This window comes from Heterodontus francisci, chromosome 9 (assembly GCF_036365525.1).
Source record: "Heterodontus francisci isolate sHetFra1 chromosome 9, sHetFra1.hap1, whole genome shotgun sequence".
Classification (NCBI taxonomy): domain Eukaryota; kingdom Metazoa; phylum Chordata; class Chondrichthyes; order Heterodontiformes; family Heterodontidae; genus Heterodontus; species Heterodontus francisci.
Window position 1 is genome coordinate 62,062,938 of NC_090379.1, and position 72,089 is coordinate 62,135,026.

The window sequence follows — 72,089 nt, forward strand, 5'->3', positions numbered from 1 at the left end:
ACAAACCATCCCTTTCCACTCCAAAGTCTTTGACTTCCCAAATCAGTGTTTATCATTCTCAGAACTCCATGTTTGAATGTCTCCAATCAGGCTTCCACCCCTGCCACAGCATTAAAACGGCACTTATCAAAGTCACAAATGCATCCTCTGTGATTGTGACCATGCTGCCTCATCCTTCTCAACCTGTTTGCAGCCTTTGACACGGTTAACCACACTATCGTCGTGCAATGCCTCTTCTCTGTTGTCCAGCTGAGTTGGCTGCCTTTGCCTGGTTCTAATCTTATCTATCAAGCTGTAGTTTGATAAAAGTTTGTAACAAAATCAAAAATAGCTACAGAAATATAGATATGGAAGTGTTAGCAGGCACATAGATATTTTATCATTAAGATTAATATTAAAAGTACTGTATGGTATCGAGTTCAAACTATTTGCTATCAAGACATAATACATGAAGCAGTTTCTTGGAGAGAATTTTATTTTGTTGCAGGTATAAAATTCGAATTCAAGTATTTTAAAATCTCCTATTCTTCAACATTACATCTTTCATTTTATATGGGGTGGGAAAGGAGGCCTGGTAAAAACACTGCTTTTGAATCAGTAGCCTTTTAAAATCCTGTAATTATGATGGTGCGTGCATATTTACTTCAATTAGTGTCAAACACTTTGAAAATGCTGAGGTAATATGTTTCATTATATATAAGTATTGCTGCAGAGCCTCGAATGGCTATCAGTGCAGTATAAAGCTGTACTGGTGAGAAGGTCCCAGATTTGTCTGTTGTGAGTTAGCTGATCCCATTTCAGACTTCCTCTTTGAAGGTGCTGTATCTTGTTGGAATAGTGGCAGTTGTCCACTTCAATCAAGCGGCCATTCTTCATGAGAGCATAAAGAGGAAGGTATCACAACCAAGTGCAATCCTGTCCTTGCATCATGTTCACACACATGAGTACTTTCCAAAACTGGGTAATAATAAGGAATAGGATCCATGGTTGAATCTTTACCTCCCTTGATGATGGGCATTCAGGCCAATTTTAATGCCCAGACTATTCTTATAGAATCATAGAATCATGGAATGGTTACAGCATTAGAAGGAGGCCATTTGGCCCGTTGTGTACGTGCCAGCTCCCTGCAAAAGCAATTCAGTTAGTCCCACTCCACCGCCTTTTCCCGTAACCCTGCAATTTTTTCTCTTCAGATAATTATCCAATACCATTTTGAAAGCTATGATTGAATCTTTCTCCACCATACCCTCAGGCAGTGCATTCCAGATCTGAACTACTTACTGCATAAAAAAGCTTTTCTTCACATCACCTCTGGTTCTTTTGCCATTCACCTTAAATCAGTGTCCTCTGGTTGTACCAGTTCCACCAATGGGAACAGTCTCTCCCTATCTACTCTATTTAGACCCCTCATGATTTTGAACATCTCAATCAAATCTCTTAACCTTCTCTTCTCTAAGTAGAACAGCCCCAACTTCTCCAACCTATCCACATAACTGAAATCCCTCATCTCTGGAACCATTCTTGTAAATCTTATGTGCACCCTCTCTAATATCATCACATCCTTCCTAAAGTGCCCAGAATTGAACACAATACTCCAGTTGAGGCTGAACCAGTGTTTTATAAAGGTTCACCATAGCCTCCTTGCTTTTGTACTCTATGCCTCTATTTATGACTTATTAACCACTTTTTCAACCTGCCCTGCCACCTTCTACAATCTGCACATATACCCCAGGTCCCTCTGCACCTGCACCCCCTTTAAAAGTGTATTCTTTATTTTATATTGCCTCTCTTTATTCTTTCCCTTTACATTTGTATCACTTCACAATTCTCTGTTTTAAACCTCATCTGCAACATGTCTGCCCATTCCACCAGCCTATCTTTTTTTTAATTCTTTCTTTTTTTGGGATGTGAGCGTCGCTGGCAAGGCCAACACTTGTTGCCCATTCTTAGTTGCCGTTCAGAAGGTGGTGGTGAGCTGCCTTCTTGAACCACTGCAGTCAATGTGGTGTAGGAACACCTACAGTGCTGTTAGGGAGGGAGTACCAGGTTTTTGACCCAGCGACAGTGAAGTCAGGATGGTGTGTGGCTTGGAGGGGAACTTGCCGGTGGTGGTGTTCTCATGTGTCTGCTGCCTTTGTCCTTCTAGATGGCAGATAAAGTGCATTTGAAAGATGTTGTCGAAGGAGGCTTGGCGAGTTGCTGCAATGCATCTTGTATATGGTACACACTGTCACCACTGTGCACCGGTGGTGGGGGCAGCAAATGTTTAAGCTGGTGGATGGGGTGCCAATCAAGCAGGATGCTTTGGCCTGGATGGTATCAAGCTTCCTGAGTTTTGTTGGAGCTGCACTCATCCAGACAAGTGGAGAGTATTTCATCACACTCCTGACTTGTGCCTTGTAGCTGGTGGACCGGCTTGGGGGAGTCAGAAGGTGAGTTTCTTGCCACAGAATTCCCAGCCTTTGACCTGCTCTTGTAGTCACAGTATTTATATGGCTTGTCCAGTTAAGTTTCTTCAGTTCATGATAACTCCCAGGATGTTGATGGTGGGGGATTCAGCAATGGTAATGTCGTTGAATGTCCAGGGGAGATGGTTAGATTCTCTCTTGTTGCAGATGGTCATTGCCTGGCACTTGTGTGGTGCAAATGTTACTTGCCACATATCTGCCCAAGCCTGAATGTTGTCCGGGTCTTGCTGCATGCAGACAGTATCTGAGGAGTCATGAATGGTACGGAACACTATGCAACCATCAAAGAATATCCTTATTTCTGACCTTATGATGGAAGGAAGTTCATTGATGAATCAGCTGCAGATGGTTGGGCCTAGGACACTACCCTGAGGAACTCCTGCAGCAACGTCTTGGGGCTGAGATGTTTGGCCTCCAGTAACTACAAACGTCTTCCTTTGTTCTAGGCATGACTCCAACCAGTGGAATGTTTTCCCCTGATTCCTATTGACTTCAATTTTGCTTGGGCTCCTTGATGTCACACTTGGTCAAATGCTGCCTTGTTGTCAAGGGCAGTCACTCTCACCTCACCTCTTGAATTCAGCTCTTTTGTCCATGTTTGGACCAAGGCTGTAATGAGATCTCGAGCCGGGTGGACTTGGTGGAACTTAAACTGAGCATCAATGAGCAGGTTATTGCTGAGTAAGTGCCCCTTGATAGCCACTGTTAATGATATCTTCGATCACTTTGCTGATGATTGAAAGTTGACTGATGGGGCGGTAGTTGGTCCGATTGGATTTGTCCTGCTTTTTGTGGACAGGACATACCTGGGAAATGTTCCACATTGTTGGATAGATGCCAGTGTTGTAGCTGTACTGGAACAGTTTGGCTAGACGTGTAGCTGATTCTGTAGCACAAATATTCATTACTACAGCTGGGAGGTTGTCAGGGTCCATAGCCTTTGCAGTATCCAGTGCCTTCGCTGAAGACTGACCGCTGTGATGCTGAGGACCTCAGGAGGAGGCTGAGATGGATCATCCACTTGGCACTTCTGGCTGAAGATGGTTGCAAATGCTTCATCCTTGTCTTTTGCACTGATGTGCTGGTCTCCCCCATCATTGAGGATGGGAATGTTTGTGGAGCCTTGTCATTTGGTTTGTTATTTAATTATCCACCACCATTCATGACTGGATATGGTAGGACTGCAGAGCTTTGATCTGATCAGCATATAGGTACAACAGTAATTATGAAGGCAAATGGAATGTTGGCCTTTATAGCAAGGGGGATGGAGTATAAAAGTAGGGAAGTCTTACTACAACTGGACAGGGCATTGGTGAGACAGCACCTAGAGTACTGTGTACAGTCTTGGTCACCTTATTTAAGGAAAGACATACTTGCATTGGAAGCAATTCAGAGAAAGTTTACTAGGCTGATTCCTGGGATGAGGGGTTTGTCTTTTGAGGAAAGGTTCAGCAGGTTGGGCCTATACTCATTGGAGTTTAGAAGATTGAGAGGTGATCTTATAGAAATGTATAAAATTCTGAGGGAGCTTGACAGGGTAGATGCTGAGAGGATAATTCCCCTCATGGGGGAATCTAGAACTAGGGGGCACAGTTTCAAATTAAGGGGTCTCCCATTTAAGATGGAGATGAGGAGGAATTTCTTCTCTCAGAGGGTCGTTAGTGTTTGGAATTCTCTTCGCCAATGAGCAGTGGAGGCTGGGTTATTGAATATATTCAAGGCTGAGTCAGACAGATTTTTGATTGACAAGGGAGTCAAGTGTTATGAGGGGGCAGGCAGGAAAGTGGAGTTAAAGCCACAATCAGACCTTATTGAATGGTGGAGCAGGCTCGAGGGGCCAAAAGTCCCCCTCGCCCAGAGTACATTTTGTGCTCTTGCTACCCTCAGTGCTTCTTCCAAGTGGTATGCAACATGGAGGAATACTGATTCAACAGCTGAGCAGGGCAGTAGGTGGTAATCAGCAGGAGGTTTCCTTGCCCATGTTTGACCTGATGCCAAGAGACTTCATGGGGTCCGGAGTCAATGTTGATGACTCCCAGGGCAACTCCCTCCTGACTGTATACCACTGTGCCAGCACCTCTGGTGGGTCTATCCTGCCGGTGGGATATACCCAGGGATGGTGATGGAGGAGCTTGGGACATTGGCTGTAAACTATGATTCAGTGAATATGACTATATCAGGTTGTTGCTTGACTAGTCTGTGGGACAGCTCTCCCAATTTTGACACAAGTCCTAAGATGTTAGTGAGCAGAACTTTGCAGGGTCGCCTGGACAGGGTGTGCCATTGTTGTTTTCGGTGCCTAGGTCGATACTGGGTGGTCCTTCTGGTATCATTCTTTTTCGACTTTTCTGTAGTGATTTGGTATAACTGAGTGTCTTGCCAGGAAATTTTGGAGGGCAGTTAAGAGTCAACCACATTTCTCTGGGTCTGGAGTCACATGTAGTCCAGACCATGTAAGGACAACAGATTTGCTTCCCTAATGGACATTAGTGAACTAAATGGAATTTTATGACAATCTGGCAGTTTTGTGGTCAGTGTTACTGAGACTAGCCTTTAATTCCAGATTTATTAATTAATTGCATTTAAATCCCACCAGTTATCATGGTGGGATTTGAACTCATGTTACTGACTAGCAATCCAGCGGATTTGATTAATGCTATGAGGACATTACCACAATGCCACCATCCCCCACCGTCCTCTTGAAGTCTATCGTTATCCTCCACACAGTTCACAATACTTCCAATTTTTGTGTCAAATTGTGGCCTGCACACCCAAGTCTAGGTCATTAATATAGATAATGGACTGGTCTATAGTTGCTGGGCTTATCCTTACACCCTTTTTTGAACAAGGGTGTAATATTTGCAATTCTCCAGTTCTCTGGCACCACCCCTGTAACTAAGGAGGATTAGAAGATTATGACCAATGACTTCACAATTTCCACCCTTACTTCCCTCAGTATCCTCGGATGCACCTGATCTGGTCCTAGTGACTTATCAACTTTACGTACAGCCAGTTTTTTTGATACCTCGTCTTCATCAATTTTTAGTTCATCCAGTGTCTCAACTATCTTATCTTTCACTATGACTCGGGCAGCATCTTCTTCCTTGGGTAAAGACAGATGCAAAGTATTCATTTAGTATCTCAGCCATGCCATCTGTCTCAATGCATAAATCTCCCTTTTGGACCCCAATGATCCTACTCATCCTTTTACTACCCTTTTACTATTTAATGTCTATAGAAGACTTTTGGATTCCCTTTTATGTTAACTGCCAGTCTCCTCTCATAGTTTCTCTTTGTTTCTCTTATTAATTTTTCCCTTCCCCTCTGAGCTTTCTATACTTAACCTGGTTGTCACTTGCATTATCAACCTGACATCTGTCATACACACCCTTTTTCTGCTTCAACTTACTCTCTATCTCTTTCATCATCAAGGGAGCTCTGGCTTTGTTTGTCTTACCTTTTCCCCTCGTGGGAAACTGTACCTGAACAGCTCCTCTTTACAGGCAGCCCATTGTTCTGTTACTGTTTTGTCTGCCAATCTTTGATTCCAATTTATCTGGGACAGATGCGTTATCACTCCATTGAAATTGGCCCTCCCCCAATTAATTATTTTTACTCTGGATTGGTCCTGTTCTTTTTCCATAGCTAACCTAAACCTTATGGTACTATGATTGCTGTCTCCTGAATGTTCCCCTACTGAAACTTGATCCACTTGACCCACCTCATTCCTTAGAACCAGATCCATCAATGCCTCCTTCCTCTTTGGACTAGAAACATACTGAACTGGAAAATTCTCCTGAACACACTTAAGAAACTCTTCACCCTCTCTGCCCTTTAGGGCATTACTATCCCAACCTATATTAGAATAATTAAAGTATTCCATTATAACTATTCTATAGCTTTTGCACCTCTCTTATTTCCTTGCAAAATTTATTCCTCCATATCTTTCACACTAGTTGGTGGCCTATGGAGTACACCCAGCAGTGTAATGGCAGCTCTATTGTATCTTAGCTTTAACAAAATAGATTCCTTAACCTCTCTCGGACATCCTCTCTCTCAGCACTGAACTAATATCCTGAATCACTACCGCCATCCCTGCTCCTTTCCTTCCTTTCTTAAACACCTTGTATCCAGGAATATTTAATATAAAAGGAAATCTTGCCCTTTTTTGAGCCAGATCTCTGTTATTGCCACAGCATCATATTTCCACATGACAACTGCGCCTGCAGCTCACCAACTTTATTTACCACACACATTTACATATGTGCACAGTAAACCTAATTTAGACTTTATTGCATTCACTCTTATTCTGTCTCCACTTAATGCTTTACTATTTCTTACTGTAATGCTATCTGTCCCTCCTAATTCTTTGTGCACCTTGTTTCTCCTCTCTAATGTTACCTCCTGGTTCCCACCCACCTGCCAAGTTAGCTTAAACCCTCCCCAACAGCACTAGCAAACCGCCCTGCAAGGACATGGGTCCCGGCTCTGTTCAGGTGCAACCCGTCTGGCCTGAAGAGGTCCCATCTCCCCCAGAACTGGTCCCAATACCCTAGGAATCTAAAACCCTCTCTCCTACACTATCTCTCCAGCCATGCATTAATTTGCTCTATCCTCCTATTTAGATACTCACTAGAGCCCGGCATTGGGAGTAATCCGGAGATTACTACATTTGAGATCCTGCTTTCTAGTTTCTTTCCTAGCTCCCTAAAATCTGTCTGCAGGACCTCATCTTTCTTTCTATATATGTCATTGGTACTAGGTAGGTGAACTCTTGAACCACTTCAACTATCACTAGTAACCTGTCTCTCGATGCAGAAATCAACAAGCGCATGGGAAAGGCTTCCACTGCTATGTCCAGACTGGCCAAGAGAGTGTGGGAAAATGGCACACTGACATGGAACACAAAAGTCCGAGTGTATCAAGCCTGTGTCCTCAGTACCTTGCTCTATGGCAGCGAGGCCTGGACAATGTATGTCAGCCAAGAGCGACGTCTCAATTCATTCCATCTTTGCTGCCTCCGGAGAATCCTTGGCATCAGGTGGCAGGACCGTATCTCCAACACAGAAGTCCTTGAGGCGGCCAACATCCCCAGCTTATACACCCTACTGAGCCAGCGGCGCTTGAGATGGCTTGGCCATGTGAGCCGCATGGAAGATGGCAGGATCCCCAAGGACACATTGTACAGCGAGCTCGCCACTGGTATCAGACCCACCGGCCGTCCATGTCTCCGCTTTAAAGGCGTCTGCAAACGCGACATGAAGTCCTGTGACATTGATCACAAGTCGTGGGAGTCAGTTGCCAGCGATCGCCAGAGCTGGCGGGCAGCCATAAAGGCGGTGCTAAAGTGTGGCGAATCGAAGAGACTTAGTAGTTGGCAGGAAAAAAGACAGAAGCGCAAGGAGAGAGCCAGCTGCGTAACAGCCCTGACAACCAATTTTATCTGCAGCACCTGTGGAAGAGTCTGTCACTCTAGAATTGGCCTTTATAGCCACTCCAGGCGCTGCTTCACAAACCACTGACCACCTCCAGGCGCTTACCCATTGTCTCCCGAGACAAGGAGGCCAAAGAAGAAGAACAATTGGTACTGATATGGACCACGATGGCTGGCTGTTCACCCTCCCCACATTAGAGTGCTGTGCAGCCACTCAGTGACATCGTTGACCCTGGAACTAGAGAGGCGACATACCATCCTGGATTCACGTCTGTGCCTGCAGGACCACCTGTCTGTTACTTCCTCGCTGACTTAGCAGAGACTAAGAATTGTTCCTGGAATTTTCTGGTTTGTATGGCTCAATGCTACACTGGGCCATATTTTTACCTATGGGTCATTTGGGAGCAGGAAAACTTAACAAGGAATTTGTTTTGAGTGTGGTATTAGAATACAGAGTGGACATTCTCTTCCTTCATGTGAACGGTATCACAGTGGGACTGTCATCTAAGGTAATTTTTTTTTCAATGTTTTCTTATTGAGAGAAAATTGGTTGTTTAGTGTCCAGTTGTCTAGCTTAGTTCTTTAATGTCTAATTAACTACTGCAAATCTAGGTTTTCAATTTTTTTAAACTTACCACAGATGTTTGTCAATTATATAATTGCTAGACTAAGCACAGAAGGCAGCCCTCATTACCTTTCACAATAATGGGGAAATGATAGATTGGAGTTAGTTGACTCATCTAAAAGCAGTTCAGCTGTCTTAAGTTTAAGAGAATCTGTGAGTGCATCAGCAGAAGGCTGACCTAAAAGGTCAATGATGTGGTCAGCTCGTGGCCAGGTAGACAAATTTGATACCTGAACAACTGCTCTGGAGCTGCAGTAAGCTGTTTCTTGTTCCCTAAAGGAAGATGATGTCAGGGAATTTGATTAGCAAAGACTTACAGTAAAAACATGGTGCAGATTACTATCAACATGCCTGTGGGACTGGGATTTGAGCTGATTGGTTTACAGGTAAGGAGGGCTGTTCCTGTCAGATGACTGTTAAATTATCAGTTATTGTGAAGCTGTGTGGATCTTGTGAGTCTCTAAAACTGGATTTTTCATCAATATAAAGTATATCTTCAGAACATTCTCTTGTCCATATCCCTATCTGTCCATAAAGTTCAGGGAGGTATTTTGGTGGAATAGCTAGTTTGAATTGACATGTTCTGCCCTGTTGACAATATTTGCCTTTAATACATTTTTGCTGAACTCACTAAATTGTTGTCAAATAAACAAAGTTTTAGAGTTTCATTGTGCATAGGTTTCCCTGATTGTCTTATGCAGTGTCTTTACTCAACAAAATATCTCACAATTACAGGATTGTTATGTTACTGAATTAATAAGTGGAGACATAACTACAAATCTTTCCATGGCGGTTTGTGAACTTGAATTCAGTTAATTAAATCCAATCTGGATTTTTTTTTAAAAAGCTAGTATCAGTAATGCCAACTGGTTGCCCTTTTAAGGAAGGAAATTTACCGTTGTTATCTGGTCTGACCCACATGTGACTCCAGATCCACTAACTATCCTCTGAACTGGACTAGCAAAACCACTTTGTTGTATCAAGCTTCTACAAAAAAAGTACAATAATAAAACCAGATGGACCAAAAGGCATCCAATTCAGACATAACAAGGCACTCCCTGCAAAACCCTCCTCACTAACATCAGGGGACTTGTACCAAAATTGGGAGAGCTGTCCTGCAGATAAGACAAGCAACAACTGGATATATGTATGATTCTGTAAGTATGACTATCAGCCAATGCCCAAGACTCCTCAATCGCTATCCCTGGGTATGTCCTGTTCCATAGGCAGGATCAGAGATGGTGGGACAGTGGTATACAATCTTGACTCTGGGCCCCATGACATTTCATGGTATCATGGACAAGGAAACCTCCTGCTAATTACCATGTTCCACCCTCCCTCAGCTCCTCCATGTTGAAGATCACTCAGAAGTAGCACTGAGGATGGTAGAATGTATTCTGGGAAGTGATTTGGTAGCACCAATACTGGCCAAATCCTTACAGATATAGTGGTGAAAGAACCAATATGAGGGGGAAAACCTACTTGACCTCATCCGTTCATAACGACATTGGGAGTGACCACCTTGTAGAGACAAAGTACAGTCTTCATCGTGTTTTTTTTTAGAGATACAGCACTGAAACACGCCCTTCGGCCCACCGAGTCTGTGCTGACCATCAACCACCCATTTATACTAATCCTACACTAATTCCGTATTCCTATCACATACCCACCTGTCCCTATATTTCCCTACCACCTACCAATACTAGGGGCAATTTTATAATGGCCAATTTACCTATCAACCTGCAAGTCTTTGGCATGTGGGAGGAAACCGGAGCACCTGGAGGAAACCCACGCAGACACAGGGAGAACTTGCAAACTCCACACAGGCAGTATCCAGAATTGAACCCGGGTCGCTGGAGCTGTGAGGCTGCGGTGCTAACCACTGTGCCACCTGTGTTATGCAACATGGTAAAAGGGATAGATTCAGAACAGAACTAGCAGCTCAAAATCAGGTATCCATGAGACACAATTGTATTCCACCACAATCTGGGCCTCATAGCCTGGCAGATTCTAGCATAATCATCAAGCTAGGATGTCAACACCTGATTCAATGAAGAGCATATCAGAAGCAGAAACAGTCATTCTGAAAATGATGTACTAACCTGGTGAAGCTACAACACATTGCTAAAGAGGGGAAGCAGAATCTAAGCTATACCACAACCAATATATCAGATCAAAGCTCTGCAATCATGCCACATCCAGCCATGAATGTCAATTGATAATTAAATAGGCTATTAAACAACTAATGGGAGGAGGAGACTCCATAAACATCCCCATCTTCAATGAGGGTGAAGCCCAGCACATGAAAAAGACAAGGCTGAAACCATCTTTAACCAGAAGTGTTGAATGGGAGATCCATCTCAGCCTCCTCCTGTGGTGTCATTCATCGCTGATTCCAGTCCTCAGCCAATTTGATTCACTTCAAGCAATATTAAGAAATGGCTGAGGGCACTGGATACAACAAAGGGCCCTGATGACATCCTAGCTGTAGTGCTGAAGATTTGTGCTTGAGAACTAGCAGCTTCTCTAGTCAAGCTGTTCCAGTACAGCTACAACACTGGTATCTAACTGGCAATTCTGGGTGCTGCCTGTGTGGAGTTTGCAAGTTCTCCCTGTGTCTGCATGGGTTTCCTCCGGGTGCTCCGGTTTCCTCCCACATGCCAAAGACTTGCAGGTTGATAGGTAAATTGGCCATTATAAATTGCCCCTAGTATAGGTAGGTGGTAGGGAAATATAGGGACAGGTGGGTATGTGGTAGGAATATGGAATTAGTGTAGGATTAGTATAAATGGGTGGTTGATGGTCAGCACAGACTCGGTGGGCCGAAGGGCCTGTTTCAGTACTGTATCTCTAAAAATAAAATTTAAAAAAAATGCTTTGAGAAGGGATGATATGCTAAATGAGTCATCAATTGAGGCCATATGGATGGAGTTCAGAAATAAAAAAGGGGCAGCCACACTACTAGGAGTCTACTGTAGACCCCCAAATAGTGAGAGGGAGATAGAAGAACAAATATGTGGGCACATTTCTGAGTACAAAAACTATAGGGCAATAATAGTTGGGGATTTCAACTACCTCAATATCAATTGGGCTAAAAGCAGTGTGAAGGGCACAGAGAGCACAAAATTCTTCAACTGCATTGAAGAGAACTTTTTTAGTCAGCACATAACAAGCCCAATGAGAGGGGGTGCAATTCAAGATTTAGTCTTTGGTAAGGAAGCTGGGCAAGTAGATGAAATAACATTGAGTGACCATTTTGGAGATAGTGACCATAATACAGTAAGTTTTAGCATAATCATGGGAAAGGACAAAGATAAAACGGGAGTAAAAGTTCTAAATTGGGGGAAGGCAAATTTTACGAAACTGAGAGGTGACCTGGCAAAAGTGGACTGGATACAGCTACTTGAAGGAAAATCAGTGGCAAACCAATGGGAGGCATTCAAGAGTGAGATACTGCAGGCACAGTGTAGGCATGTCCCCACAAAGATAAAGGATGGTACTGCCAAATCTAGAGCCCCCTGATTATCTAGAAACTTGCAGGGTAAGTTAAAGCAGAAAAAGAAAGCTTATGACGATCACAAAAAACAAAATACTTTGGAAAGCCTAGAGCAGTATAGAAAGTGCAGGGGTGAAGTAAAAAAGGAAATTAGAAAAGCCAAGAGTGGACGTGAAAAATTGGCAGTTAGAATCAAGGAAAACCCAAAATGTTTTATCAGTACATTAAGAGCAAGTGGATAACTAAGGAAAGGGTAAGGCCTATCAGAGATGTACAAGGGAACTTATGCGTGGATGCAGAAGATGTGAACAGGGTTCTTAATGGGTTTTTTGTCTCTGTCTTCACAAAGGAGAGGGTTGATGCAGACATTGTAGTTAAAGAGGAGTGTGAAATATTAGATACGATAAGCATTATGAGAGAGGAAGTACTAGAGAGTGTGACATCCTTGAAAGTGGATAAATCACTAGGGCCGGATGGATTGCATCCCAGGTTGTTGAAGTAAGTCAGGGAGGAAATAATGGATGCTCTGAGGATCATCTTCAAATCCTCACTAGATACAGGTGAGGTACCAGACGATTGGAGGTCTGCGAACGTTGTACCATTGTTTAAAAAGGGTGTGAGGGATAGGCCAAATAATTATAGGCTGGTCAGTCTGACCTCTATAGTGAGTAAATTATTAGAATTAATTCTGAGGGACAAGATAAACTACCACTTCGAAAGGCACGGATTAATCAGGGATAGTCAGCATGGATTTGTTAAAGGAAGGTCATGTCTTACTAAGTTAATTGAGTTTTTTGAGGAAGTAACAAGGAGCATTAGTGCAGTGGATGTGGTCTACATGGATTTTAGTAAGGCATTTGACTCGGTCCCACATGGCAGACTGGTCAGTAAAATGAAAGCCCATGGGCTACAGGGGAATGTGGCAAGTTGGATCCAAAATTGGCTCAGTGACAGGAAAGAAAGGATAGTAGTTGGGAGTTTTTGCGAATGGAAAGTAGTTTCTAGTGGCGTTCCACGGGGCTCACTGTGGTATATATTAATGATTTGGACTTAAATATGGGAGGCATGATTGGGAAATTTGCTGATGACACAAAAAATGGCTGTGTAGTTGATAGTGAAGAGGATCGCTGTAGACTCCAGAATGATATCAATGGGTTTGGTTGAGTGGGCGGAGAAGTGGCAAATAGAATTCAATCCAGAAAAGTGAGGTAATGCATTTGGGGAGGGCAAACAAAGTGAGGAAATACACAATAATGGAGTGCATGTCCACAGGTCCCTGAAGGTGGCAGGACAGGTAGGTAGAGTGGTGAAGAAGGCATATGGAATACTTTCCTTTATTGGCTGAGGTGTAGAATACAAAAGCAGGGATGTAATGCTGCAACTGTATAAAATGCTGGAGTATTGCGTACAGTTCTGGTCACCTCATTGCAGGAATGACATAATTGCACTGGAGAGAGTACAGAGGAGATTTACAAGAATGTTGCCAGGGCTTGAAAATTGCAGCTATGAGGAATGATTGGATAGTCTAGGGTTGTTTTCCTTAGAACAGAGGAGACTGAGGGGTGACTTGATTAAGGTATACAAAATTTTATGAGGGGCCTAGATAGTCGACAGGAAGGAACTGTTTCCCCTAGCTGAGAGGTCAATTACCAGGGGGCACAGATTTAAGGTGATCGGTAGAAGGATTAGAGGGGACACGAGGAAAACTTTTTCACCCACAGGGTGTCTGGAATTCAATGCCAGGAATGGTGGTGGAGGTAGAAACCCTCAATTCTTTTAAAAGGTACCTGGATATGCACCTGAAGTGCTGTAACCTGCAAGGCTATGGACCAGGTGCTGGAAGGTGGGATTAAATTGGGCAGCTAGTTTTTTTGGCCAGCCCAGAGACGATGGGCTGAATGACCTCCTAGTGTGTTGTAATTTTTCTTTGGTTCTTTGGTTATCTAGTCCAGTTGCAGTCAATTTGATATCATCCTCACTGTCTGCCACACCTCTAAATTCGGGATCATCAGCAAATTTTGAAATTTTTCTCTGTATTCCAAGATCCAAGTCATTTTTATTTTTGTATAAATCCATACAGACAACATCCATTGCTTTTCCTTCTTCAACATTCTCTGTTAGTTCATTGAAAAATTCAATTAAATTAGTCAAGCACAATTCCATTCTGGCTCTTCTTAATTAACTCAAACCTCTCCAAGTGCCTGTTTCATTTTTCCCCCAATTGTTATTTCTAAAACCTTACCCATCACTGATGTTAAACTGACTGGCCTGTAGTTACTAGTACTGTTCATACACCCTTTCTTGATTAAGGGTGTCACATTTGCCACTCTTCAATCCCCTGTATCTAGGGAAGTTTGGAAGATTATGGCAAGCCCTTCTACTATCCGCACCCTTCCTCTAGCAACCTGGGATGCAGGCCATCTGATACAGGTGACTTATCCGCTCTAAGCACAGTCAGTCTTTCCTGGACATCCTGCCTATCAATTTTCACCCCATCCATTACCTTTACCATCTCCACTTCTACCAATATTTTGTCAGCTTCCTCTTAATAAACACCAGTACAAAGTGCTACATAAGAAATGGAAGCAGGAGTAAACGATACGACCTGTTGAGCCTGCTCCGCCATTCAATAATGATCATGGCTGATCTTGGGCTTCAACTGCACTTTCCCGTTCACTCCCGTATCCCTTGATTCCCTGAGAGACCAAAAATCTGCCTATCCCAGCCTTAAATATATTCAATGATGAAGCATCCATTACCCTCTGGGGTAGAAAAGTCTAAAGATTCACAACCCTTTGAGTGAAGAAATTTCTTCTTATCTTCGTTGTAAATGATTCTTCCCTTATTCTGAGACTGTGCCCTCGTGTTTTAAATTCCCTAGCCAGCGGAAACAACCTCTGCGTTTATCCTGTCAATCTTGTAAGTTTCAATGATATCACCTCATTCTCTGGAGTTTAGAAGAATATATAAGCCCAATTTATTGAGCCTTTCATTGTAGGAAAACCCTCATTCCAGGGATCACTCTTATGAACCTTCACTGTACTACCTCCAAAGCAAGTATTTCCTTCCATAAATATGGAGACCAAAACTGCACACGGTACTCCAGATGTGGTCTCACCAAAGCCCTGTACAATTGTAGCAAGATTTCTTTATTCTTATTTATTTAGAGATACAGCACTGAAACAGGCCCTTCGGCCCACCGAGTCTGTGCCGACCAACAACCACTCATTTATACTAACCCTACAGTAATCCCATATTCACTACCACATCCCCACACTAGGGGCAATTTACAATGGCCAATTTACCTATCACCTGCAAGTCTTTGGATGTGGGAGGAAACCGGAGCACCCGATGAAAACCCACGCAGACACAGGGAGAACTTGCAAACTCCGCACAGGCAGTACCCAGAATCGAACCCGGGTCCCTGGAGCTGTGAGGCTGCGGTGCTAACCACTGCGCCACTGTGCCGCCGTACTCCAGTCCCCTTGCAATAAAGGCCACCATGCCATTTGCCTTCCTAATGGCTTTTTTTCATTCGTTCATGGGTTGTGGGCATCATTGGCTAGGTCAGCATTTATTGTCAATTCCTAATTGCCCTTGAGAAGGTGGTAGTGAGCTGCCTTCTTGAACCATTGCAGTCCTTGAGGTGTAAATACACCCCCAGTGCTGTTAGGAAGGGAGTTCCAGGATCTTGACCCAGTGACTGTGAAGCAACGGTGATATAGTTCCAAGTCAGGATGGTGTGTGGCTTGGAGGGGCACTTGCAGGTGGTGGTCCTCCTCGGTGGAAGAGGTCGCAGGTTTGGAAGGCGCTGTCGAAGGAGCCTTGGTGAGTTGATGCAGTGCATTTTGTAGATGGTACATACTGCTGCCACTGTGTGTCAGTGGTGAAAGGAGTGAATGTTGAAGGTGGTGGATGTGGTGCCAATCAAGCGAGTTGCTTTGTACTGGTCAAGGAGGTTCTTCTGAATGCACTTCATAAATTCCTCCCTCCCCTACCCTTTACTGATCCCAATAGATATTTGGGTAATTAAGGTCTCTCACTCTCTCACTCTCTTTAGAGGCTGATACCCATTTTGCTTCTTAACTCTAACCAAATGGATTCCATCCTTGACCTCTCGGGGCCATCCTCTCTTTCCAACACTATAATGTCTTCCCTAATCAGTACTGCCACAACGCCTCCCTCTTTTCTTTCCCTATCTTTTCTGAACATTTTATATACTTGAATATTAAGTGCCCAGTCCTCACCATTTTTAAACTTTTCTAGTACTGTTCAACACTCTTATTTTATGCATCTTATTCCTCTTTTTCTACTCCTATATGCTGGTGCCCACCCCCCTGTCAATTTAGTTTAAACCCTTCCCAACCACAATAATGAACCTCCCCATTCCTGTTGAGTTGCAACCCGTCTCTTTTGAATAGGTGCCTCCTGCCCCAGAACTGGTCCCAGTGCCCCAAGAATCTGAAGCCCTCCCTCCTGAACCATGCCACAAGTCACGCATTATTGATCTCTATCTTCCTACTTCATCTCTTGCCAGCACATGGCACTGGGAATAATCTAGAGATTGTTACCTTTTGGGGTATTACTCTTTTTAACTTTCTCTCTAGCTTCTGAAAATCTAACCATAGGACCTCAATACATGCCCTCTCTCTATCATTGGTACTGAAGTGTACCACAACTTCTAGCTCGCTCCCTTTACCCCGGAGAATATTCTGCACCATCTCAGTGATGCCCTTTACTCTGGCGCTAGGAGGCAACATACCATGTGGGACTCACGATGATTATTACAGAAATGTCTGGCTGTTCCCCTGACTATGGAATCTCCTATAACGACTGCATTTCTACTCTTTGCTATTCCCTCCTGTGCAGTTCCTTGCCCATTAGTGCCATGGCCTGAACTGCACTCCTTCGAAATGTCGTCACTCCCAGCAGTCTCCAATGCTGAGGAACGAACTAGGGAACAGAGTAGTTTGGATCTAGTATTGTGCAATGAGTTAATTAATAAACTTGTGGTCAAGGGGCTTTATATTGACTTTGAAAGTGATTTATTTAAGTCCGAAACTAAATCTAAACAAAGCAAGCTATATAGGTATGATGGGCAAGTTGGCCAAGGTAGATTGGAAAACTAAATTTAAAAATATGATGGTAGGTAAGCAATAGCAAACATTTGAAGAATTAATACATAAATTGCAACAAAGATACATTTCTTTAGGGCACAAAAACCCCACAGGAAAAAGTGGTCCAACCGTGGCTTACGAGGAATTACGGATAGTATTAAATCAAAAGTAAAGGCTTATACTGTTGTCAAAAAGAGTAGTAAGCCTGAAGATTGAGAGGATTTTAAAATTCAGCAAATGAAGGCCACAAAATTGATAAGGAAAGAGAAAAGAGAATACGATAGTAGAGTATTAAAACATATAGACACATTTACAATCCGTTTTTAAGTATGCAAATTGGAAGAGATTAGTGAAACTAAATATGGACCCATTTGAGGCAGAGACAGTTGAAATTATAATGGAGAATTAGGAATTTTCAATAAGGTGCCATAGAAAAGGTTATTACATAAAATTAGGACTCATGGGATTGGGATAATATAGTAGCATGGATTGAGGATTGGTTACTGGACAGAAAACAGAGTAGGAATAAATGGGAAATTTTCACGTTGGCAGGCTGTAACTAGCGGATATCACAAGGATCAGTACTTGGACCTCTGCTGTCTACAATCTATATTAATGACACATATGAGAGGATAGAGTGTAATGTATCCAAGTTTTCTGACAAATCAAAGTTACATGGGAAAGTAAGCGGTGAGAAGGATGCAAAAACAGCTGTGGAGAGATGAAAGACGGGTTGGATGAATGGGTAAGAACATAGCAGATGGAATTCAAAGTGACAGTGTGAAATTATCCATTTTGGCAGGAAAAATATAAAGCAGAATATTTTTTGAATGGTGACAGACTGGGAAATTTTTGCATACATAAATTACAAGTTAACAAGCTGGTACAGCAAGCAATTAGGAAGGCAAATAGTATGTTTGCTTTGGTTACAAAGTGATTGGATTATGAGTAAAGAAGTCTCACGACGATTATCAAGGGCTTAGGTGAAGGCACACCTGGAGTATTGTCTCCTTACCTAAGGAAGGACATTCTTTCCCCAGAGAGTTGTGGCTGTTCAGTTGTTGAGTACATTCAGGACAGAGATTGATAGATTTTTGGGTATTAAGGGATATGGGGATAGTACAAGTAGGTGGAGTTGAGGTAAAAGATCAGTCGTGATCTTGTTGAATGGTGAAGCAGGCTCAAAGGGCCAAATGGCCTACTCCTGCTCCTATTTTTTATGTTCTTATGGCGATATACAAATTTGAGAGAATCCAAGATAAAATCTATGTTATTTAATATGCTAGTTGGGATTTCATGGCCAAAATGTTTTTTCTCCATCAGTGTCTGGGTGTGGAAATGACAATAATAAATGAGAGGAGACATTTTTGCTGTACACACTGAAAGGAAAGTGATTATGGCAAATCACAATGGGCTGGTTAGTCTCACTGGAAGTTGCTGTCCGAGATGTCCTCCTTCAAAAGCTGTGTAGTAACAATATCTCACCATCTACATTTGAATGATGTGACGTTTCTGTATTTAGCTCATAGATACAAACTAAACTTGTCAGAAAAGGTTAGCTTGTCTGTTCTGTGTCAACTATGGTTCATTGGTAGCACTGTTGCCTCTGAGTCAGAATATTCTGGGTTCAAGTCCTGCTGCAGAGACTTGAGCACAAAAATCTCAGCTGACACTCTCATGCAGTACTGAGAGAGTCTTGTGCTATTGGTAGGTGTCATCTTTCAAATGAGATATTAAACTGAGGCCCCATCTGTCCTCTCAGATGGGTGTAAAAGATCCCATGGCACTATTTGAAGAACAGCAGGGGGGTGTTCTCTTGGTGTCTTGGCCAATATTTATCCCTCAATCAACATCACTAAAGCAGATTATCTGATCATGAACACATTACTGTTTGGGCCAAATTGACTGCTATGTTTCCTATATTACAACAGTGACTACACATCAGAAATTTGTAAAACACTTTGCAATGTGTAGGCCTGAGGCCTGCAGCCACTGCTTATTGTAAGTTTTTTCATTTTACTTCTGCCTTGCTTTTGATGTTTTTTTAAGTGTATTAAACCTGTAGTGAATTTTTAAAGGTTACTTTTGTAGATATTGATTTAAGACTAAACATGGTTGTGCTGAGTCAAATTATTAATCAATGATATAATTAATGGTGCATTATTAATTGTGAACTTGTATTTTTTCCTATCCTGAGTGGCGTGAAACAGGGCTGTGTTCTCGCACCCACACTTTTTGGGATTTTCTTCTCCCTGCTGCTTTCACATGCATTCAAGTCCTCTGAAGAAGGAATTTTCCTCCACACAAGATCAGGGGGCAGGTTGTTCAACCTTGCCCGTCTAAGAGCGAAGTCCAAAGTACGGAAAGTCCTCATCAGGGAACTCCTCTTTGCTGACGATGCTGCTTTAACATCTCACACTGAAGAGTGCCTGCAGAGTCTCATCGACAGGTTTGCGGCTGCCTGCAATGAATTTGGCCTAACCATCAGCCTCAAGAAAACGAACATCATGGGGCAGGACGTCAGAAATGCTCCATCCATCAATATTGGCGACCACGCTCTGGAAGTGGTTCAAGAGTTCACCTACCTAGGCTCAACTATCACCAGTAACCTGTCTCTAGATGCAGAAATCAACAAGTGCATGGGTAAGGCTTCCACTGCTATGTCCAGACTGGCCAAGAGAGTGTGGGAAAATGGCGCACTGACACGGAACACAAAAGTCCGAGTGTATCAGGCCTGTGTCCTCAGTACCTTGCTCTATGGCAGCGAGGCCTGGACAACGTATGCCAGCCAAGAGCGACGTCTCAATTCATTCCATCTTCGCTGCCTCCGGAGAATACTTGGCATCAGGTGGCAGGACCGTATCTCCAACACAGAAGTCCTCGAAGCAGCCAACATCCCCAGCTTGTACACACTACTGAGTCAGCGGCGCTTGAGATGGCTTGGCCATGTGAGCCGCATGGAAGATGGCAGGATCCCCAAAGACACATTGTACAGCGAGCTCGCCACTGGTATCAGACCCACTGGCCGTCCATGTCTCCGCTATAAAGACGTCTGCAAACGCGACATGAAATCCTGTGATATTGATCACAAGTCGTGGGAGTCAGTTGCCAGCGTTCGCCAGAGCTGGCGGGCAGCCATAAAGACAGGGCTAAAATGTGGTGAGTCGAAGAGACTTAGTAGTTGGCAGGAAAAAAGACAGAGGCGCAAGGGGAGAGCCAACTGTGCACCAGCCCCGACAAACAAATTTCTCTGCAGCACCTGTGGAAGAGCCTGTCACTCTAGAATTGGCCTTTATAGCCTCTCCAGGCGCTGCTTCACAAACCACTGACCACCTCCAGGCGCGTATCCATTGTCTCTCGAGATAAGGAGGCCCAAAAGAACATATTTTCTCCAAGAACTACTTCCTTTTGTTTTCATGCTGGTCAGGCCAGGCCATGCACAGCTGTTGTTTTGTCTAAAATACTGTTTTTCTGTTCTTGAAAATAACAGTTGCTTTCCCATTGTTTAAACAGAAGTCAGTTCTTATGGTATTTGATGACCCTTGAACCATAAGCCAGGACAATGGATAACCTTGCATATGGGGTGGTCCACTATGATGTGGTATTAGAAGAGGAGTTTAATTGATGGACAGTATAACCTAATTGATGGCTGGTGAGAGATACCATCAAAGGATGTGTCAACAGCCTGAACAGCCCCATAGTGCCAATGAGAAGAATTTGATAAGGGCTCAGTTGTCGGACCTTTGTTTTGAGAACGTCTGGATGGAAACTTCAAGAAGCTGGAATGCAGCCAAAAATTGGACTTAAAGGGGCACAACGTCCAATGTTCAGGGCTGCAGCCAGAGTGGACCAGTCAACCACTGAAGACTATGGAGGAAGGGACATCGATGGAGTGACTGACCAGAGAGCCCACCCCAGTACAAGGTTCTCTGGAGACTTGGTGTATGTACCAAGGGGAACACGGTTCCATTTTAGGGAGCTATCTTGAACTGACTAATTTGGGGTTATAGCAGTGTGCTATAATTATTTTTGTCTTTCTATAATTTTTTCCTTTTTAATAAAGTTATCTTTCCTTTTTATCATTTAATTAATAATTCAATTACTGTTTTAACACATTTATTTGGTGTTGAGTCACTCATTCCTATTGCATTAAGAGTACGGCTCTGAACCTAAGTGAGACGCAGCAGGCGAGTCTCACGCCCTAAAAGATGTTCTGTGATTATGAAAGGCATGATACAAATGCAAGTCTTTCTTTCTTCAAGTGTAAGTACCCTTTTAATGGCATGGTATGTCTTAATTAGTGGTACCGAAAATTACTTTTTACAAACTTATTCCTTCAAATTTTAATTATTGTTGGAGTTTTTAAAAAAAAATAAACTTTTAACTTTTATTTCTGTCTCTTTCATCATCTACTTAATCCAGTCTTTCTTTCCCTCTCTTTTTATTTGGCTTTCTGTACCTGATTTGACATTGAATTCAATATTCTGACTGACATTTTCTGGTTCAGACTCTGCGTAGCTCAATAACAATCCTTCAATCTGATTGGCTAAGGCAATGCTACAGTTACTAGCCCTGTTCACATAGGTCCCAGATGCCCTGTAGAGGGTGCTGCACTTTTTGGCTCTCTAACTTACATTAAGATCCGGTACAAAAACCCATAGAAAGTCTGTGTAACAAAAATCAGGCCCATTATTACATTTTAATAGTTTTTCCCAATTGCCTTATTATCATGGAGCTGTAAAGATCTCTGGTGGGTAGGAATCTATAGATCACTAATGACAGTTACAAAAGTCACATGTTCGTAAGAAGGGTGCTTTCTGGTTAGATGATAGTGTTGGGACAAATATTGTGTTGCAAAGAAGTGTAATCAGTCACGTGACTGACTGTAAACTGATTAAATGCTTACCAAATTGAGAGGATTTCAAAAAACTTCTCATTTTAGGAAAGAAGATTACTTCAGTCTGGTTTTCCTTGCTCTTTTCGGTTTTGATACTTTTGTAACTTATTCCAATATGATTTCAATGTATTTCCAAAACCTTATTTACAAAGAAATGTACTTTAGAGATATTGTAGCCGTGGAGTTAAAAGCTAATATGCACATGGAGGGTATTTTTGCGCTGAGAACTAATTGTACTGTAATGTTATATTGAGACTCTGGTATGCTCTGGGCCCAGTATTTGAACCTGTGTAGATGGATTGATTCGAGCTGCTGTGATATACTGCTGGCTCTCAGCAGGACAGCTTCACAACCACAACATGCTTTTCTCTTCTTTGTGCCAGTATGCCACACATGTCTACATCAGCGATCAGTTCATGGAGATTTTCTTTCTTGAGAGGGAAATTAATGGGAAATTAATATTAATGTTACACTTTCCTTCATTGAAAACAAATCTTCATGACTGGGGAGGGGGACTGCCACTTTTGTCACAATGACATTGTACACAAGTGAATCAATGAAGCTTTTTGATGTGAGTTAAGTAATCACCCTGTGTGTTTGTCAAATCTGATGTAATTTGCCAGCAAACATTTTTATGGACATTGTGTCCCTTTAAGCAATAAATGCCATGGATACCAGCTGGCATTTTTTTTTTTTGGTGGGGGAAATGGGAGTGGGTGTTGGAGAGAAGTGCATCTGAATTGGTAATAGCATGAAAATGTTCTTTTAATTGAGGTGAGGAGGGGATCAGCTATCAGATGGGAAGCTTTTTCTAGTATCATATCTGGGAGTGTGAGAGTGTTGCTGGTTTAGCCTCCCCAGATATGTGCCTCCGTTTTAGCTAGGACTGATTTGCCAAGCATAATTTAGCCAAGACGAATTGCATTTAGAATGTCAGCTTTTGGACAAACTCTCTAGTTCAATATGATTTGCTAAAATGTAGAATGATAACGGAATAAAGGTAACAAAGAGGCTGGTGGATTTTGTTTTTCTCACCTTTGATTCTTTTCCACCCCACCACCCCCCACCCACTGACCCTTCCTCTATGCTTAGCAGTGGCATTCAGTTACCCTGCCGATGTCATCATTCTTCATGTGTGATGCTGAACAGTGATTGTTGGTGAGTAAAATGACAATGCAGCACACAGTGACCAGCTTTTCTTCACTTGGTGTTCACTTGTGCATTTCAGTGACTTGTGGGGTTGGAGTGTGGGTTGGAATGGGAGGAGGTGGTGATGAGTGTGTTAACGATTTGTAGAATAGTGATCAAGAGCCCTAGCTGCTGATTGTACTTTGTTAGGGGGATACCACTTATAATGCCCTACTACTATTGTGCATGACATTAGTTCATGGCAGACAAAGATACTGAATCTGTTCTTTCCTGGTCTGGATGGCTTGGGGCAAAATACTGCAGCGTGATTCAAGAGTTTTTGACATCTGAGTATGATGCAGATAGAAGTTTGTAAGTTTGTTAACATTTCTCCCTCAACTAGTATAATCAAAAATACAGATAAACTGGTCATTCATTTCCCTCGCTGTTTGTGGCACCTTGCTGTTTGCTAATTTGGCTAAGGAGTATGCTCCATTAAAAAAGACTTGCATTTATAGAGCATCTTTTACAACATCAGGATGTCGCAAAGTGCTTTACAGCCAATGAAATACTTTTGATGTGTAGTCACTGTTGCAATGTAGGGTCCATAACTGCACTTTGGAAGTAATTTGCAGGATGTGAAGCATTTGGATCAACCCAGCGGCTGATAAGGTGCTACAGATGCAAATTCTTTCTGTTCCTTTTTTGCATTTATAGCCACAGTACATTTGTGGAGCTGTTCTGTTAGTAAATACTATAGTGTTAATTGTATATCAATTGTGTTTAATTATATGCAGGTGGAGGGCCTCAATTAGTGTTTACTTGAGCACATATGGAGAGACACTTGCTGTAACTGTGTTATTGAGTTAGGAGGTATATGCTTGTAATGTTTCACTCTGTAAATATAAGACTGAGTAAAGATTGGCTGTCCAGTATAATCCTTCACCAGCTGGCTTTCTGGGCCAGAACACATAGCATGTCGAGAAGTTCAATGATCTTTTTTAAATCAATGAATGATCAGAAAAAAAAACCACATTTGGATTAAAAGTAGGCTATAAATTGGGAATGCCCAAGTGGTTCAGAGTCCAAGTTTAGTAAATGTAGTTCAGAATTGCTCCATGACCTAGTGTGCAAGGGAAGCCCCCAGGGACTACTCATATTTTGACTGGTAGTGCTAAGTGACTCAGACAGCATACAGTGAATGGAAGTTAAAGCATTTCTGATTATGATCAAGTTTGATCTGAACAAAGAACAGTACAGCACAGGAACAGGCCATTCGGCCCTCCAAGCCTGCGCCAATCTTGATGCCTGCCTAAACTAAAACCTTCTGCACTTCTGGGGACTGTATCCCTCTATTCCCATCCTATTCATGTATTTGTCAAGATGCCACTTAAACGTTGCTATTGTACCTGCTTCCACCACCTCCCCCGGCAGCAAGTTCCAGGCACTCATCACCCTCTGTGTAAAGAACTTGCCTCGCACATCCCCTTGAAACTTTGCCCCTCTCACCTTAAACCTATGTCCCCTAGTAACTGACTCTTCCACCCTGGGAAAAAGCTTCTGACTATCCACTCTGTCCATGCCGCTCATAACTTTGTAAACCTCTATCATGTCGCCCCTCCACCTCCGTCATTCCAGTGAAAACAATCCGAGTTTATCCAACCTCTCCTCATAGCTAATGCCCTCCAGACCAGGCAACATCCTGGTAAACCTCTTCTGTACCCTCTCCAAAGCCTCCACGTCCTTCTGGTAGTGTGGCGACCAGAATCGCATGCAATATTCTAAGTGTGGCCTAACTAAGGTTCTGTATAGCTGCAGCATGACTTGCCAATTTTTATACTCTATGCCCGGACCGATGAAGGCAAGCATGCCAAATGCCTTCTTGACTACCTTATCCACCTGCGTTGCCACTTTCAGTGACCTGTGGACCTGTACGCCCAGATCTCTCTGCCTGTCAATACTCCTAAAGGTTCTGCCATTTACTGTATACCTCCCACCTGCATTAGACCTTCCCAAATGCATTACCTCACATTTGTCCGGATTAAACTCCATCTGCCATTTCTCCGCCCAAGTCTCCAACCGATCTATATCCTGCTGTATCCTCTGACAATCCTCATCACTATCCGCAACTCCACCAACCTTTGTGTCGTCCGCAAACTTACTAATCAGACCAGCTACATTTTCCTCCAAATCATTTATATATACTACAAAGAGCAAAGGTTCCAGCACTGATCCCTGCGGAACACCACTAGTCACATCCCTCCATTCAGAAAAGCACCCTTCCACTGCTACCCTCTCTTCTATGACTGAGCCAGTTCAGTATCCATCTTGCCAGCTCACCTCTAGGCTCACAATATCCCGCGTTATCCAAGGTTCCCGAAACTTGCCAAACTTATTCTTCTTCCTCACAGGAACATGCTGGTCCTGGATTCTAATCAACTGACGTTTGAAAGACTCCCACATGTCAGATGTTGGTTTACCCTCAAACAGCCACCCCCAATCTAAATTCTTCAGTTCCTGCCTAATACAGTTATAATTAGCCTTCCCCCAATTTAGCACCTTCACCCGAGGACTACTCTTATCCTTATCCACAAGTACCTTAAAACTTATGGAATTATGGTCACTGTTCCCGAAATGCTCCCCTACTGAAACTTCCACTACCTGGCCGGGCTCATTCCCCAATACCAGGTCCAGTACAGCCCCATCCCTAGTTGGACTATCTACATATTGTTTCAAGAAGCCCTCCTGGATGCTCCTTACAAATTCTGCCCCATCCAAGCCCCTAGCACTAAGTGAGTCCCAGTCTATATAGGGGAAGTTAAAATCACCCACTGCTACAACCCTGTTACCTTTACATCTTTCCAAAATCTGTCTACATATCTGCTCCTCTACCTCCCGCTGGCTGTTGGGAGGCCTGTAGAAAACTCCTAACATCGTGACTGCACCCTTCCTATTCCTGAGCTCTACCCCTCCGAGGTGTCCTCCCGCAGTACAGCTGTGATATTCTCCTTAACAAGTAATGCAACTCCCCCACCCCTTTTACATCCCCCTCTATCCCGCCTGAAGCTTCTGAATTTTGGAACATTTAGCTGCCAATCCTGTCCTTCCCTCAACCAAGTCTCTGTAATAGCAACAACATCATAATTCCAAGTACTAATCCAAGCTCTAAGTTCATCTGCCTTACCTGTTATACTTCTCGCATTGAAACAGTTGCACTTCAGACCATCAGTCCCGCTGTGCTCCGCAACATCTCCCTGCCTGCTCTTCCTCTTAGTCTTACTGGCCTTATTTACTAGTCCCCCCTCATTTATTTCACTTGCTGTCCTACTGCTCTGGTTCCCACCCCCCTGCCACACTAGTTTAAACCCTCCCGAGTGACGCTAGCAAACCTCGCAGCCAGGATATCTGTGCCCCTCCAGTTTAGATGCAACCCGTCCTTCTTGTACAGGTCCCATCTGTCCCTGAAGAGATCCCAATGGTCCAGATATCTGAAACCCTCCCTTCTACACCAGCTGTTCAGCCATGTGTTTAGCTGCACTATCTTCCTATTTCTAGCCTCACTGGCACGTGGCACAGGGAGTAATCCCGAGATTACAACCCTAGAGGTCCTGTCTTTTAACTTTCTACCTAACTCCCTAAACTCCCCCTGCAGGACCTAGTCACTCTTTCTGCCTATGTCGTTGGTACTGATGTGTACCACAACCTCTGACTGTTCACCCTCCCCCTTCAGAATGCCCCCTGACCGTTCAGAGACATCCTTGACTCTGGCACCAGGGAGGCAACATACCTTCCTGGAGTCTTTTTCACGTCCACAGAAGCGCCTGGTCTTATATTCAGCTGTACCGTGGACCAGGTACACGATTCTAACAAGCCAACTTTTAAGAATCTGGGAAGAGTTTGAGCAATTTGACCAGGAGGACAAGTGGTATACTTTTAAAAGGTTTCTTTCTGAGTGTTCTGGTTAAATATATATTAATCCTTATTACTAAGCATAAACTTACAAAAAAACCTAAATGGGTTGAGAAAAACAGCTCAACATGAAATAATGAGGAAAAACAAATGACAGAGCCTTAGGGAAAATGGTGCGAGTGTCCATTGGGAGGAATATATCAACTTTTGGAAATGAGGAGCCAAGAGGAATCTGGAAACGAGCATAGCTGCAGGCGTTAAATTCAGCAGCAAGAAATTCTTCCCGTATTCAGATAGTCTAATTCATAAGCAGCTTTTATAGCCACACAGGCTGGTAATTCTGAGGTGAGTAACGTGCATCCTGGCTCCCCAAAGACTGTCCACCATCTACAAGGCACAAGTCAGGAATGTGATAGAATATTCTCCACTTGCCTGGATGAGCGCGGCTCCAACAACACTCAAGAAGCTCGACCCCATTCAGGACAAAGCAGTCAGCTTGATTGGCACCCCATCGACCACCTTAAGCATTCACTCCCTCCACCACTGCACAGTGGCAGCAGTGTGTACTATATACAAAATGCACTGCAGCAACTCACCAAGTGTCCTTAGACAGTACCTTCCAAACCCACAAACTCTACCACCTAGAAGGACAAGGGCAGCAAATGCATGGGAACACCACCAACTGCAAGTTCCCCTCCAAGTGACACACCATCCTGACTTGGAACTATATTGCCATTCCTTCATTGTCACAGGATCAAAATCCTCAAACTCCCTTCCTAACAGCTCTGTGGGTGTAACTACACCACATGGACTGCAGCGGTTCAAGAAGATGGCTCACCACCACCTTCTCGAGGGCAATTAGAGATGGGCAATAAATGTTGGCCTTGCCAGCGACACCCACATCCCATGAAAGATTAAAAGAAAGTACCTTTTGGATGGTATTTAGTAAGTCAAGGAGTTCAATTATCTTTTTTTAAAACAAATGAATGATCAGATAATTTAAATTCAACAGATTTAAATGAAAAGTTTACTGTATAAATTGGGAATGCTCAAGTGGTTCACTGTCTATTAGAGAAGAACTGTGAAATTAAAGGATACTATTGAGATTGAAACTGAGACCAGGTATGAGATTTTTCATAGATTCTGTGAGACAACAATAGCAGTAGAAGAAATGTCTCGCGACAAGAGATGTGAGGGATTAACTTCGTGCTCAGCAATTCTGGTGACCTGCCCAGCCAAATCTTCTAAGTAACTAAAGTGTCAAAATTAATAGAAGTGACCAATTTAAAACCAAATCTAGTAAATGCCTTGAATTTATCTTGCATGTAAGTGCTCAATTCCCCATGCTTTTCCAAAAATAAAAGTTTCCAGAGTGCCACTCCTACAGGGTACAACTCCCCGGTGGTCTTAGCAGAGTTGGTGGAAGGGCGTGTGCGTGTGTAAACTACGATGAAATTAAATAAACATAGCAAAAAAAATGTAAATAGGAAAAATAACTAAAAATTAAAGTAACATGGGGGGCCGGTCATGCTCTGGAATTATTGAACTCGATGTTCAGTCCGGCAGGCTGTAGTGTGCCTAATCGGTAAATGAGATGCTGTTCCTTGAGCTTGCGTTGATGTTCACTGGAATGCTGCAGCAAGCCCAGGATAGAGATGTGAGCATGAGAGCAGGGGGGAGTGTTGAAATGGCAAGCAACCGGAAGCTCGGGGTCCTGTTTGCTGACTGAGCGGAGGTGTTCCGCAAAGCGGTCACCCAGTCTGCGTTTGGTCTCCCCACTGTAGAGGAGACCACATTGTGAGCAGCGAATACAGTATACTACATTGAAAGAAGTACAAGTGAATCGCTGCTTCACCTGAAAGGAGGGCCTGGGATAATGTGGAGAGAGGAGGTAAATGGGCAGGTATTACACCTCCTGCGATTGCAGGGGAAGGTGCCATGGGAAGGGGACGAGGTGGTGGGGGTAATGGAGGAGTGGACTAGGGTGTTGCGGAGGGAATGATCCCTTCGGAATGCTGACGGGGAAGGGAGGGGAAGATGCGTTTGGTAGTGGCATCACGCTGGAGGTGGCAGAAATGGCGGAGGATGATCCTTTGGATATGGAGGCTGATGTGGTGGAAAGTGAGGACAAGGGAAACCCTGTCACGGTTCTGGGAGGGAGGGGAAGGGGTGAGGGTAGAGGTGTGGGAAATGGGCCGGACACGGTCAACAACAGTGGCGGGGACTCCTCGGTTGAGGAAAAAGGAAGACATATCAGAAGCGCTGTCATGGAAGGTAGCATCATCAGAGCAGATGCGTCGGAGACGGAGAAACTGGGAGAATGGAATGGAGTCCTTACAGGAGGCAGGGTGTGAAGAAGTGTAGTCGAGGTATCTGTGGGAGTCGGTGGGCTTATAATGGATATTGGTAGACAGCCTATCCCCAGAGATGGAGGCAGAGAAGTCGAGGAAGGGAAGGGAAGTGTCAGAGATGGACCATGTAAAGGTGAGAGAAGGGTGGAAATTGGAAGCAAAGTTGATGAAGTTTTCCAGTCGGGGCGGGAGCAGGAAACGGCACCGATACAGTCATCAATGTACCGGAAAAAGAGTTGGGGGAGGGGGCCTGAGTAGGACTGGAACAAAGAATGCTCGACATATCCCACAAAAAGACAGGCATAACTAGGACCCATGCGGGTACCCATAGCAACACCTTTTACTTGAAGGAAGTGAGTGGAGTTGAAGGAGAAGTTGTTCAATGTGAGAACAAGTTCAGGAGGGTGGAGGTGGATGGGGACTGGTTGGGCCTCTGTTCAAGGAAGAAGCGGAGAGCCCTCAAACCGTCCTGGTGGGGGATGGAGGTGTAGAGAGATTGGACGTCCATAGTGAAGAGTTGCCTCACAACCCTTCCATTTCATTTTTTATGTCATGTACATTTTACAGCAAACAAATATTTTTCAGATACAGTTCGAGGGGTTTTCCATGGATCCAGCCCCTCAGTTCACCTTGGTGGGGGACCTTACACACTGGTCTTTCCCCATTGAGCCTTTGCTGCGGCTGCCCCAAGCTTTAGTGCATCCCTGAGCACGTAGTCCTGGACCTTGGAATGTGCCAGTCTGCAACATTCGGTGGTGGACAACTCTTTGCGCTGGAAGACCAGCATGTTTTCGGGCAGACCAAAGGGCGTCTTTCACCGAATTGATAGTCCTCCAGCAGCAGTTAATGTTTATCTCTGTGTGCGTCCCTGGGAACAGCCCGTAGAGCACAGACTCCTGTGTTACAGAGCTGCTTGGGATGAACCTCGACAAAAACCACTGCATCTCTTTCCACACCTGTTTTGCAAAGACACATTCCAGAAGGAGGTGGGCAACCGTCTCTTCCCCACCACAGCCACCTCGAGGGCATTGTGCGGAGGAGATGAGACTTCGGGTGTGCAGGAAGGATTTGACAGGGAGGGCTCTTCTCTCCACCAGCCAAGCTACATCTTGGTGCTTGTTTGAAAGTTCTGGTGATGAGGCATTCCGCCAAATGACTTTGACAGTCTGCTCGGGGAACCATCCGACAGGATCCACCATCTCCTTTTCCCGTAGGGCCTTGAGGACATTCCATGCAGACCACTGCCTGATGGATTGGTGGTCAAAGGTGTTTTTCCGCAGAAACTTTTCCACGAAGGATAAGTGGTACGGCATGGTCCAACTGCATGGAGCGTTCCGCAGCAATGTGACCAGGCCCATCCTTCGCAACACCGGGGACAGATAGAACCTCAGCACGTAGTGACACTTCGAGTTTGCGTACTGGAGGCCTACACGCAGCTTGATGCAGCCGCACACAAAAGTAGTCATCAGGATGAGGGCAATGTTGGGTACATTTTCTTCTGCCCTTATCCAGAGGTTTGAACATTGTGTCCCTCCGGACCCAGTCCATTTTGGATCCCCAGATGAAGCGGAAAATGGCTCGGGTGACTGCCACAGTGCAGGAGTGGGGTATGGGCCTGACCTGCGCCACGTACAGCAACAACATGAGCGCCTCGCACCTGATGACCAGGTTCTTACCCACAATGGAGAGAGATCGCTGCTCCCACATGCTCAGCTTTTGTTGTACCTTGGCTACTCGCTCCTCCCAGGTTTTGGTGCACACCCCGGCTCTTCCGAACCATATCCCCAGCACCTTCTGGTAGTCTGACCGAACGGTGAAGGGGACAAAGGATCGATCAGCCCAGTTCCCAAAGAACATGGCCTCGCTCTTGCTGTGGTTAACTTTGGCTCCTGAGGCCAGTTCGAACTGGTCGCAGATGCTCATCAGTCTGCGCACGGACAGCGGATCAGAGCAGAAGACGGCGACGTCATCCACGTACAGGGTTTTAACCTGAGTGCCTCCACTGCCTGGGATTGTCACCCCTCTTGTGCTCGCATCCTTCCTAATAGATTCAGCAAAGGGTTCAATACAGCAAACAAACAAGACAGGAGAGAGGACAGCCCTGTCTGACTCCAGATTGGATCGGGAAACTTTCTGATTCCCACCCGTTGATTGAGACTGCGCTACTGATTGTGTAGAGCAGTTGGATCCAATTGCAGATTCCCGCCCCAAACCCCATTTTGGGAAGCACGTCCATCATGTAGGTGTGATAGATATCCCGTCAAAGGTCTTCTCTTGGTCTAGGCTGATGAGGCAGTTGTTCACCCTTCTGTCCCATATATAGTCTCGCGCTACTCAGGAATACGATCGCCTATCCGAGATCTTCCTGCCGGGTACAGTACAGGTCAGGATGAATCGCCAACTCCAGAGCAGACTTGACTCGACTGGCTATGACTTTTGACCGAATCTTGTCGTCAACATTAAGCAGTGAGATGGGCCGCCACTTTCTGATTTCATCCCTCTCCCCCTTCCGATTGTAGATGAGGGTGATGCCTTTCCTCATGGATTCTGACGTGCTGCCGGCAAGGAGCATCCTCTCGTGTACTTTCAGCAGGTCCGGGCTGACCCAGTACCACAGGGCTGGATACAACTCAACAGGTAAGCCATCGCTTCCGGGAGTTATCCTTGTCTCGAAGGACTTGACGGCCTTTGTCAGCTCGTCCAGAGTTAGCGACTTGTCCAGGCTCTCCCTCATGCTGTCATCTAAGACCTCTGTGATAGATGACAGGAAGGACTGGGAGGCTCTGCTGTCTGTGGGCTTCGCGTCATACAGTCCAGCATAAAAGGATTTGCTGATCCTTAGTATGTTGGACTGCGAAGACGTTATCGAGCCATCCTCTTCCTTCAGGCTTCTGATCACAGAGCTCTCTGTGTGTACCTTTTGGAAGAATTAGGGCACAAAATGTACTCTGGGTGGGGGATTTCAATGTCCATCACCAAGAGTGGCTCGGCAGCACCACTACTGACCGAGCTGGCCGAGTCCTAAAGGACATATCTGCTAGACTGGGTATGCGGCAGGTGGTGTGGGAACCAACATGAGGGGAAAACATACTTGACCTCGTCCTCACCAATCTGCCTGCCGCAGATGCTTCTGTCCATGACTGTATTGGTAGGAGTGACCACCGCACAATCCTTGTGGAGACGAAGTCCTACCTTCACATTGAGGATACTGTCCATCGTGTTGTGTGGCACTATCACCGTGCTAAATGGTATAGATTTCGAACAGATCTGGCAATGCAAAACTGGGCATCCATGAGGCGCTGTGGGCCATCAGCAGCAGCAGAATTGTACTCAACCACAATTTGTAACCTCTTGGCCCGGCATATCCCCCACTTTACCATTACCATCAAGCCAGGAGACCAACCCTGGTTCAATGAAGAGTGCAGGAGGGCATGCCAGGAGCAGCACCAGGCATACCTCAAAATGAGGTGTCAGCCCGGTGAAGCTGCAACATCGGATTACTTGCATGCCAAGCTGTGTAAGCAGCATGCAATAGACAGAGCTAAGCGATCCCATAACTAACGGATCATATCTAAGCTCGGCAGTCCTGCCACATCCAGCCGTGAATGGTGGTGGACAATTAAACAACTAACTGGAGGAGGTGGCTCCACAAATAGCTCCATCCTCAATGATGGGGGAGCCCAGCACATCAGTGCAAAAGATAAGGCTGAAGCATTTGCAACAATCTTCAGCCAGAAGTGCCAAGTTGATGATCCATCTCGGCCTCCTCCTCGATCCCCATCGACTGCAGCCAGAGCAGATTTTGCATACTTTTCTGGAGTCGGGACATTTCTCTCTGTCTCTCTCTCTCGCCCTCTGAACACCTTTTTGAAGATAAAGAACCTCTTGATCGTCTCCCACCAGTGAACTGGAGACTTAAAGAGGGGTTACACGGTCCTCCAACCTTTGTAATCCCTTTTGAGTTCCTCAACGTTCTCTGGGGTTAGCTGTGTAGTATTGAGCTTCCATGTCCCCCTGCCAACCCTTTGGTCATCCTGTAAGTGACAGTCGGCCAGTAAGAGGCAGTGGTCGGAGAAGAACACAGGCTTGATGTCGGTGGATCTGACCGTGACAGCAGGGGACACAAATAGGAAGTCAATCCTGGAATGGGCAGACCTGTCCGATCTTGACCATGTGTATCTATGCTGCGCTCCGTCTGCTGGTTTGCTGAAGATGTTGTGCAGTTTGGCATCTTGAACTGTTTCTATTAGGAGTCTGGATGTAGCGTCCAGTTTGCTGTCGTCTCTGCCGGATCGCCCAGCTGCATTGATGACGCAGTTGAAGTCACCACCTAGCAGCAGTGGGAGCTGCTGGAAGACGGTCAGCCGCTCGCTGCATTGAACCGGGGCATACACGTTGATCAACTGGAGTGGAGCGTTGTTGTACATTACATTACATCTGCTACGAGTACACAGTGTACACAAGCTGTTTCACAATCGTTGGGTTCAGAAACCCCTCCTGGTTTTTCATGCAGGGTTTGTTCCGCAGGGGTGACATCGGGGGGGTCTTGTCGGCAGCAAGGATTGGGCTGTCCTCTGCTGTTCCCCTCTGTTCCTCCTCGAAAACATCACTGCTCCCGACTTCCCAGAGCTGGACTGCGCCAGACGTGTCGTTGCTCTCGGTGACCCGGAGCTGGGATGCGCTGGCCATGTTGCTAGATTTGCCGCTTTGGGTTTGGGGCGCGCTGGGCCCATCACAGCTTCCAGTGCCCAGGGGCTGGGGGGGCTTTATCTTCCAGCTCCTTTGAGTTCTGCTGCCTCTTTTGAAGGTGCCGTCATTCCTCATCCAGTGACGAGGAGCTGCTGTAGTCTGTCTCAGAAGGTAGCCTCCTCTTGCCACTGGTTTGGGTGGTGGCCTGTTCCGCTTTTGGAGGCTTTTTCTTTGTGGTTTTCCTTTTGTACCACTTGCCACTGACCTGTTTGTCCATCTGCCTCCTCCTCCATTAATTCTGTCTGTGGAGGAGGGGTTTCCGGGCGCAGGGTAGGCGCTGGGTTGCTGGTTTCAGCTGCCTCCTCTCTCTTCTTCTTGGGTAGACTTTCCTCGCTGTGGAGAAGGTTGCGTGTCTCCTTTCCAGCACCAGATGCCTTCGTCATTCATTCTCCCTGCCTTTTCTTGGACCTTGCCGCCTGAGTATAACTGGGGCAGGTTTTATAGAGGTGGCCTGCCGCACCGCACAAGTTGCAATGCTTACTCTGCTTACAGTCCTTGGTCTGATGGCCTTCCTTCTTGCAGTTCTTGCAGACAACCGTGCTGCAGTTAGCTGCCACGTGACCAGACTTGCCACAGGTGCGACAAACTCTGAGCTGCCCAGCGTAGAAGGCTCGACTTCCCCCGATAGCAAAGCTGGAGGGAGGGTGGATGATGGTTCTATTGGCATCGACCTTCAAGGTCACCTTGACCTGCCGCTTGTTGGTCCAAATCCCAAAGGGGTCCTTGACATCAGTACTGCTGCCGGCCACCTCGACATACCTGGCGAGAAAGGTGAGTACATCCACTACAGGAACATGGGGGTTGTAGAGGTGAATTGTCACCACCCGGTCACGTTGTGACGGAGGCATGAAGAGTGGCTCCGCTTTGAGGATGGACAGCGGCTCTAGGTTCCCTTTTTCCTTGAACACCTTCAGGAACTTGATGCATCCTGCCACATTCTTAAACGTCACGTCGAAATATCCACTGCTGGGGAAGTCCTGCAGGCGGAAGATGTCCGTAGCTTGGAATCCACAGCAATCAATGAGGATTTTCTTGATGAAGAAGGTGTGATCAACCTGTGCATCTCCTTCCTTGTCCTTCACCATCACCCGAACGGTGTTACGCACTCCCTGACCTGAAGCTCGAAGATTGGTTACAGCCATTTTACTCAAAGCATACCCAGGATCAAAAACCACTGATCATGGTTTCTCCGCTGCCAGGTAAGTATCTTGATGTATTTAGCACATGTCTCCAAATGGCAGTGTCATGGTGTGATGTTATAGTTCCCCTGTTGTCTTTGTTTGCATGGCTAGATTTTGGAGACACATTGTGGTAAGGGTTCCTTATTTTTTGCGCATGGGAAATCTTCTCTGGAAACAATAAAGGATCAGCACCAAATCTAATGAATTTAATTCTGTTCAATCTTTGAATCAAAAATGATTGCCAGCGCTTCTGGCAATTAGTAGGATTGTGAATACACATAAAATAAAAAATAAAATCTCCACAGATGCTGCCAGACCTGCTAAGTATTTTCAGCACTTTGTTTTTATTTGTGAATAAATATATTTGGTTTATCCTAATTACAGAGTCGATATGCAGTCGATGAGCTTCAGATATAACCTTAGAGCTCTTTAAATCACATCATAGCTCTTTTCTGCTCATGTGATGGACACTATTGTTTCTATGAAAGGTCACAGACCTGAAACATTAACTCTGCTTCTCTCTCCACAGATGCTGCCGGACCTGCTAAGTATTTCCAGCACTTTTTGTTTTTATTTCAGATTTCCAGAATCTGCAGTATTTTATTTTTACTATTGTTTCTATTTCTGATTGGTTGGCATGCTAGAAGAAGGTTGCTCCTACTATTGGGCGTCTCCCTTTGCTAGATATTCTACCCAGTGAAAGGCTATCCTATCCACAAAGAGCCCCCGGTACAATCTGCTCAGTGTACAAGCTATCATTTATTGGGAATGGTAGCAGAGTGGTTATGTTACTGGGTTAATCATTCAGACCCATGAATTCAAATCCCACCATGGTAGCTGGGGAGTTTGGATTCAGTTAATTAAATAAAAATCTGGATCCTTACCTAGTCTGGCTTGAATGTGACTCCAAACCCACAACAATGTGGTTGGTTATTAACTGCCCTCTGAAACAGCTTAGCAAGTCACTCAGTTGTAGTAAACTTCTAGTGGTTCCAGAACGTGACTCTCCACTACCTTCTAAAGGGTAATTAGGAATGTGCAATACATACTGACCTTGCCAGCGATGTCCATATCCTGTGAATGAATTTTTAAAAATTCAGTGTTTTAAGTAAACTTGTTCGAGACCTTTTAAATATCCAAAATCTGCTGTGAAGCAAATACAGAAACTTTGGAAATGATTCTTATCAACTAGTCGCAGCTTGTTAGCTTCTGGGTGCGCTGCTTCAAAAAAAAAAATGGAAGTGGACCACTCCATCTCCATCCATTAATTCAATCTCTGCTTTTCTGATGCTTCCTTTTGTGATCTGCAACAATTCCTGTCTGAACACACTAACTAGCTTCTCTCCTATTCTTTAAAAAGTTTTATGAGTTAATTCCTCTGAGTTGGTTATAAGTCAAATAGTTTTTGGTCAGCAAAAAGTTAGTTCAGGTGATCCTTCTGCACCAGTGATGAGTAGCTTTCCACAAATACATTCCCACAGTTGTACAACAGACCATAACAATTAAAAAGTACCTAAACGCTGTTGCTTCACCAGCACGAAAACATCACCAGTAAGTTTAAAAGCTGTGCAACAATCTTTTGATCAAAAGCACAGAGTTCCTGATGTCACTGAGAGAAACTGCATTGAAGACACCTGGTATTAGTATAATTATGCTGTTGAATCCTGGCATTCATTGTTGCTCATTGCCCACATTTTCATATCAAAATCATGTTTTACATCACAAAATTTTAAGTTGCATTGTGAAATACTGCATTTAAAATGCGATTGCGATGGGAGAGAACCTGAACCTTGATGTATATTTTTAATAGTACAACTATGCTGTCATCGTACTCCAAAGGTAATCCCAAATTTGGCTTCTGAAAAAAAGAGTAAATAATGAGACCTTACAGCACTGTACCATATGGTAGCACTGGCAGGCACATCATGAATCAGAAACTTGATATTACTATTGTTCATGGCCGATCATAAATCACAAGATACAGAACTTCAACAACAAAGAGTTGGACATTGACAGCTGGGAATCCTAACTAATGTTTGTTCCTGAATAGAGTGAATCTGTAGACTGCGGATGTAGGATCTCTGAGATGCTGAGCCCCTGGATAAAATGGGGAAAAATGCAACTCCTTTGCATTTTCCTTTTGATCAATGTTTGCTGCACAGCAGGATTTGGCTCTTAACCCAATTAAGGATGTCTTGGCACCAGCAATCCAAGATTTCTCTGTGTGCGTGCAATGTTTTATTTTCGTTAAACGCGCAGTATCTCTCATTTTTGTTAAACCTGCAAATTACCATTTTGCTCTTCAATAAAATGCTGATCAATCTCTCTCTTTTTGTGGTTCATGTATAGTACAGTCTTAGTTATCTTTGCAACACCAGCTGCAGTATGTAAAATGTTCATCAATAAAATTAGCAGTTTCACAATAAATTTGCGAACTCTCAAGCAATTAACTATTTCTTGTAAATCAATGTTGGAAATTTAACTTAAACAAGGAGCATAATTGTTTTGGTTCCCATTTAATACTTAAGAAACTAACCTACTTGTTTCCTTCTATTTCACTTGCTTATTGTGCTATTTTTTGAAAGCTTTCCCCCCCCCCACTTTTCTCCCCTCTCCCAAAGGTGCAAATTCCTGTTGAAGTCAGGACCTTCAGGAGAGGAGGAGCAGGAAAAAGAAGCTACACTTTCTGTAAGAGTCTATATAATCAATGTTGGCAGGCTGCTTCCGGTACTACAGAAGACCTGAAGGCCAAAAATGGTTTTGCCACTCTTCTGGCATTGACTGCGCAGTGCCCCATACAGGGAAGGGCACTAGAGAGGCCATGCCATGCATGCGCCTGATGCGTCTGGAGAGGTTCTATCATGACCTCATCAGCTGTTCTTGCTGATTTGATGCACATTTCACATACTTGTTCTGCACTTGTGCACTGAATGTCTGTGCTAATTACTTTCAACGGAACAGGTGTTCAGCACAAAGGGCCACCCCCGCTGCCCCCCCACAAGCTTTATTTAAAGGGCCAGGCAAGCAACTTACAGAAGGGGTGCTTTTGACTTACTTCTGCTATTACAAAGTTAATGGAGGTCCCGGGACTTTTGTTTTTGGAGGTTTTGTGATGAACTGCTGCACACATTCAGGGAGACCAGACAATCTGGTGACCTAACTCTGAACGAGGGATGGAGGCTGTTGTTGCAGTGCCTCTGGGTCTGCAACATGGCTGAGAAATGGAGCAGGGTCATTACAGGGCGGAAACTCTGAAGAGGGAGGAGGAGGAGGGTTCTGCACAGATGGCCCTACCTGTTCTTTGGATATTACTTGTAATCCCATGAGTCTTACAGTAGTTCACATCAAAGGAACAAGCCATATTACATGGTGGCAATGTTTGGGATATTTTTTCTGAAGACCACCAAATATTACATCATGGCAGCGTTTAATTTTTTTTCTGAAGGACACACTGAGAGAACAAACAACAGCATGCTGCCTGACTGGAGTGGCTGAAGATCCGGCAGGAGACCCCACAACATTGCAGTGCGCTGAGACCACAGACAGGACCCCAGCAGGCATTGAAATTCTGAGTACAGTAGGCAATTTGCCAGGAGATTGGAGCTTTCACCTAATCTGGCAGTGGGTCAAAAAAATTGAATCTGTAGCTGAAGCCATTACTGTTTTTAGTTTTCCCAGTTTTTTGCAGGAACTAAGCCAAAAAGAGTGGCAAGAACTCTGCCACTGGAGGTCCACAGCACAGCACAGTGAGAAAGCCTGGTTGGGGCAACTGCTGGTACTGCAAGGTGCAACTGAATGCAGAAAAAACTCCAGTTTAAAAAGAAAAGCTCACGGGGGGTGGGGGGGAGGTGGCGGGGAGAGAGAACTGTGCAAACAAAAAGCAGCTGTCTCACTCTTAAAGGGGCAGACCTACAGAAAATGAATCTGTCTAAACAAGAAACAAAATGTGCCTGTGAAAAAGAAAACAGCCCTATATTTATTTATTTATATATTAAGCAGGATCATTGAGACAATGGCTTTCAGACACCGACTTATACATTGGAAGACACCAGATATACATCTGAATTTAAACTGTTTTGACAGTGAATGAAGTTGTTTTCTTAATCAAGAAGTAAGCATACCAGAGAGAAACAAGGTACCAAGATTAAGATCGCACTGGGCTATGAAGGTCTGCAATGGATCAATACATCAGCATTGTCAGCTGAGGATCAGAAGGGCCCTAGCAAGCTATGGGCATTCCTGGAGGAGCAACTGAAGGTGAAGGAAAATTTCCGAGTACATAAGCTTGAGCTTATGACCTACCAGCAAAGGTAAGATGAGTCCATTGGCCAGTTTGTTGCAAGGTGCCAAGACAAAGCTCAAGAATGTGACTTTGCAGGTATCAAATTGTCAGAATGAATTATAAAGCTAGTAATTGCATCTAACCCAAAAGAGGCCTTTCAAAAAGACCTGCTAGAAATGAAGAAAGGGCATAATAGATGCGCTACTTAATGATGGAAGGAAATTTGAAGCCATCATGGCTGAGCACCAACAGTTACAAACATTGGAGGTGGCTATGACAATTGGTATGGTAACCAAGGCTCAGAAGTCTGCTAAGCCTTGTGGCAAATGTGGCCTGACTCACCCAATTCGCAGTTGTCTGGCGTACCACGGCCAGTGCAAAGTTTGTGGCATGCAAGGACATTGGGCAAGGCAGTTCAGAAGGCCGAGCTCACATACTGCACACAGGAATGGTGGCAGATCACATGCAGAGAGAATGTCTGCAAGACAGGCTGGCAAATGCAACAAAAGGCATTCCAACACACAACATATGTCCAAGCAGGTACATCAGATCGCCACAGAGATAGATTGTCAGAAGGACATGGATGAAGAATGCACTCGTGCAAACAATGAGCAAGCATTTCACATAGTTAATTTGGATCAACATGTCAATACTATTACGCAATCTGAGGCATTCACCATGAGTGGGATTATATGTCTGCAGAAGAGTGGTAGGTATAAACTCAGAGTAAACATTCTGTCCATCCATATATTGAAGGACATGTACTTAAAGAAAAGGTAATCTATGGTGCAACCGACCACAGCCAGGCTGACTGTCTACAATAGTTCTCCAATCAAGTGCATTGGAACGATAACCTTACAGTGCAGCTATGGGAGCATCGAATGGCTACCACAAACATTTTATATTGTGGACACAACTGGACCAGATGTTGTAGAACTTCCAGTATGCCAAGGTCGACAAATTGTCACAATACATGAAGTCAGTAACACTTTGAAGAGGGTAGAAAATACCCAGGTTGAGTGTATCCGGTTAGTCCAAGTAAAAGATGACACAAAGGCTGGGAGTCTTGACACGAATAGGTGATATGACTGGGAGTCTCTCCTCCGACTTCATTGCAGAAAATATCCGGAGGCCAGAGGGATTGCCGGTGATTGTTGATGTTACCAACGTCATTTCTCTGAGCTTTCTAAACAAGGGAAGAAGTTCACGATTAGAAGATTGGGATGACTAAGCAAGCCTCCTACATTTTCAAGAGTGTTAAATTTGCTTACCTGTAAATAATGGTTTTGTTTTAATTATGTATAGTTAGTCTGAACCACAACATCATTATATATTGCATGTATGTTTTTTTTGGAAAAATGGATATTGTGGGATGACCTTGAGAGGACCACCTTAACAGCTGTAAGTAAAGATCACCAGAGGAAGTGATGTTGTGTAACACATGACCAGGGAGTTTTGGATATTATTTGTAGTCCTGTGAGTCGTACAATAGTCCACATATCAAAGGAACAAATAATATTACACTACCCACCATAGATTTTCTAACAGCACTTCTCTTACCTCCACCTAACCCAACAGTCGTACCTGCGGTGACTTGGGTTCAATAAGGAGATGGTCACTGAACTGTGTCACCTCCTTCAACATGACCTGGATCCTCGTTCTAGGGCAAGGACGATGCTGCCAGTGGTCGTAAACTTCACTGTGAGATTGAACTGCTATGTGCCAAATTTTTCCAGGTGGGAGCAGGTGATATGTTAAACATTTCCCAGTACACTGACAATTGATGTATTTGGGAGATAAAGGAGGCCGTCTATCCTAGGAGAGGCAATTCCATGTGTCCTCAGCCGGGAGAAGCAGGATGAGAGAGCAGGTGGCTTTGCCAGGATACCGGGATTCCTGATGGTGCAGGCTGCCTTTGACTGTACACACGTGGCTCTGCCAATGGGGAAAACTACAGGAACTGCAAGGGTTACCATTCCATTAATGTGCAGTTGTGTGCGACCTTGCACAGTACATCATGTCTGTGAATGCCCGTTATCCTGGCAGTAGTCACAATTCCTTCATTCTGAGGCTGTCTGCTGTCCCCACCACCTTTGTGTTTCCACAGAGAACTGGGGGTGGCTGCTCGAGGACAAATGCAACCCCTTATATATTCCCCTCCCCTCTGCTATCCAGCCATGTGAGGACAGCTTGCGTATAATGAGCCTGGAGGCACCAGGCATCGGTGAGCTGAAGCAATGTTTCTGAACCGTGCAGGGGGTTACCTCCAGTATATGCTGTGTCTCCAAGATTGTAACGTTCTTCTGCATCCTCCATAGCATGGTCATCATGAGGGTGCAGCCATTGCCACCAGGAATCAAGCTACCTCTGGAGGAGGAGAAGGAAGAGGAGGACAAGGAGGGGGCAGGGAGGATGCATCCCGGACCCCTTCATTCTGGACGGGCTGTCTGAGAGTCCCTGCTCAGACTCCACTTCCAAAGGACAATTTCCCATCACCACCATGGATCCACTATTCCCCATTGTTACATCCATCTGAGATGCCCCATCATAGTGTCCTACAACAAAAACTACCAACAAAAACGTTTCCATTCTGTTTTGACCAATGTGGGAGGAGTGCACTGTTAATTCAGTCCCACATTTCTACAGGTCACAACATATTCTTTGACTGTTTCAACAAGTGGAAAACTTTAATCAGCTACACTATTTTTCCCAGAATAAAACACACTAACCAGGTTTTTTTACTGAACAGCAAAATTAACAGTTTATTATAGAACAAGTCTTACTAGTGATAAGAGAAAAACAATAGAACATAGATCAAATTTTTAAATGTCCAACATTAAATTTTAGCTGCAAGTCCCCTTTACCTTAATCCCTTCACACACACACACACACACACACACACACATATATAATATATTCCTCTACCTAAATTGGTTAACCGAAAAAAGTAAAAAATGATTTTACATCAGAGCTTTGTGACAGAGTAGAAAAAAACACAAATAGATCACTTGCTCATTTCTGAAAGTAAACAGCAGATGAGATATGTTGTTCCAAATTGGCATTCAATCCAACCTTCTGAGCACATAGACAGGTCTTTAAAAAACAGTTATTTTACAGGTGGTGTTGAAAAGCAATTTAGCAGGCCTTGAAATGCAGGAACAAAACGAAATGACACACTGAAATTCACCAAAGTTTTTTAGGCAATTGCGAGAAAACGAGATGGGTTGTAATCTTCTGTTCTTCCTTGGAATTTTTTCCTTTTTCTGTCCTCCTTTGGCACTTTAGCAGCACTTGACTTTTATCTCCTTCCAGACTCCTTCCACGCACACTCTGACTAACAGCCATTCTGGTTGGTAGTTTTCCACCCAAATGTTCTGTGCCTGCTTCCTGGCTTGTCCAATCAAAGGACCGTTGTCAGTTTTCTGCTCCTGTTGCCATGGTTTCTGTCTTAAGATTAGCTTGAACTAGATGACAAACCGTTATACCATTGCAAATCAGCCCTCACTGTCCCCATGATTAAAAAGCATTTATTTAGCTTACTAAAAATCCCTTACATTTTTTTTTAACAGGAGTCACTTTTATAACAATTCACATCATTATCCAACAACACATCCAATTATACAAACAAAACTGGAATATTCACCCTTGTGCATCCCCTTTAGTGCCTCCCTTGTGGGTGCCTTTGCCTGTCCTAGTGATCCTATGCAGCATGGCCGGTGGAAAGCTTCTGACTTTCAGTGGAGGAGACTGCAGATAGTTTTACAGGATGACCTCAAGCAGCTCTGGGTCTTGAAGGCCCATCTTTGGATTGCACCATCTTGGCATGGATGGCAGTAGTCTGCCCTGGCTGGCTGACGGGCAATAGCAAAGGCATTGGTGGAGTGGCAGTGATGGGAGCACGAATGCTGTCATGCGAAGTGAGGGTGGCAGGTTTATGCTCCATGGAGTCACTGGCACTCCTAGGGGGCAGAATCTCAGCAATCTGCTAGAGCACAGGTTGCCGGAATACTGTGAGAGCCCTTTGAATACTGAACTCCATAGTCATAATGCCAGCAGTCTGGGCCTGCAGGGGAGCAAGCATGGATCTCGTGACCTCTCATGTCTGAGATACCACTGCAGCACGGAGATGTTGGGTAGCTTCTGCCTGTGCTGCAGTGGAAGTTGAGACAGTGACTAGAAGATGCTGCATCACTGTTGGGACTACTAGTGTTGTCATAGAGTTGGGCACTACTTCCAAGCTTTGCATGATGCCCTGTGCTACTTAGAAACTTGACTACGCCATGCTACTTTACAGTGACAGGAGGCTTTCTGGCAGACCTGCCAATGCATTAAGCATCTTGGTGTGCATTGTCATCAGTGTTCTCCTATATGCCACCCCACCAAAGTCCTCATCTGCATTCCCTGTAGCAGAGCTCATCTGCGACTTCGCCCTCTAATAAGCTGGCACACAAGCTATACTTTCCCCTCTGGCCTGGCTGCAGCCCACATGCTGTTGGCTCCCCATGTGCAGATCCAAACTCTATATTTGCCTCTAGGCTATGTCCAGTGCCAGTACCTGAGCTAATGGCTGTGATTGTCAAGTGACGGTACTTCTTCATCAAAGGTCTGGTGCAGCTCTCGCTCCCTCCCTCCCTCCCTCCTTCCTGGGGCTGCTGTGACTGGGCAGGTGGCAGTTCTTGAGTATCTGAAGAGAAGGGTTGGTGGTGTGGTGGGACAGAAAGCAAGAGGTCTATGGTCACGCAATCTGCATCTTGCACTTCATGCTATATATGCCTTATAGGATGAGGATGAAGTGGGAGTTGAGAAAGGGCATAAGGCAGTAACATGCTGTCATCCTGAATACTCTTAGTGACGCTGGATGCTACTGTCTCTGTTACAGCCGACCCCATGATGCTCAGCACCATGTCCTCAGTCTGGCTCGGGATGAATGTGTCTGTCCGCCAGCGGTTTGACTTTACTCCCTTCTATTGCGAGCCACCATGTCCTGCAAGTAAGAGGGCAGAATGCCAGAAATTGTGTTGCACTGTATTTGGCTGGTGTGCTTGCCACAGTTGAATAGCTGGAGGTATGTGGAGGCAGCAAGAGGTGGGTGAGAGTTGGGCATTATTGGAAGGTGTGTGAGGGTGAGGTAGAATATCTGAATATTGGGCTTGAGCCCTGAATGCCAGGGACTGCTGCTGGGTGAGTGATGGTGGTGAGCAACATGAAAGATTTGTGGAACATTGGGTACTGAGTGTATTTACTGACCTTGACCACCCCATGTGAGCTCATTGAACTTCTTCCAGACCTGCTGTCAGGCCCTCGAACCAGACTCCAGGTGCTGATCTCCCTCGCCACTTGCTGTCATTCCTTCCTTGAGGGCCTCCTAGGCCCCACGGTAAAGCATAGCTCCTGAGCCGAACCCAACCCGACGACGTGTCGGGGTTGGGTCTCTCTTCCGGGTTCAGCATTCGGGCTCGGGTCAGGCTGGACGCGGACACAGTGCTGCCTTGCTCGCTGTGGGGAGCTTCTGCATGACTCTGCAGGAATAGCCTGCTGCTGGAACGGAGGATCACAACATTTGGACAAGGGATGTTTGATATAATTAACTTTGTTACGGTAGTCTGGTGGGGTCGAATTTGGGCGCGGGGAAAAAAATCGGGCCTGGGTCGGGTTCGGGTTGGATGTGGTCGGGTCGGGCCCGGGTCGGGTTTCAATTTCATACCTGAGAGGGCCTTTACCCCACGGGAACATGACCACTCTCCTTCTGTCAACCTCCACCACAAGGCCTCCAGCATGGTATCCGTGAACCTAGGAACACTAACTCTTCCTTGGTGCTCCATTTGTGAAGCTCTAACTTGCAGCCAGCAGCAGTTTCCCCTTTAAGAGGAGCAGTGCAGGCTGCTGGGTCTCTGCTGAGCGCTCAGCCAGCCAGCAGCTTGGGCCCTGCTTGGCCCAAAGTTACAATCGCTTACATGAGGAGACTGTGCGAAGATTGTGTGCTGCCTGCCTCAATGGGAATGGGTGTGACCAGATCATGAATCGTGAACCCGCACCCCCCCCACCCCACCCTGCACCTGAGAATGAACTTAACAAATTTTGAACCCTTCACTGTAGAATGCGCCACCCTTGAGCCTAATGTTGTTTTTACTCATTGTCCGTGTGCACGCAATTCTCAGCAAGCATTACTTGATAACAGTAGGGAGTGAGAACACTGAGAGTTTTTCTTCCTCTTTTCTAATCTAGGGGTATTAAGGCTATTTGGAGTGCTCCTACTGCTATCTCATCACATGCTGGAATTGGGGGCTTGTGGGTCTGTTTGATGAGGCAACAGGTTGGTTATTTAAGGAAATTAGGTAGACTCCTTAAAATGAATTCAAAACTGAGAAATTGGAATGAATACACAGTAGTATTGCACAGTGGCACAATATCGATACTGAAACAAAAAAAAAACTGTTGTGATATGTACTCTTAAACTGTGCTTCAGGGTACGACAATGTGAATCGTCAAAACTGGCTTTTGAAAATTCTCCACTCCACTGTAGAAATGCTAAGCGCATTTATATTGAATGTTATTTATAAAACAAGGCGTGAGGTGGAGAGGAAAGCACTTATTTTTTTTGAAGATTAAATCTCAAATTTTTCCATGAGACAAAAAGCAACAGATTTTAGTGCCTAACAATTCAGTCTTTCATTTTATATTGCACACATTTTATTTTTACGTACGTATATATGTGTGTGTGTGTGTGCATGCATGAGTGTAATACTAAAAGAATTGAGCAGTACTTTACTCAGAAGCCAAAAGTGTTTGTACAAGCAGATCTTTCATTTTTCTGAGCTTCTTCAGTTGTGTGCTGCACATACCAATAATACAAATCTGCAGTGTCCTGTTTTTCATGTCTTTAAATGATTGAAGAATTGGAATTATGTTGCTTACACAGGCGCATAACTATAGCTTCAGATCTGAGATTATGGCAAAGTTCAGAGATGTATTACAATTTGCAATCCACTGTGGAGCCTTTTTTGACTTCAGAAAAATACAAAATTTACCATAAAACTGCAGAAAAGTTTAGACTTTTGTAAATAAAGCCATTACATACAACTTTTAATTTAACAGTCATTTCAGATAAGATAATCAAGTAAATCACTAGTATAATTACTTTACACACTGCAATATGTTTTTAAAAGAGTAACATTAGTCCGATTTAGCTTTGACAACCATTCACAATTATACATGTGTTGTATTTCCTTTTTGTGATAGATGAGCAGTGTTCATGACAAAAAGTATAACATTCTGATCCCTTAAGACAGATTATAAATGGACTGTACTCTGCAATCTTATTATTAAAGACTTTGTATAGATGGGTGTGAATTTTTAATTGGTTACTCAAACTTTGTATCATCACTGCTGCAAAGAACAGCTATCTGAATGCTGGTGAGTGAAGACACTTATCATTTGGCAGGAGAGCCTTTGACATTCAGTTTTCATAGTCTCTGGCTATCCATGCAAAGAAACATTGGTGCCATTTTTTGTATTGGTTGTCAATTCTTAAATGGTTTGTGCCATATATAGCTCTTGAATGGGTTTCTCCACTAACCTAATGCATAAGGGAGGGCACTGCTTGGTGCAATAATAAGTGTTTGTCAACAAAACAAAAAATTTCTTCAAAAAGTTGTAAAGTGCTTTGGAGCATCTTGACTTTCTCTTCCTCTTTGCCCCTTCCCCCTTGGAAGGTTCCAGATTTTATTCATTGCTGTATGCTGGGCCAGGTAACCTCAGCCAGGCAACCGTTACTTGGCCTTAGTATACCTGGACTAGGGAGGGAGAAAATCAGTTTGGGTTCCCTCTCTGTGAAATTGTACTCTAGCGACAGTCAATGCCTTTACGAAAAGAAAGAGGATAAAAATGTTCAGTGGTTAAAATGGGTGCTTTGTTATTTTCAAGAAAAGATGATGGCTTGATACCTGACCTCAAATAAGTGCCTTTCCTGTTTCTTGCATGTGTGAAGTGGCGGCGTCAGGGGCTCATGACCCCTCCTGCCTCACCGCTCCCCCACCCCCCGACCCCTCATCCCCATCACTCTGAGGTTGGCTAATTTTGTATGCCAGGACTTGGCCAAAACTGAAAATAATTTACTCACCTAACTTCTACGTTCCTGATCATGTTATCAATGTCATTTTTGATTTTGATGCAAATAACAATGTGTCATTGGAAGAAATCATCGTGGCTGTGCTGTGTCAAATCTGGACTTTGCCTCCATCCTCCATTTCCTTGAGTCGTTTGATAAAGCTCTGACCCTAAATGTGTGTTATACATATTTTCTTCCTACAGTGCAAAATGTATTCAATTTTTCTTCTTATTTTCACCTCCATAACATCTACTGTCTCAGTTCATCATCTACTGAAACCCACATCCATGCCATTACCTCAAGACTTGACTATACCAATGCACTCCTGGCTTCTCTTCCACATTCTACCCTTCATAAATTTGAGGTCATCCAAAGCTCTGCTGACCATATCCTAACCTGCACCAAGTCCTGTTCACCCATCACCCCTGTGCTCGCTGACCTACATTAGCTCCCAGTTAAGCAACGCCTTGATTTTAAAATTCTCATACTTGTTTTCAAATGCCTCCACGGCCTCGCTCTTCCCTATCTCTGTAATCTCCTCCAGCCCTAAAACCCTCTGAGAAATTTGCTCTCCTCCAATTCTGGCCTCTTGAGCCTCACTGATTTTAATTGATCCACTACTGGCAACTATGCCTTCAACTGCCAAGACCTTTAACTCTCTTCCTGAACTCCTCTGCCTCTCTTCCTCTCTTCCCTCCTTTAAGACTTTCCTTAAAACCTACCACTTGGACCAACTTTTTTGTCACCTACCCTAATATGTCCTCATCTGGCTAGCTGTCAAATTTTGTTAATGCACTATTGAAGCGCTGTGGGACTTTTTACTACATTAAATGTGCTATATCAATACAAGTTATTATTTTTGTTAATTAACGAGCCATTGAGCAACAGGAAACAACATTGGATGAACTCATTGTTCACTGGCCCTGACATTCCTAGTCCAGCATGGACTCTCTGGGCCGAATGGCCTCCTTCTGTGCCATTATGATGCCATGACTCTAAGAAGGGAAGTGAATATTTTAGCTTTTTCAGTTTTAAGCTGTTTAAAATGAGTGGTGTTTGAAGGTTTTGGATAATTCTTTGAATATGATATTGACTGAATTCTGCCATTGGATATGTGTTTTTTGGTTTTAAAATTCCATCCTTGATGTTTTTCTGTTGTTCTTGGCAGGTGGGGATGGCAGCAACAAGAGGAAGAAGGCACAGGACTCCACAGTTTAAGGCAAGCACAGAATGTTGCAGAGGGTGGAGATAGTACAGTATCCCAAATCTCACAAATATTTCTCAAAAACAACGAATGCAAAATGTTGCAGCAGATAACAGAGGAAGTGAACTCTGGCTGCATTGTCCAACACACAGGGATGAACATTTTAGTCTCTTACCAGTCCCCCTTTGACATGGGCTTCTTCAATGCCATTTCTCAGCATGTTATCACCCTAATAGCTGAGTTCTGATGAAAGGGTATTCATCTGAAACATTAACTCTGTTTCTCTCTCTACAGCTGCTTCCTGACCTGCTGAGAATTTCCACTATTTTCTGTTTTTATTTCAGATTTCCAGCATCCACAGTATTTAGCTTTTGAGACAAGGTATATCTGAGAAATACCTGACCATTTTATTATCTTATTTGAGAACACACTGGAAGTGGAATTGTTCTTCAATTTTCTACCTTTCTTATCTTCAGGAGATTTCACTGGGCAAAGATTTGCATGAGGTACCACCTGATTGATTGTCCAGATAATATTGCATTTGTTATTGGTATCTGACTTGTCTTCATTCTCATGGTTAAAGGTTCAATGTGGTGGGATCAAAATTTAGGGGTTCTCTTACTTGCCAATCCCCATTGCTCACCAGCTCCTTGTTGAAAGCACGGCTGCTCAGTTTTCTTTAATGTAAAATGTTGGTGTCATGCAGACCCCTCACCTGCCAAGAATGAGGCATATTAATTTTGTCATATGAGCATTGATTTGAAAACTGTTGCTGAAGTGAAGAAAGGACTTGCTTTAAAAAAGATCACCAGGCACTTGGCTGGAAAGACGTTTGCATATTAACAGAACGTGCTTGTGGAGATAAAAAGGGGTTACTTCCCTTATCTAATTTAACCCACAATGGACTTTGATCACCAGATAATGAAGTTGAGGGAGCTCAAATTTCAGGATGACTGCTGGGATAGCTGAATCCACAAACAGATGTGGTCAGACCAGCTGGTCATGTGACTACACTGCTCGGCAACCTGGTTTTTCTGAATTGTACAAACAGTTTGAACTGAGTGTCTGTTGGATCCTGGAGTGCGAAGACCTCTCCTGTCTGCTCCCATCTCTTTCTCTCAAACCTCTGAACCCACTGAGGACACATGAACCCCAAGAGGGAAAAGTGTCCTACAGCGAACAAGGTTTAAGAAGAAAACTGGGCCCCAACGAAAAGCAAGACCTACCTACAATCAAGGACTTTACAGCGAGCTCGAAGAACAGTAACTAAAACCATCTTCAGATATTGCCTCAAACCTTTCCACTTTATTTCTTCTCCTTTCTGTCTCTATCTGCATGTGTGCATCGCGTATGCATGCTAGCGTGGGCGCGTCGTGTATCCGTAGGCGTCAATCGAATTAAAGTTTAAGTTCAAGTTTAATAAATTTCAACTTCTTTAAACCTAAGAAAGCCTGTTGGTGCTGGTTTCTTTGCCTTATAATTGGAAAGCAGTGAACAAGGATTCACCAAGGGGGAGCTAAAAAAGTGGTGTGTTTAAAACAAAACCCTGTTATGGTAAGACCAGGTGAAGGCTGAGAGGGAACCCTAGACCCCTTTCTCACCTGACCGGAACAGTTGGGTTGAATTTAACGCAGCCGTCAAGGGCGGGTACGTTGGCATGGGGGGACGGAGAATCGCAACGCAACTGTTTGCCTGGAAGTCCGGCACGTGATGTTGGTTCTGGATTTTCTGTGGTGGGAAAGCACAATAGCAGCATTGCCACTGCAACATGACAGGAACCTATTTTAACTTGCTGAAATGCCGATTTATATGTATTGAAATATAATTACAAGTGATTTAATGATTGGTGAGCAATTCTGTGAATGTCAGGCTGCACTCTACTGCCTCTGGATTCATGACTGGTAAAACCTGATGACACCGAGGTGAGAGGCCACATTGCTGCGATGGTAAGACAACCTACAGCATTGCTGCATCGGAGTAGAGGGGGGTTCGGAGGCCACAATGGGACAGCGATGCTGGGGACTCTGCAAGAGGGTCCTGGGGGCTCTGCTAGGGGGTTAAGTATGGGTTTGGGGGAGTGGGGGTGGTCAGTATTGGGATGGTAAGTTGCTGTGTGATGGGTCTGATTGCTGGAACAGAGGGTGGGCCATCATCAAGGTTGGGCTCTGAGGTCTATCAGCGATTTTGTGGACAAACTTCTAACAGCCTCAGGTGTCAAGGCTAGACGGGATAAGCAATGCGCAAAGGAAGCAACATGCAACCTCACAACGACTCGTTTGCAGCCATCCTGGTGTCCATTCACAGAGAGTGAGATAAAGGCTCACCTTAATGCCTGAACTCTGTCTCCTCCATCCCATTTGTGCTCTGTCTTGTGAGCAGCTGCAATGCGCTCTAGTGAATATGGGAGACCATATGTTAACAAGGGCTCTCATCAGATTGGCATGATAATGAGGGCTGTGGTCACATTGGCATATCCCTAGGGGGAAGGGGGAGGTTAACATCTCACAATTAAGGCATAATGGCACATGGCTTTCAGGCAATGATGCTGAATGATGTGAACAAAGGATATTTTAATTAATTACCACAAAACATATATGCTACACCTGTGAGACCCAAAGTGTGGCTAGGTGGTCTTAATATGTGTGTTGGTGCTCCCATGCAGTGTGATCCCTGCGCTAGTAGCTGGGTTGGAGGCAGGCTGCTGATCAGGCTTCCCCTTGGCCTGTGATGACTTTGGCGAGTGTCCTTTGGCTGCCTGAGGCCTGGAAGGCATTGACTGCTTGGGGGTGTTCTGGACTGGTGCAGGACTCTCCTCAGGCGTCGCAGCTGCTGAAGCTGGGCTCACTGGGGGAGGGACTGAGGAGCTGGTGTGCCCATTTGGAGCACCCTGGAGGGAGCTCCCAGATGCAGATGGCAGCCTCTGCTCTTCCCTTTTGAAGGTTCTCTTGAGCGTCCCTGCTCACTAGAGATGAACTAGAAGCTGGAGAAGCCTCTGGGATCCTGTTCCTTCTCTAACCTTGATATTGCTGCATTGAGTTCATGGCCAAGGTGATGGTGTGCAGGTCTGTACACATCTGTGGGATCTGGCTATTCATGAGGGTCACCAACCTTTTGATGGAGGAAGCTATGCGCTCATACGCCTGAGACATGGCAGCAGTCACGGCAAGGATGGACTCCTCCATCATCCGCTCATGGCTGCGCATGGCCTCTGGCATGTCCACCAGATGTTGCCTTACACCTCTCGGCAACTACTGCTTGCCCTGTACTGTCAACACCAGAGGTTCATCATCATCGGGGGGCTCAGCATGGGCCCTGGCCACCACTGTCCTCCGGCTATTGGAGTCTTGGCTGTCTCAGCTTTAGCCAACTGCATGAGCAAGTATGTGGTGTTGTCCCCAGCTTGTGACTTTGATTCTAATGCTGAGCGGGTATCTACTGAGGTGAAAGTATATGCGCTGGTAGAAGGTCCCAAGAGAGTCATGGGATTGTGCATCCTCTGAGTGGTCCTCCTCCTCAGAGGTGGATAACTGTCCCCCTGTGGTTACAGAACCCTGTGAATGGCTACCTGCATGAGAGAACATAAACGTGTGGGTTAGGTTGTGCAGATCTCCTGATGCCAACCATGTGTGATGTGAGTCTCCAACATTAATGCACATGCTGATGGAAGTTAATCCTTACTCTATTGCACAGGGACTCCAATCTCCCTGTCCAAGATAGCATAGCCGCCCCGGGTGCCTGCCAGCTCCAATGCCTTTCCTTGGCGAAGGTGAGTGGATCAGTGTGGGGCATCTCCCACCTATTATGGGCCTCATTGTTCTGCACGAGGAAGGATGGAGATAGTAGAGAATGGCAGACAGATCAACATGACAGTTCTGCTCATGTCAGGCCCTTGTTCCCTACTGGGAGATCTGATGTATCTAATGCTGACACTCACTGGGCTAGATTTTACTAACCCCCTGACGTCAGATTTCGTGGTGGGGTGGCTGGAAAATGCCTCCGGGAGAGGGCCACCACCGCACAGTGCGACACTGGGAGTGCCTGGCCTGATATTACCAGTGCAGTGAGGCCACGTGGCAGCCCCCCACCCCCCGCACCCCACCCCCCACCCCGACACCCCACCAACATGCCTCCCACCGCAGCCGGCGTTTGGTGACGGGACCTCAATTTGAATATTTAAACAAATTAAAATGATTGATTTAGTTAAGCTCATGTTGCCGCCTGATGTCCCACTGCGATCTTCAGCCTGGCGGGCGGCACTCCCATGCCTTTGATCCCCATCTGGGGAAACAAAGTGCAACACTGGTGGGCCGGTGGGGGGGGGGGAGAGGAGGTAAGTTTATTAATGTGGGGGCGATACGGTCAAATTAATGTCATGGGTGTAGGGGATGGTGGGAAGGGTTGTAGTTGAAATTTTATGCAGCTTGTGGGGGGGGAGGTCAGACGTTAAAGATGTTTTTGGGGGGATAGGGCAAATTAATTTAATTGTTATTGGGGGGTGGGAGAGCGGCAAGAGAGATGTATTTATTGATTTTAATTCAATTTACCGTTAAATATTTAAATTAGCCCGGTAAGGCTGATAGCCCTTTAAAAATGGCGTTAGCGCCTGTGCACAGACAGCTGATGCTATTGCTGGCAATAGACAGGCCGCCCCCTCCACGTGATCATGTGGTGCGGCCTGCCCCGGAAATGCAAATAAGCCACTGCACGGAAGATTGTGGCAGCTCTATGGCATGCGGCCCGCATCTCGGCGGCGAGATTATAAAATCCAGCCCACTGTCAGGGGAGTTAAGTAGGGTGAGCTATGAAGGAAGGTGGCCTGTGGGGTGCATCGGTCAGGATGAGATGAAACCCTAGCCCCTCAGCCAATGCTGCAGGAGGGCTACCCTCCCATGTTGCACACCCTCCTGTGTAGTCACGTGCAATCCTCAAAAAGGTGATTGGTATGGAGCACTCACCTTGACAGAACTCAGGAGGTCATTAACCCTCTTCCTGTACCGGACCCTGTTGCGTTGGGTGACCCCACAGCTGCTGACCTCCTCAGCGATCTCCACCCAGGCATGCTTGGTCAGGTGGGGGGAACTTTTCTTGCCATCGCAGGGGAAGAGAGCCTCCTGCCTTTCCCTTGCAGCCTGGAAGAGAATCTGCAGGGATGCATCAGTGAACCATGGGGCCACGCTGTGTCTTGCCTTGGCCATCCTGTGCTGCTTTCCTTAGGGGATGGGGGGTGGGTACATGAACCAGTCAGGCAGAGTTTTAAGCTGCAAAAAGATGCAAATGACTGCAAGGCAGGAATGAATGCAGGGCTGGCAGGCCTTTAAATATGGTACCAGCAGCTGCTCTGGAGTCATCTGAGGCCATAATCACCGACTCACCTCCCACCCTGACACATGATTGGGGGGGAGCTGCGCCTTCCCTATGTTAAATGGTCACTCGCTGCTTAATCGTGTTGGGTTGGCCGCCCATGTGATGAATGGGAATGGTACCCTTTTCTGGTACCAGTGGCGGGCTCATTAAATTCAGCCCGTTGTGTGCAAGATGAAAAAAGTGCTAAAGATGAACCTGGCCGCAACTTTGCAACGTGGCGGGAAGCTGCTATGAATAGATTCTATGGGGAGTGGAGCAGTCTGTTAATGAATAGAATAATAAAGGATTAATGTTTCTGCACCTTACATTGAAAAGGTTTCCACAGGGAATGACATTTTGAAGAAAATGATGGCACCAATGACAAGCTATGAGCGGGATATGAAGGATGAAGTGCATGGCTATGATGTACTGGATGATAGTCCTGGGGGGGGTTTTCGCTTCTGGGCTATCTTGTGAGAATTCATAAACTGCTCACAAAGATTTTAGGAAAAATTTGATGTTGCTGACTGGGTATCTTGCTAAAACAAAGAGAGTAATTAGTGTAAGCAGTCTTGGCCTAATCTGATACCATATTATTAACTGGTCATATTTGGCTCACTGAGAAGACCTTGAACTGGAGAGGATAATAATGAAGAACATGTACTAGCATCAGGCTTTATGAGGAATAGTTAATAGTAAACTTCTGTCACTGGTCAGTGAAACTTTTTGGTTGGACTTGTGCATATTTCATGCTATAAGATGTTCAGGTTTGTATAACAGTAATAATTTGCTGTTGGAGGAGAAATGGTAATACATTAATAGCTTATATCTGTGAACTGTATGCATTGTCAGGCAATGCTTTTGCTACAAATCCACACTTTTTTTTCAGCAAACGCCTTTGACAATTTTCAGCAATGTAGCTGTTGTTCCCAATTTACACACAATTAATTTTAGCAGAATAAAAGTGTTGACCAAGGGTTCTGACATCCTCACAAAATGGGTGTGTAGTTGGTGGAGCAGCTTATTTATTTATTTGTTTGTTTGTTTAATTAATGAATTAATTTGTTCACAGGATGTGGGCATGGCTGGCTAGACCAGCATTTATTGCCCATCCCTAATTGCCCTTGAGAAGGTGGTGAAGCTGTCTTCTTGAAACGCGACAGACCTTGGGGTATAGGTGCAGCAACAGTGCTGTTAGGAAGGGAGTTCCAGGATTTTGACCCAGCGACAGTGAAGGAACGGCGTTATAATTCCAAGTCAGGATGGTGTGTGGCTTGGAGGGGGAACCTGCAGGTGGTGGTGTTCCCATGCATCTTCTGCTCTTGTCCTTCGAGATGGTGGAGGTCATGGATTTGGAAGGTGCTGCCTAAGGAGCCTTGGTGAGTTACTGCAGTGCATCTTGTGGATGGTAAACACTGCTGCCACTGTGTGTCTGTGGAGGAGGGAGAGAATGTTGAAAGCGGGCTGCTTTGTCTTAGATGGTGTTGAGCTTCTTGACTGTTGATGGAGCTGCACCCATCCAGGCAAGTGGAGAATATTCCATCACACTTCTGACTTGTACCTTGTAGATGGTGGACAGGCTTTGGGGAGTCAGGAGTGTGAGTTACTCGCTGCAGAATTCCCGGCCTCTGACCTGCTTTTGTAGCCACAGTATTTATGTGGCTGGTCCAGTTCAGTTTCTGGTCAGTGGTAACCCTCCCCAGGATGTTGATAGTGAGGGATTCATTGAACATCAAGGAGAGGTGGGTAGGCTCTCTCTTGTTTGAAATGGTCATTGTCTGACACTTGTGTGGCGTGAATGTTACTTGCCACTTACCAGCCTAAGCCTGGATATTGTCCAGGTCTTGTTGCATCTGGACTCAGGCTACTTCAGTATCGGAGAAGTCGCCGACTGGTTTGTTCTGGTATGAGGCTAAAATCAAATTCCGGTTTGGACCTTCTTTAAATGCCAAAGGTGAGCTATAGATGTCAAATGGGTGACCCATTGCAGTTTCAGTCCTGGAAGGACAGGAAATTGGCTGGCTCTTATGTGGAGCCAGATAGCAGGATAAGACTCTGGAGGTGAGCCAGGAGAGGAAGGCTGTAGATTGTTTCTGGGCCCAGAAGGTGCACTCCTGTTTCTCCTGGGCCCACAGATGATCAAAAGCTTGGTCAAAGAGGTAGGTTTTAAGGAGCATCTTAATGGAGGAAAGAGAGGTAGAGTGATGGAAACAAAACTGGAGGAGCACAGGTATCTTGGAGGCAAAGTTCACTCTAATTTTCTGTTGTACATGGCCTATTCATTTATGTGTGCAGGCCCTTTAAAATTATTTGCATAGCTGTGAATGCGCAGTAATTTAAAGGCGCCAACTTGTGCTTGGACTGAGTGGGAACTTTTGGGTTGCTGCGCTGCTGTGCGACTTCAAGGGAACATTGTTCAGAGGTTTGTGGGCTGGAAGAGATTACAGAGATAGGGAGGGGCGGGGCCATGGAGGGATTGAAAATGGAATGAGCATTTTAAAATTGAGATGTTGCTTAATCGGGAGCCAACCTTGGTCAGTGAGCCCAGGGGTGAAGGATGAATGGGACTTGGTGCAAGTTAGGACACAGGCAGCAGCATTTTAAATGACGTCAAGTTTACAGAGGGTCAAATGTGGGAGGCCGGCCAGGAATATATTGGAATAGTCAAAATCCAGAGGTAACAAAGGATCAGAGTTTTAGCAGCAGATGAGCTGAGGCAGGAGCGGAGTCAGGTGATATTATGGAAGTTGAATTGGCGGTTTTAGTGATGGCATGGATATGTGGTTGGAAGGTCATCTCTGGTTCAACCACGACACCAAGTTTGTGAACAGTCTGGTTCAGCCTCAGACAGTTTCCAGGGAGAGAGATGGAGTCGATGGCCAGGCAATAGAGTTTGCAATGAGGGCAGAAGACAATGGCTTCAGTCTTCCCCATATTTAGTCGGAGAAAATTTCTGCTCAACCAGTACTGGATGTTGGACAAGCAGTCTGACAATTTAGCGACACTGGACGGGTTGAGAGAGGTGGTGGTGAGCTAAAGCTGGGTGTCGTCAGCGTCCGTGTGGAAACTGACATTATGTTTTTGGAGGATGTCGCTGAGGGGAAGCAAGTTGATAAGAAATACAAGGGGGCCAAGGATAGATCCTTCAATTGTTTATGGATAAATGACAATTCCGGTAATTCTAAACCAGCATAGACTTGAAGTAGCAGTACAACTGCAGTTTTATTGTAAGCATTTCAACAGATTTTCATTAGTTTTCTATTATATTAAATGTATTCAATATATTGTGCACCTATTCAACCTCTAATAGTTTTTTGGATTCTGAGTCACTGCTGGCTCGCTTTGCTAACTTGATGATGACACTATTGTGTGGGCTGTAGCCAGTCTCAACAATGAGCTATGGTACTGTGTATATGAATTTTTAAAAAAAGAAAACAAAAGACTTAAATCTATTAGATGATCTGGTTTCACTTAGCATTTCCTTGGAGGCAGGGATGGATAAAATTTATAAGACAATTAGTTGTCAGTGCTGTCACAGAGAGCTCGTTACAAGCAATGAGGCCACATCTTTGGAGTCATTCAGTAAGTGCAGAGTAGACAGAGCTGTATACAGTCGGCCCATGCTGAGCTTGTCAAAAGTCCTGAACAGATGGCAGCATAAATGAGGATTGTATATTGTGACAAGAAGCCCTTATTCTCATTACTCTTGGACTATCGCTCCATTTGGAGCTGCCTTCTTTCATATCTAGGCCAGATATTTTTAAATGCAGGCTTTTCAGCCTGACGTGCACAATTTTTAAACAAGATATATTTTCTGACAAGATACAGTTTCTGGCAAAATGAATATGCATACTTTCAAAATAACCATCAACTCAGCAGTTCGAGTGATCATGTGCTTAACAGAACACTTGACTCTCAATCAGAAGACAGATGTATTAGACTGAGCAATTCTGGAGTTCTGGACAAAGTTCTCAGGAGGATAACATGGGAAACTAGAACTCAGAAACTAAATAGAATAAAAAGTGGAGTATTTGAAAGATTACTTTTGAAGGATGTGGTAAGGAAGTGCCTCTATGAGAAGGAGAAGCACAACAAGACCCAGTATAATTAACAGAAGGATCAATGTAGAGGACAGGCAGAAACATTAAAAGAAAAGAAATCAAATACTGTACAAATCCCAGCCCTCTCAAACATTAAGTGAAGGTAATTAAACTGATATTAGAAGAAGTAACAGCAATAAAGATGCTGGCCTCAAAATTCTACGCACATTTTGGGCTGAATTTTGTTGAGCTCCCGACGTCGGGCTCCGTGGCGGGGGTGGGGGGGGGGGGGGGGGGTGGGGGCGGTGGGGGTGGGGTGTGTGGATCAGAAGAACCTTAAATTTTGAAATAAAGGACATGAGTAAGTTAACATACCATTCGCCACGATCTTACCAGCTGTCCATGATCCTCCGTGTGACGGCCGGTACTCGTGCACCTTCACTTTCCCGTCCAGGAAAAGCTGGTGCCACCGAGGTGGGGAAGGGGGAACTTAATATTTTTCGTGTAGTGGGGAGAAATGGGATCAACTCTTTATTTCTAGTGTGGGCGGGGGAAGGGGTGACCTCTGTACTTGGTGCAGTGTTGTGGGGGGATGGTGAGGGGAGAGGTCAACTATTCAATTTGTGTTTTTTTGGGGGTGGGGGAAACAGGGCTACCATTTATTTTCTGTGTATTGGGGGGGGCAGGTCACACACTTATGTACAGTGTAGTGGGGGTGGGGATGTTCTGGGGTTGAACTTTGCACTCTCGGTGCAGGTCTGGCAGCCCTTTAAAAATGGCACCACGCCTGTGCAGAGGCAGCTGACGCCATTCCTGACGTCGCAGAGCCCATCCGCCATGTGATTGGGGAGAGGGGGTGTGTCACCACCCTATGTATTGAAATGAGCCGCTGCGTGCTGGATAGTGGTGGCATGGCGGCGTGCGGCTCGCACGTGCGGGCCACCATTTGATTTGCCCACCGCCACTCCCAGCAGCAGGAGAATAAAATTCAACTCTTTTTGGGTAGATCTGGGATTGGGTGGATCTTTTGTCTGTGGATGCATCACTGACCTCGTTTCAAATATTGGGTCAGCAGCATTTACGTATTGTTGGCAGGCACTCATCTTTTTCAGAGCAAAGGTCAGGTTCCTGCCTCAGTTGGGGAGAGGGGAAGGAAACTCACAGCAGCACAGTGTAGGTTGGCCAGCCACTTTTTAAAAAAAGGTCAAGTTTGGAATTGATGGTTTCCCTACTGTAATCAATAATTCTGTCATCAATTGGTGTGGGGAAACCAGCTATTTAAAATGTAAGCCGACCAAGACCCCAAACCAACAAAGCATAGGAGTTCCCTATGGCCAGAAACCTGGGCAATATGGAATATACTTCAGAATCCTCAAGGGAAAGAGAAAAAAAAAACAGGCCAAGCTGTACTTGATATTTTCAGGGCTCCTTAGATACCAGAATAGGAGCTGAAGACTGAAGGAGTGAGACATGAAAATGGAAACTATTCACTGGTTAGCCTAACTTCTGTAGTCAAGAAAAATGCTCCAACATTACATGGAATGCTAAGTATGTTCAGTCAAACCATGAAGAGGGTGTCTGTTGTAGCAACAAATAGAATGAAGTGGAATTTTTATATTTCTGATACAATATGATTTGGTATTAACTGTTTATTACTTAACTAATGCTATTGCAAAATATTGAAATTTGTATGGAAATACACAGATGAAGCAGTTTTTTTTCAATTAAAGAATTAAAGACTACGGGCTTGATTTTAACTCCTGGGCAGGAATGTGATAAGGTGAGGTGTGTGTCTGTCTGGAGCGACGGCGGCAGGCTCGCCCAATATTAATTGTCGGGGTTCATTAATATGCCACTTGCTGACTTCCCAACCCAAGGATGTTGTCAGGAGGAGGCTGCCTAGCTTGTAAAATTGGGCAGCAGTAGGTCACTATCAGAGACCCAGGGGCATGGACCCGGCTCATTGTTAAATGGTCCAGAAGGGAATCCCTGTCAAAGAATGGGGGGAGAAACCTGGGGAAGGGGAAGCCCGAAGTGTCCGTATTGGGTCCTGCTGTGCCTCACCATATCTCTCTCAACCTTTCAACCGCCTCTGCTATCAGACTGCTTGTCTGACATCCAGCCCTGGATGAGTCAAAATTTCCTTCAATTAAATATTGAGCAAAGACCAAAACCATTGCCTATTTGACCCTGAGCTGAGCTTCCAACCCCATATCCTGTCCATTTTGAAGACCATTTATTTCCTCCTCTGTCACATCGTCCATCTCTGCCCCACATCACCTCATCTACTACTAAAACCCTCATCCAAGCTTTCCATATCTCCAGACTCGACTATTTGAATACTGTCCTGGATGGACTCCAATCTTTCACCTTCCATAAACTTGAGCTCAACCAAAACACTATTACCTGTATCCTAACCTGCACTGAGTCTCACTCACCTATAACCCTTTTCACTGATTTATATTTGCCTCCCCGTCTACCAACACATCAATTTTAGAATTGTCATCCTCTTATTCAAATGCTCCCTATCTCTGTCACTACCTCCAGCACAACTCTTTAAGAACTCTGTACTCTTATGCATCCCCCATTCCCTTCGCCACACATTAGTGACTGGGTCCTTCTGCTGTCTAGGCCTTAAGCTCTGGAATTGCCTCCCTAAACTTTTCTGCCTCTCCACTACTCTCTCCTTTTAAGATGTTCCTCTTTGATCAAACACACATGTCCTTCCTTCTTTGATTCAGGTGTCAAATATTATCTGATTAACCTCCTGAAAAGCACCTTGGGACATTTTATCATGTTAAAGGTGCTGTCATGCAAGCCCCCACCTGCCAAGAATGAGGCACATTGGTTTTGTCATATAAGCATTGATTTTGAACTGTTACTGGAGCAAGGAAACGACTTGTTGAACAGATCAGCTTTGGCTGGAAAAAACATTTACAAACTAACAGACAGTGCTTGTGTAGACAAAGGACCATTACCTGACACATTCAACCCACAATGGATGTTGTTCACCGGACAGTGAGGGGGTGGGGAAGAGCATTTCAGGGCCTGCTGGGGTGATGCGATCCATAGGAACCAGGACTGGTTGGACTGGCTGGTCACATGACTAACTGGCTGTTCTAGGGTTCTTTGAATTAGCCACATAGAGTTTGAACTGGGAAAGACTATTTGCTCCTGGACTGAGAAGATCTCTCCTGTCTGCTCCCATCTCTTTCTCTCAAGCCTCTGAATCCACTGAAGACACATGAACTCCAAAAGAGAAAAGTCTGCTACAGCGAGCAAAGTTTAACAAGCATACTGGGCCCCAACAAAAAGCAAGATCTACCTACAATCAAGGACTCTACAGTGATTTTGAAGAACCGTAACAAAAGCTCTTCAGATATTGCCTCAAAATTTTCCACTTTATTTTTCTTCTGCTCTTTTCTGTCTCTATTTGCATGTGTGTATCGTGTATGCTAGCGTGGGCACGTCATGTATCCGTAGGTGTCAACCGAATTTAAGTTCAAGTTTAATAAATTTCAACTTTTCTTCTTTAAAACTAAGAAAGCCTGTTTGTGCTGGTTTCTTTGCCTTATAATTGAAAAGTGGTGAAGAAGGATTCACCAAAGGGAAGCTAAAAAAAACGGTGTGTTTAAAATTAAACCCTGTTACGGTAAGACCAGGTGAAGGCTAAGAGGGACCCCTAGACACCTTTCTCACCTGGTCGTAACAGTGCAATATGAAGGCACGTTTTACTGTTGCCAAGGAATCTGACCATGGAAGACCTGATAAAAATGCCCAATCCTGTTCACAGATTTGTACTATCCAGCCGTAGTCATTGGATCATGATGAGCATGAAGCTCTACTGACTTCTCTCCTGTTAGGCCAGAGGGGCTGAGACAAATTTTAATGCTGTAATTGTCACCCCAGTTGAGATCAGTTAACCCAACGTCAACTGCATGAAACCTGGGACCTTTTTGTCTGTATAGCTGTTGCAAGCTGCCTTTACCTACTCAGTCGTTGGTGTGATGGGTTATATTCAAACTATTTTCTGTAAACTGGCATACAGGACAGTTTGCAGCATTTTCCCCATGCTATTTTATATGATGATGTCACCATTACACCATAGGTTATCAGGAATATATGTTCAAAATGAACAAAGTGTCACTATAAAAGCCATTGGTGGAAAGTAAATTTCCAAATTTCCATAATCATCAACAATTTGAACCAATTCTTGCAATTTTGTAAACCTGTCATTCCAATCCATTGTGAAAAATATTTAGAAGCCCTTGAGAAATACATTTTGAAATGATAAAGCAGTATATAAATGGAAGTAATTTATTCATTCTGTGCTGTGTTAGGTACTTCATCATCTAACTGGAGAAGTCAATCAATGGTGTGCTGGTAAATAAACACTGGAGATACTTAAGGGACAGGAAGAATCAACTTCTTAAATAAATCATGCATTTCCCCTTTCTATCCCTTTTTCATTGTAAATTACAACTTTCTTTTGCCTTTCCTCTTAGTTGCTTCTCGATGACCTGTTGACTTGATAATAGAATCACCACTGAAATTGAGACCAATTTCCAACTTTTCATGTTTTTGTTTGACTTACATTTCCTACTGGCACTTTTACTTTGAAAATTCCAGTAGAATATGTTGAATATTCTTATATCACAAAATACACCCAAACCAAACAATGGCATTTCAATCATTTCTACATTGATCAACAAAGATAGGACTTGCAGCTCTAATGTCTGAACTGGTCCGTCTTCTAGTAGAAAATTTATTTTCACTGCACATTCGTACATCAGATACAGAAAGTCTATTATTACAGTATGTTGTAGTTCTCCATGGGGAATGAAAATGGAGCAGCTTATACTCTGGCAAGAATCTTTGGTAACGATTCAATTCTATTTATTATAGTCTGTCCCTCGACTACAGATTAAACAATATTTGAAAGAAGTAACTAACTTTGCAGAGATAATTCAAGTTTTACATTAGGGGTTTGTAGTGTACAAATAAAGGTGTTCTGTTTAATGTAATACTTCATTAGGGATGAAATTCTTTGGGGAATATTTATGCAAAGCTTTCCCTCAGGGGATTAAATAGATGGGGTAGAATCTATGATAGGTAGATTGTGCAAGGTCCATGAAAGGACTGGTCTTAATGACCAAATGTCATTTTAAGTTCCCTGACTTCTGTTCTTTCAGAGAATTACAGTGTACATATGGATGAGTTAATAATTTGTGTAATTTTTAAAGGTCAGTACTGTTTTCAGTGACTATCAGAAGCTGTTTCTATTTCGATCAATTCCTTTTTCTTTCTCCACTATGTCTCTCTTGCCACTGAATACAAAAATCAGATCTACCTGCCTCTAACTGCCTCTTGATTTTAAAAAAAGTAAAACTAATTGTGGATACACATGGAATTGAATCGCTGACCTTCTGGCTCTTATTGGGGTCAATAACACATCTACCCATATTCATTGACCAAGTGGAGACATTGATGTTTAGGAAATTCCTGTTTTCCTCTGATAGTCACTGGGTAGCGATCAGGAGTGAGAACTCGATGATTTCCTCCCTCCCCCAAACCCAGGAGTGCTGAGGCTAATTATAGCAACATTTCAAGCAGCACCTCACAAACCGGGGATCAAATCTGAGATCTTCCTGATCTTTATGCCTCAGCCTCTTCACCTGAGAGCCTTTCAGCAGCCAAGGAAAAATATTTCAAATAAATGGAAAAACATAAAGGAAAAAATTATTCACAATGTACAGTTGATTGCATCTGAAAAGATTTGAACATTAACAGACAAGTATCTTGCTATTCACAGTTTGTTTCTCCTGTTTTTTTAAAAAAAATGATCTTGAAGCAATTCCAAACTAGGACATTTTTAATTCAAGGTTTCATAATTTTGTACATTTGTAGTTAAATGACTTGCTTGCCTGTTAAAGTCACTACTTTCTTGATATGTGATGGTGGTGGTCGTGTGGAAACTAGTTTGTTTGCATAAAGATCACCTGACAAAACAAAAGCCCTTCATGCAAACTCCCGGTGTCTGGCTGAGAATGGTTCAGAGGCCCAGTTGGTCTGATCGGCAGCCTTCCAGTTAGCAGAGGATGTCCCTCACTGTGTCTGGGGGGTGGGGATTGTTTGCTCTGGCCATATGACAGGGAAGAAAATAAGAGGTAACAGATGTCTCTTTCAAGAATGAAAGCCTAGAAAGTGTGAAAATACTTTGAACTGACGGCACCCACCATGTTGCTTAGTCAAAACAATTAGTTTTCTAAATATTTCAAAATTTGTAGCTTCTATAATGAGGTTATTCTAAACCTGGCCTATTATTTACTGTATTGGCTTTCATTTTTTGCAATGCTAACTATAAACTGATCTGAAATGATTAATATTTTAAAAGATGCATTTAAAGCAGTATCAGTCATCTTGTTTGCTTTTTAATAGACTGCACTTCAGTGGGATAGCAGGTGTATGAGCAATTGAGGCTGCTTTTCCTCGGGGACAGTGGTACAAGAGAGCAAACTGGCCTGTCCCCTCAGATGCCTTCACAGGTCAAAATTAATTTGTAGAACCAGGCTGTCAGGATACCACAATTATGCAGATACAGTCTATCGTGGGTCCAAGTCAGGACTTAGGTAACCCTCCTCTCAGGGCTGCTCTGTCCCAAGAGGTTCATTATAAAGGTCAGGAACTGTCCACATCTGACCCCAGGCCCTCAGGTGGTACTTAGAAGTTTCAGAATAGGCTAGGGAAAAATCAGACAGGCACCACCAGGGTATGATTGAATCCTTCCATAGTCTTACTCCTCCCCATCTCTGTAACCTTTATCCTGCTCAAGCCTATAACCTCCCCACATCCACCTCCTGAACTTTGACTCTAACCGCTTGTGCATTCATCCCAACTTTATCACCCAATGAGTGGCAGCTATTCCTTCAACGACCTCGGCCAATGTTGTGGCATACCCTACAGCACCCTCTCTTCTTTAAAACTCACTCCCCTGACCAAACTTTTGGATACCCTTCAAAATATATCCATTTTTGACTTGGTATCCATTTATCTTTGTGCCTCTGAAGCTCCTTGGGATGTTTTTCCTATGTTAAAAGTGCTATATAAATGCAAGTTTCTGCAAGAACTAGTAAAGAGTATTCTGTGTATCAGAGACATAGCATGTGATTGAGATTTAGAAATGACATCTTGGGTCTATGCACACTGCTGTCTGAGTACCACCAGGAGGTTCTGGCTTTTAGGTGCTGTCTTTAAAAGGTTGGCTTCCTGAAAAACACTCTGCTGCTGCTCTTCCTCAGCTATTCTTCCACTAACATATACGATGGGATTCCCATCGGCAACTTAACTTTGCAACTTCCAGTAGACCAAGCACTGACATTCAATGAGCAAATCAAAAAGCTGAAAATGAAAGTGAGCTCCAGAAGCTGGCCAACACTAAATGGAGAGCTGTCCACAAATACTTTGGAAAACAATCAACCTTGCTCTCTGTTACTCAACATCAGAGTACCACGCACTGATACTGAGCTCAATCAATCCTGCAGGATCATCACAGGGAATTTTAAATTGTCTCCCACATAACCGCTATACTTGCTGAGGTGGCTTCGTCACCATCAGTCAGGTAGGTACCCTTCAGTAAAAAGGATAGACCAAAGCAGGTACATGTTCTTAAAACACTAACTGAATGGACACATTGCACCACCCAAGAGGTTGAAGTCCAGAAAGAGCTATGCCGCTGAAAGTCCCATATCTCAAAATGTCACTGTGGAAGAGTAACAAAATGGCAATGACCTTGGAGAACCTGGTTTGTTGAGAGCAATTCCTTCCAGGCATTGACCTTAAACAAATACATTGGTGTACCCTAAGTTGGTCAAAAAATGAAGTGGCAAAGACAGGTGACAATATGACCCAAGTAGTAGCTAAGAAACCACCCCATATGTGAATATGGAGAGCCTGAGCAAACACTTGAATGCTGCCTGTTGCAATGCCTATGTCAACATCCTGTACTGCCAAGGAATTATTAAAGATAAATGATAACATTAGGTTCTCACTGTGACATTTGAGTGACAAGCTAAGTATCTCTCTGGAACATCAGGGCTCACTCATATATAATGAGCTAAAAGGGAGTGGAAAACATTCAAATGTACAAAATCTGGACTACATTAGAAACTCTCCTGGGTTTTAAAAAATGTATTTTATTTCCAAGAAATTCCTTAATTCCCAGCAGCTGTACATGCTTATAATCCCTGCAACAGGGCTCTTAGAACCTTTGTTTAAAAAATTCAGTTTTTTAAAGTTGTCCTTTCCAAATGTTTGATTTTCCAAAAGATCCATGAGCTAGCTGAGCTATATCACCAAGTACAATAGACTATACTTTGCTGTCAAAATAATGGTGAGGCTAAAGGTTAAAGGGAGTTTTATGTTGTCTGTGTGCAAACGATACAGCAACTTCAGACGAGGGAAGATTTGCAGGGAATCTGAAAGTTGCTGTCTTGAGTTGTGCTGTTCTGCCTTTAGCTTTGTGAAAATGGCATTTTGCTGTCTGGCTCACCATTGAAATGCATTGAGTGGTGTGAAATTGCTGTATTTGCATGATAGATATGAACTAAACTCGTTGCAGAAAGTTAAGTCTTGCCTTTTCAAGCGCAAGTACCTATTTAACAACATGCTAAGCATTAATTACTGCCAGTTAATCTCTGCACTGAAAAGAAACTGTTATAAGTATAGAGCCACATTCTTTCAGGTTTTAATTTTTGGAGGTGTTTAAAATGTAAAGTTTAATAGATTATTTTTTTCTTTCTGTCGCTTTTCTCTCTCTTAATCCAACCTTTCTTTCTCTCTCTTCATTTCTCTGTCTGTACCGGATTTGACATTGAATTCACCCACTCTAATTCACACTTCATGTTCAGTCCTTGCATTGTCAACTACACAATCCTTCAATTTGATTGGTTAAGGTGATGCACAGTTGGTGGCCCTGTTCACTCAGGTCCCAGATACCCTGTTTCCCTCACTGCACCGTTATCAGCTCACACTTTCAACAACTTGTCACACAAAAATATGTAAAAACTTAAACCTGCAAGGGCAAGTCTAATTAGCGGCAGATGTGATTAGATGCCCTGCGACAACAAATGATAGCCCGTCATACATACACAAATAGTAGGGTAGATTGTTAAGGGATCATTTCCATCGGGCGGGAGCAGGTGGTCTGAGGTCTGAAGCATTTTCATGGTTGGGCCTCATTAGCATTCTGTCGGTGAGCTGCTCACACTTTTGGAGCAACTGACTGATTGAAAGGGTAGGATATCTATGTCCTGTAGAGCTCATCAGATGCAGGCAAGTTGGGAGTGTAGGGTGAGTGGTGGTGGCGGCAATCCTGAGGAAGATCTGCAAAGGTTTGTGTATTGTGAGTGGGCTATATTTTTGTCAGACCAGGAGAAGATTTAATGCTCCTCCTGACTCCACATAGCGTACTTTAATAATCCTAAAAAAAATTTTTTTGAGCATATTGGAAAGATTTCGTTTAAAGACTGCTGGTTAGGCTGCTCAACATCATGGGCTGTATTTTCACTCCGGGAACAGGAAACAGAAGTCAGGACTATGTCCACATGCTGTACTGACCCCCAGGGGGAAACAGTCTCTTATTGTGATTTTCATAGGGGCGCCCCCTTAATTTGCCAGGAGACAGGTTCGCCGTCCTTCGGCGAGCTCTCGAAGCTGAAGAGCCAATCGGAGGCCTCCCAGCTTGAAATAAGTAGCAGACTGTAATGGAAGGTAAATAAGAGAAAGGGCACATCAAAATGGAGGTGCCCTCCAACTTTTTCAAATTTAAATTAAAAATTTCTTTTGCAGCCATGCCACCATTGTGGAGGTGGTGGGGGAGGGAGCCTGGCTCCTGCACCCAGGCAGGCAGGGAGGGTCTTTAGGCCTGCTTGGAGAACTGGCGCCCCAGCCTGCCACCAGGAGGCCACTTCCAAGCACCTATGTTGGACCCTGCTGCCTGTGGGAACCTGGGGGATGACTGGAAAATCCCAATCGGCTTTCTTTAATTGGCTCTTCAAGTGGCTCTTAATGAGCTTTATCAGCTACCAACCAGATGTGGTCAGGTAACCCTGCTGCCCCAATCCTGCCTCCACAAAAATGGCCCAAGGCGAGATAGAGCAGGGTAATTAGCAGCAGGATTGCGGGACTAGTTTTGGCTCCCGTCCGCCTCCGATCCTGGCCCCTAGTGGGGGCCGAAAATTCAGCCCATTATGAACCAATAGGGAGAGCATTTGCAACACTGGGTCGCCCATTTTGAGGCGTCCATCAAAATGGTGGAGATGCAGATGTTGGCTGAAATGTGGTGGTAAATGCTGTAGTGCCATTTTGATTGCACTATCAATTCATTCCTGCCCAGTAGCGGGTTGAAAATTGTCTCCAATATTTTTGCTTGTTTGAAATCAACCTCACATGGCTACCTAATGACTTTGTTGTAAATGAAGTACATGGTGTGGTGCTGAGCCATACAGAAATGATCTAAATTTGATCCCTGGTCTGTGAGTTGGCAGATCTCAGCCTGGGCAATTTGATTAAGTATGAGGGGGGCAATGCAGTGTGCCCTGAAATTGGCCTTATTGTCCTCCTGGGACTGCCTAGTGTTCTAATCCTGTTTACTCTTCAGTGACCTTAACTTGAAAATGCATTTGTGGGGCTTTGAGTGAGAATATGGTTGGGCTGAACTGTGACATGCCTCTTGTTGTCAAATATTCGTTGAACACTGTTGGGATTCAGTCATGAAGACTGGAAACTTGCTGAAATATTTAGCTGCCTTTGCACATTATTCATTTTTTGTCTCCGCCAGTTTCTGCATCTAGAATGTTTTTCATCTTGTATTAGGTACAGCCATTAGAAACATTTGCATTTTGCATGTGATAATTTTGTGGCTATTCATGCTGTATGTTGGTTAATTTGACCTTTTTAGTTTTAAGTTTGGATTCCAAAATTGTTCAAGCTTTTAAGTTTATTGCTAAGTAGGGAATTCAAGAGAAAATTCTTTACCCAAAGAATGAGAAGAATGTGGAACTCAGTACCACAAGGAGTAATTGAGGCAAATAGCATAGATGCATTTAAGGGTAAACTAGATAAACACATGAGGGAGAAAGGAGTAGAAGGATATGCTGATAGGATTAGATGAAAATGGGTGGAATGAAGCTTGTATGGAACATTAACACTGACATAGATGAGCTGAGCTGAAAGGTCTGTTTCTGTGCTGTAAATTCTATGTAAGTGAAATGTCTTCTTAGTCAATTTTTTTTTCTTGGAGGAAGGAAAATGGTGTGTTGCTTTTGTCAAAATATCAGTGGGCTCTAGTGATGTGATGCACATCAGTGTGTGGTATAAAATCACAGGACAAGGCTTCCTCTCTGTTGTTTCTGTTAGCGAAGTCATAAAGGTTCATATAAAGAAATGGGTTATGATTTCACTGCATCTTGTGCACAGAGGAAATCCTTCCTTCAACTCTCAAATTGTGCATTTTACAAACAAATGAACAAATGCTTGATAACACTTTCTGAAGATAGTCCTCCTTTATTAAAATAATTAGTTCAATTTCCAACAAAGCTGGCAACCTTTAATTTGTTGCTGTTTCATCTGTGATGTGGAAACTAAAGCCATGATATTTGGGAGGGGATGTTGATGATCCAAATGGAGTCAATGTCCTGGTACAAAAAAAGAGTGGAGCTTGTGCCCAGGTAATATGGGCAAGGTGCTTTGCCAATTTTCAATGACTCTTAGCTTGGCCATTAGGTGTGTTGCCTGCTCCCAGGTTTCAGTTGAATTCAGTCTTGAACTGGTTGCTTGGAGGTACATGATACAAGTAAAGGTTCCTAAATTTCTGAGTGTAAGAGGCAGGTGTGGGGTGGGGAGATGTGGGTCTGGCTGGGAGAGGGGGTGCGATGTGGTGCAGGATTTTTGCTATTTGTATGATTTACCTGCACATTCACAGCTTCTTACCTAGCTGAGACCTCTATTTATCCTACAGCAGTAAATTTACATTAGTGTTTAATTTACAGACAAAGCCAGTCCAAATGCATTAAGTTTATTATTTTCTCCCTTCATCTGAGATTTATGAAGTATGAGATGAAATCTAAAATAAAAACCTCTTTTGAAAACTTGAGGAAAAAAATGCATTTCTCAAATCATGCAGCCATAATTGACTTGCAGTGAGTTAATTCATAACTCCAGCATTTATTTCTGTAGATCTAACACTGCTATCTTAAAACTAGTAGGGGTAGGAAAAAATGCCATTGGTAGAGATACTTTGGCTACGATTGGATAAGTGAGAGTAGAACCAAACAAGGGCAGTCGCACTGAGATGGATAGTGAAGGAGAGGCATTGGAAAGGTATGGAAGCTGCAGAGTGGACTAGAAAGAATAATAGATCCTGATGTTTTTTGGAACATTCTTACCAAATTCACTGTGCTGTGGGAGGACCAATAACGTGACATGTTTAAGAACTATGGAGAGAAAAGGGGGGTTGGGGATTGGATAGTAATATATGTTTGAGCAGAGAAATCAAAGTCAGTAGATGCCAAACAGGAACAGTCTCAGAGTTAGTTTGTCTTGCATCTTTCTTGGGTCAAAAGTTTCAAAGGTTAGGCAATGGGTCAGCACTGTCATTGCTTCCCCCCCCCCCCCCCCCTTATTCAAACAAGGTGACCCATAGAGACAGATTCATTTAATGACCGAATCAGATTAGACAACAAAATTATTTTGAAATGACTGATTAGCCAGCATTGATTCCTTCATGTAAATAGATTCAATGTGATTTGAGTCACACTGGCATAATTTACTAAAATCTATGAGATGTTTCCTGTCTTCTACAATAACTGTAGTATCAAGTCAGTAACTTGCTCTGTGGAGTATGAATTGGGTCAGGCCAAAGGTGAATAGAAATACATTTGGTTCAAACAAATCATGCTTTTCTAATATAAATGACATTTTAATCTACTTGTAAACTCTTTAGAAACAAAACGTAAAGAAAATAATACAGCATAACTCTGTTTCCCTGGTGTATATTGATTGGCAACCAAATGTAATTAATCTATTCTTAACACTCCATCGCTCAAACCCTTGTGTTATGGAAACCAAAAGTAGCTTTCACAACCTCAGGATGTCCCAGAATACTTCACAACCAATTAAGTATTTTTGCAATGCTTAAAACCTACCTTTATGTCCAAGCTTTTGGTCACCTGTCCTAATACCTCTGTATGTAGCTTGGTGTCAAATGTTGCCTGACAATGCTTCTGTGAAACACCTTGGAAAATTTTTACTATGTTAAAGGTGCCATATAACTGCAAGTTGTTGTTGTTGTTTGTTGTTTAGTCACTGTTGTAAGATAGGGAAATGTAGCAGCCAATTTGCACATATTTAAAAACAGGCACTGATGAACTCCCCAGTAGCTCAGTAGGTAGAGTGCAGTGATAAGCTGCTATAACCAGGAAGGTGCCAGGTTTGGTCTATGATCTGAACTGGGCTAGTCCAACAGTGGGAAAGTGAGAATTGGGCTCTGTGTCTTTAGTTGGTGAGGGCATGATTTCTGCATCTGAGTAATATCCAGTAACCTCAATCTCACTGCCTTTGCAAATTGCTGCTCAAATCTCTAAAGTCCTTGGAGACGGTGTTTCCTCCCTTCCTTCATGCCTATTGCTCCTAAAACTCCCTATTTGACTCACACCAATCAGATTTTGTCCCTCCCAAAACAATGGAATAGCCTTAACTAAA